Genomic DNA, 72,089 nt, shown 5'->3' on the forward strand with positions numbered 1-72,089 from the left:
AATATTTCGAGCTCAATCCGACACCACCATTTTCCGTTTACGGATCAGAGATTGAAAATTGCCCTCGGGCTCCTAAGAAAAGGAGATACATTAGTAATCATCGAGACTTAACAGACAGTCAGATTGTCACTTGTTCTTATAAATTGCTCACAAAACTACCAAATGAAATTTCCATCAAATGGGACTGGTCTGTTTTTATTCACCGGTTTAGTGACCACTATGATGTCGGAGTTCGAAGGTATGATCGTTTTTTATAGTATATTTATTTATCTTCCTTTAATATGATCTATTGTAGCAAGCAGTACTACGAGTATATCTTGGTTACGCAAAAAATCTAAAAGCTGAGACTGATCAAAAGCGACTTTTTAATGTAAATTACAAATGGGTGTGCATTTTATATCTTATTGAAACATTTTTAGGATGGTCAAGGAATGCATGGTTATCGTTACCAACATGACAGAAGCACAGTCTGCAGCATTAAGCGAAAAGCTTAGTATACCAAATGAAGCTGAGCTAAAATACCTCTCAAGTATTGACAAAAGCCGTGTGATACCAATAGACGAACCTGTTAAAGCGGAGAATTTAAACAGCGTTGTGAATATTGATGGGATTATGTTACCCATTCATGATAAAGGGCAAGTCCAGAAAAGTAGTCTTGTTCCCGTCAAATCTACAGTCAGCAATTTGAGGAGCTTGGCTTTGGCTGTGGCATCAGGTAATTTACACTCAAAACATAAAATATAGAAAAGGTTAGTGGCCCACGCACTCGTCGCGTTTTTTTGGCGCGGTCAACGCTAATGCAATCGGTATGCGCTATGACGCACTAGAGATACGATGCTGTGTCTGGAAAACGCGGTGTGCATGGACCCTAAATCGTTTGAATAGAGTTAGGTATAATAGAACTATGTTTAATCTATAATATTTTAAACTATTATGTTGCATTTTTTACTATAAAATTATCACTTCACGGGATTTATTGCAACAATATCTATTTTAACGGTAAATAATATTTACCCTCCCGACGTTTCGGCTCCGTTGCACGAGTCATGGTCGCGGGCAGACTGAAGAGATGCGGCGTCGTCTGCTCCGGCGCGATGAGTTTTCTTGACCCACCCGCATTTGCACAATATTTTCGTCAGTGGTACAGTCAGTCCGACACACTACACTAACAGTGTCCGGGTAATCCCGTGAAGTGATAATTTTATATGTTTAATCTACTTTTAAAGCAAAACTGAACAATTGTAAAATGTTAGGCAGTGGCGTAGCGTGGCTTTTCGCCGCCCGGGGCCGTCCGGAAATCCGCCGCCCTTTATTTTAATTATAAATATTTTAAAGTTTAAATATTATATTGAATGGACTTCAGGTCTATTCACCTTATTTGTTGAAAGTCAAAATAAACTACCACGCACTGCTTCAGAAGGAAAATACATTAAAGAGAAGCAATTGCTTGAAACCCACAGGAAGTTTGATTTTCTTAAATAGCTCAGCTTTATTATGTAACACTAGGTGTATAACAATAAAAACAAGTATTAAAGTATTTATTTGTCAATTGAGAGTAAATATTATCTTAAATTATACAGTGTGAGTCACGTTTAAGTGTACATATGAAAATAGATGAAACTAGACCTATTTTTATCGACAAAAAAGAGGTCAAAAAAAATTTGAGATTTTTTTTAAATTTTTTATAGATTTTTTTTTCTTCCAATTACTTATTGTAAAGAAAACGTAATAACTTTTAAACTAAGAGGTATATCGTGATAAAATAAAAACCGTAATAATGCTAAATAACAGGCGGTACTAAAAAAATACACAAAAAAGGCCAACAAATAACAAAAAATGATACTTTTTGAAAAAAATCTGCTTTTAAATTCGTGTTTTTTTGGTTATTTGATTTTCTCCAAAAAATGCCCCTATAACAGGTGGTTTTTATTACTTTGTATTATTCTCCATCGTATTATCTTTGTAAAACGAAAAATCGCATGTCTCTATCCCTATCACAACATTTGCTATGAGCGTTTGAACAAAGGCCTGCCACAACATTATTCTCAGCCTGCAGGTAGATAAATTTTTAATTTTAACTAAAATGTCTATTTTACGTCGAAATCTTTTGTTGTTATTTAAATTTTACTTGTCTTTATCTAAATTACAAATCTAGAGCCATTTTCAGTTTCGTTGTTAACGAAGCGTTGAATTGCGCGCCCGGAGAGGCTTAGTTCAAACGATCATTGCAAATGTTGTGATAGGGATAGAGACATGCGATTTTTGGTTTTACGAAGGTAATACGATAGAGAATAATACAAAGTAGTAAAAACCACCGGTTATAGGGGCATTTTTTGGAGAAATTTATCAAATAACCAAAAAAACACGTATTTAAAAGCAGATTTTTTTCAAAAAGTATCATTTTTTATTATTTGTTGGCCTTTTTTGTGTATTTTATGTATTTTTTTAGTATCACCTGTTATTTAGCATTATTACTGTTTTTTATTTTATCAGGATATACCTCTTAGTTTAAAAGTTATTACGTTTTCTTTACTATAAAGTAATTGGAAGAAAAAAAATTCTATAAAAAATTAAAAAAAATCTCAAATTTTTTTTGACCTCTTTTTTGTCGATAAAAATAGGTCTAGTTTCATCTATTTTCATATGTACACTTTAACGTGACTCACACTGTATACAGGGTGTTAGGTAAATGGGTATATGAGCCGACGCTTGCCCATGTTAACATGGTCATATAAATGGTATGGTGAAGTCAGAAATTTGATATCATCATTTTAATTTTTTTAATTTTCATACAAAATATTTTTTTTTAAATCCGATTTGTATGAAAATTAAAATAATTAAAATGAAGATATCAATTTTCTGACTTCACCATACCATTTATATGACCATGTTAACATGGGCTAGTGTCGGCTCATATACCCATTTACCTAACACCCTGTATAGTGCTCATTGAACTTAGAAGGAATAACATTATAATTATGTGCTTAATATTATTAAGGGNCAAAATCATTTTTTACATTCTCACCTGGATTTTTTTCCTGAGAACCTGGGAAGCGTGAGTGTTGAGCATGGCGAAAGTTTTCACCAGGATTTGAAGGTTTTTGAGGAAAGATACCAAGGAATTTGGGATAAAAATATGTTAGTGGATTGCTGTTGGTCTATAATAAGGGAAACTGATACTAATCAGTATAAAAGAAGGAGTAACACGACTTATTTTTGATTGTTTTTAGGGACAAATGTACAAAAATGATAAAAATTAAAATGATCAATATTTACAAAATTTGACGTCCTAAATTTTTTCTAAGTTCAGTTTTTAAGTAAGGGTTAATAACTCTACCGATACATATCAGTTTCATCTCTGGGTAAAAAACCTTGTAAACTAGTGTTATTTTCCCTAAATATGTGTAACGCTCTAGTTGCTCTTTATACTCAACGCTGAAGTTATTTGCAATAAAATGAAGAAACCAGCCAATAAATAATAGTTACATAATAAATTAAATTGTTTATACTTCTTAAGTTACTAAAATAATAAATTGGGCAGGCTGCTATTATTCAAGGTTATGTCACGCAGTTAGTATCTACGTTATATCATGGTTTTTAACACATCGGTCCCAATGAAAGCTAAACAATCATGGCCAAGGGCATAATAAAGCCTTCAATTAATAATGACTGTACGTTTTGTTTCAGAAATCATTGTGTGGCAGCAAAATAGAGCTTCAAGATGCTATAGATAGATTATCAGATCATCTAGTGAATACTACTAATGCGGAAATATTAAAAGAGCATGTATCCAATTTGCTATTGGCATTGGTATCGTCCAAAATCCTGCTGAAACCCATAAAGAAAAGCACTGACCATTATTTGGATTGGCTTGTGCATCTTGACAACTCATATGTTTTAGCAATATTGAGCGATCATCCAGATATATTGCAGTAAGTTATTATTATAACATTTTAAATTACAGCACCGATTTGAAAATACATTTTAATTTGTTTGTTTTTTCAATATTTTTACAGATATGCCCTTAAATATTTTGAGCTCAATCCGACACCTCCATTTTCCGTTTACGGATCAGAAGTTGAAAATTGCCCTCGGGCTCCTAAGAAAAGGAGATACATTAGTAATCATCGGGACTTATCAGACAGTCAGATTGTCACTTGTTCTTATAAATTGCTCACAAAACTACCAAATGAATTTTCCATCAAATGGGACTGGTCTGTTTTTATTCACCGGTTTAGTGACCACTATGATGTTGGAGTTCGAAGGTATGATCGTTTTTTAAAGTATATTTATTTATCTTTCTTTTATTATCTATTGTAGCAAGCAGTGCTATATCTTGGTTACGCAAAAAATTTAAAAGCTGAGACAGATCAAAGGCGACTTTTTTAGACCAAAAGCAAATTACAAAAGAGCGTGCATTTTATATCTTTTATCCAAAACTTTTAGGATGGTCAAGGAATGCATGGTTATCGTTACCAACATGACAGAAGCACAGTCTGCAGCATTAAGCGAAAAGCTTAGTATACCTAACGAAGCTGAGCTAAAATACCTCTCAAGTATTGACATAAGCCGGGTGATACCAATAGACGAACCTGTCAAAGCGGATAATTTAAACAGCGTTGTGAATATTGATGGGATTATGTTGCCCATTCATGATAAAGGGCAAGTACAGAAAAGTAGTCTTGTTCCCGTCAAATCTACTGTCAGCAATTTGAGGAGCTTGGCTTTAGCTGTGGCATCAGGTAATTTACACTAAAAACATTAAATTATAGAAAAGGTTAACAAGCCTTATAGGCCCACGCATACTTCGCGTTTGGCGCGGTCAACATGGCTTAATGCAATCAGATTCAGAACGCGTTGTTAAAACTTGCTTCAATGAGGGCTATCGTTTTTATACTTAACAGTTGGCACCCCTGGCGATTGACAGGACCTTACTCTACAGTGGCGCCATCTTGATGAGTGCAAAATGCTCACAAGTTGGTGCCACTGTTAAGTGACAGGACCTTACTCTACAGTGGCGCTAACTGGTGAGCGCTAAAACGATAGCCCTCATTGTGTCTAGAAAAACGCAATGTGCATGCCTAAATCATTTGAATAGAGTTGGGTATTTGTTTGTTAATTTGTAAAATAGAACTTTGTTTAATCTCCTTTTGAAGCAAAACTGAACAAATTGTAGTGTTAAGACACTTTTATCTTAATAATATTGTCTTGTTATGTTATAGGTAAAGCAGTATGCCTTCTGGGCCCTGTGGGTTCAGGAAAGACATCTTTAGTAGAACATTTAGCCGCGATAACTGGCCGCAAGCAATTTGCGTTCAAAAAAGTGCAGTTAGGAGATCAAACGGACTCGAGGATGTTGTTGGGTTCCCATCAGTGTACCGACGTCCCGGGAGAATTCATTTGGAGGCCCGGAGTGTTGACTGAGGTAGGTTTTTATTTCCGTCTGTAAAAAAATACGCATTTATTTACCTACATACTGAAAGGAATCGGTAATAACAATATTTGTTAGAGCTTCATGCTTCACATAAGCATCTCGCTAATAGTAACAGGCATAAATAGATCCAAAAATAACACTGCTTATGAAAAATTTACATTTAAATACGTTTAATACGTACCATGTATGAATTAAACATTGAAGATGTGATGATGGGGATTGGAGACTGATATTTTGATACATTATATTTATAGGCGGTACAAAACGGCCATTGGTTGTTACTTGAGGACATCGACTCTGCAGCGCTGGACGTTGCATCTACCTTGAGTTCACTTCTCGAACGCAACTCCCTTTGCGTGCCCGGATACAGGGATGCGTTGCCCGTCACTCCCGGATTCCAATTATTTGTTACCCAAAGGTGAGTTCAGCTTTGTCTAACTATCTTAGTAAAACTTCACTTTTCTCTGTAAATATTTTATGAAACCCTTTTTTAGGACACTCGCAACACATGCAGGATTCCAAAAGAAAATGTCCAGCTCGAGCACATTGCTCCAAAAACATTTGACGCAAATAAACGTTGAACCATTGTCAAGGTCCGAACTAGGAGAGATTATCCAAACTCTTTACCCCAGTCTCTCCACAATCAGCGCCAAGATTATCGAAGTTTTCATGATGTTCTCTGTGGGCAGTCATGACACATCCTTACATTCCACTAAACTAGACAGTCAGGACAATGAAACTAGTATCACAGTCATGAGAGGTTCTCGACTTATCTCCACAAGGGACTTAATCAAATGGTGTTCAAGATCTGTACAAGACTTTGATGTGTCAAGTCCTGAATCCGCTTTGAAAGTTCTGCAGGATGCCTTGGACATATTCACCTGCTCAGTCTCCTCACCAGAGCACAGGCTTGAACTGGCCAAAAAGATCGGCACATGTTTAGGCATCGTGGAAACCAAATCGGAGTTTTATTGCAAACACCACAAGCCGAATGTGTCTCTCACTACAAGGGCGCTCGAAGTCGGAAGAGCTAAAGTACAAAGAGTTGAAAAGAGTTTAGAATCAATAGATTTGGATAGCAAACAGGTAGTGTTTTCCTTCACAAGGCAGTCAGCTTGTTTACTAGAGAGAATAGCTTGTTGTGTCACGTCTAACGAGCCAGTGCTACTTGTTGGTGAAACAGGAACAGGGAAAACATCATCCGTCCAGTACCTTGCGAGACAAACGGGTCACAAGCTTGTAGTCATAAATATGAATCAGCAATCGGACTCTGCTGACTTACTCGGTGGCTACAAACCGGTCGATATGAAATACGTCATCAGACCCATCATTAACGAATTCGATGGACTATTCCGCAGCTTCTATAATGTAGAAAAAAATCAGAAGTTTTTAGGACATATCGAAACTTGTTACGAATCAGAAAATTGGACGGCTCTATTGGCGCTGATCAAGCAAAGTTACAGATCTGCTGTCACCAGGTTAACTAATGAAAGGAAAGAAGAACGACTTAAGGTGTGGCAAGCTTTTGGCCATAAACTTAGCAAGCTAGAGCTCCAAGTGAAAGCCGCCTCGAAACTGACGTTTGCTTTCATAGAGGGTTCCTTAGTTAAGGCTATGCAAGAAGGCTACTGGGTACTCCTGGATGAGATAAACTTGGCGTCAGCTGAGATATTGGAGTGTCTCGCTGGATTGTTGGAGGATAAAAACGAAAGTGTCCACTTGATAGAAAAAGGGGACAAAGTTCCTATAAAGCGCCATCCTGATTTCACCCTATTTGCTTGCATGAACCCGGCCACTGACGTTGGGAAGAAAGACTTACCAGTTGGCTTGAGGAATCGATTCACAGAGTTCTTCATTGACGAGTTGATTGAGAGGAACGATTTGATGCTCCTCATTGGCGACTACTTGTATCACATGAATTTGAGCGGAGCAACCTTAGAGTCTATCTTCAATTTCTACGCCAGTATCCGAAAAGAGGCTAAATTGAATTTGGTGGATGGATCAGGTATATATTTATAGAAGTCATATTTTTTAATCTGAAAAGATTTGTTCCTAGTTTTCATGGTTTATAGACCATATAACTTGCACTATGTTTTCAGGCAATGCTCCCCACTATTCTCTAAGAACCCTATGCAGGGCCCTGACAGCCGCAGCTAAAGCAAAATGTGGCACTGTATCAAGGTCTCTGTATGAAGCCTTTTGCTTGTCGTTTCTGACGCAGCTGGACAGTTCCTCACATCCTAAAGTCGAAGCTATGATAGCGAAGTAAGTCATTTTAATAAGGTTCAAGTTCCTAATATTTTTCTTAAACAATAATTTAATGTCTTCCTTATTTTTGCAGAGCCGTTCTGGGAAAAAAGTCAGTCAAATCCATTCTGAACCAGATGATCCCCGAACCGCAAGTTCGTGGACAAAACTACCTGCTATTTGAAGGTCATTGGATCCCTCAGGGCAAATTGGATATCGACATACCTGAAGGTTACATCTTGACCTCAACAGTGAGGAAAAATCTCCGAGATATTGCACGTATCATATCTCTAGGACGACTACCGGTGTTGCTGCAAGGAGATACCTCTGTGGGAAAAACGTCCCTTATCACATACATCGCTAAAGCTTCAGGGAATTACTGCGTCAGAATAAATAACCACGAACACACAGATTTACAAGAGTATATTGGATCGTATGCTGCAGATGCCAACGGGCGTCTGATCTTCAAAGAAGGAGTTCTCGTCGAAGCGATGAGGAAGGGATACTGGATTATTCTCGATGAGCTGAACTTGGCACCTAGCGATGTCTTGGAAGCTTTAAATCGTGTTTTAGATGACAACCGCGAGTTGTTCATACCAGAGACGCAGCAAGTCGTCAAAGCTGATCCCAGTTTCATGTTGTTTGCGACTCAGAATCCTCCTGGTTTATATGGCGGCCGCAAGATGCTGTCCAGAGCTTTCAGGAACAGATTCGTTGAGTTGCACTTTGACGAGATACCACGAAATGAACTTGAGATAATTTTACACCAAAGATGTCACGTGCCTCCTGCTTATTCCAAAAAGATGATCGAAGTGATGGCAGAACTGCAAATCAGAAGGCGTGGTTCCGCTGCTGTACAAGGGAAAGACAGCTTTATTACACTGAGAGACTTGTTCCGTTGGGGACAGCGTTACAAACAAGCTTCGAAAGAAGTACTAACGGAAGAGAAGTTTTACGATTGGGATCAGCACATAGCAGATGAAGGCTATCTGGTACTGGCAGGGAAAGTCAGGCAATCTGACGAGCGGAAAATTATTGAGGATGTTATAGAGAAGCATATAAAGAGGAAGGTGTGTCCAGATAATTTGTTCAGCCTTCACCAGACCACGTCTCCAGTGACCAAAGCCATTTTGCAAACGATTCTCAATAACCAGCTCGTAGAGTTTGCGCATGTCGTTTGGACATACAACATGAGGAGGTTGGGCGTCCTGATAGCCAAAGCATTTACGTTCAATGAGCCTGTGCTATTAGTTGGAGAGACAGGCTGTGGTAAGACCACGATATGTCAAGTTCTAGCAGCGTTAACTAAACGACAACTGCTGTCTGTGAATTGCCACATGCACACGGAAAGCTCAGATTTTCTTGGAGGACTTCGGCCTGTAAGGCAGTACAAGAACGATGGAAGACTATTTGAGTGGGTTGACGGACCACTCATAAAAGCCATGGAGAACGGCGATTTGTTTTTAGCAGACGAAATTTCACTGGCTGATGATAGTGTTTTAGAAAGAATGAACTCTTTGCTCGAACCTGAAAGGCAGCTGGTACTGTCCGAGCGAGGCATGGAAGAGAATTCAGATATCGTGATTATAGCAGCGCAGGAGAATTTCCACTTTATTGGAACAATGAATCCTGGAGGAGATTTTGGAAAGAAAGAACTTTCACCCGCTCTTAGGAATAGATTCACCGAGATATGGTGTGATAGCGCTTCGTCCAAAGAAGACTTGTTGCGAGTGCTTGAAAACAGTGTCAATAAAGGGATTTCTTTGGGGAACCAAGAGGATGGTACTTCCGGGATAGGGTTTGCAATATTAGAATTTACGGATTGGTTAAAGGGGTCAGAAGTTACCAACAAATTCCCATTTAGTATCCGCGATCTTTTGTCCTGGGTGCAATTTATTAACGTGACCGTGGTAAAGAACCTTCTCGATGCCCCGGAAGCATACGTGCATGGTGCATGCATGACGTTCCTTGATTGTTTTGGAACGGCTCTTACAGGGCATATTGATTCAGAAACTTTGATCTTGCTGCGAGAAAATGCTATAAACTTTTTACTCAAACAGGTTGGAAATGATTACACACAATCGTTAAAAGATACACTTAGTAGCAAACATGTACAACTAAAAGCAGAGTACGACGGGCAAAGGTTTGGTATCAATCCTTTCTACATCGAAATTGGGCCCCAAATGGAGGTTTCAGAGGAGACCGATAAGTTCACGTTTACTGCACCAACGACTGGTTCGAACACGTTGCGGTTACTGCGGGGTCTTCAGCTAAATAAAGCCATCCTTCTTGAAGGAAATCCTGGAGTTGGCAAAACTAGTTTGGTCTCAGCATTGGCTAAATCGTCAGGGCACAAAGTGGTGCGCTTGAACTTGAGCGATCAAACGGTAAGCACAAAGTTGATTATGAGTTTTAAATTTTCTCTAGACACTAAAAAAGATTTTCATATACTTATTCTAATCTCATTTTGTGTTTCAGGACATCACCGATCTGTTTGGAACTGATCTACCAAACGAAAATGGATCTTTCACATTCAAAGAAGGCGCATTCCTTAGCGCTCTTCAAAATGGTGACTGGATCTTATTAGACGAGTTGAATCTGGCACCCCAGCCGGTCTTGGAAGGCCTGAACGCCTGTTTGGATCACAGAGGCGAGGTGTACATACCAGAGTTAGGGAAGACTTTCAAAGTGAAGGAACAGACCCGATTGTTCGCCTGCCAAAACCCCTTAAAGCAAGGAGGCGCCCGTAGAGGTCTACCTGTCTCATTCTTGAACAGATTTACCCAAGTGTACATAGATACTTTGACGAAAGATGACCTTATTTACATAGTCGAAGCGCAGTACTCGACATTGGACAAAGACATATTGCATAGAATAGTAAACTTCAACTGTGAAGTCGCGCACGAAATTACCGAGCTGCAGTGTTGGGGTCACCGAGGCAGCCCTTGGGAAATGAACTTAAGAGACATCCAGAGATGGTGTGAAGCCATGATTGAAGATCAGAAGAACGGAAAAAAGGTTTCTACCGGAAAGTTCGTGGATATGCTCTACGTCAATCGTATGAGAACAGCAGAAGACAAAGAGAAGATGAAAAGCAAGTACGACCAATTCTTCTGCCCCAAATATCCTCGAAGCGACTCTAACCCGCAGTTCAGTATAGGTATTGATGAAATTAGTATCGGAGATGTCTCATTGGAGAGGAACATAGAAAAATGCTTTAAAAATCGCAGAGTTATGCAGACCAGTTCGGTATTACTGCGGAGTCAGATGTCGTCTTTAAAAGCATTGGCTCAGAGCGTGAACATGAATTGGCTCTCGATCCTCGTCGGACCCACTGCTACAGGAAAAAGTACTATAGTTCAAGTACTCGCAGACTTGACGGCAAACGACCTCCATGTAGTTCCAGTGACGTCAGCGATGGACGTTTCCGACCTTTTAGGAGGATTCGAGCAAGTCGACCTCAACAGAAATCTGGAAAATCTCTTCGACAAAATAGAAACTCTCACAGTCCACGTTTTAAGAAATATATGGCTGAACCAAAACGCGAATTGGAAGTCGAACAATTTGCTTTCTCACTTGTACGAATATAATAAGTTGCTGAACAATGATAATAATGAGATGGATGAAATGACAAGGTTCAATGAAAAGATCAAGTTCCTTTTAAGACACTGTAAACATTTGGTTCGTCACACCGAACATTCTCAAGCGTTGACTGACAAATTGAAAGAATTGGAGGATAATTTGAACCGTTTGCTTTCGAAAGCGGCTAAAGCGTCATCGGTGAATGCCGGTGGGAAATTCGAGTGGGTAGATTCACTGTTAGTGAAAACCTTGATCGAAGGGTCGTGGTTGTTGTTGGACAACGTCAATTTGACGTCATCAGCCGTGTTGGATAGGTTGAATGGCTTATTGGAGCCAAACGGCGTTTTAAGTATACCGGAGCGTGGAGAAATGTGTGAGATCAAGCCGCATCCTAACTTCAGAATTTTCTTCACCATGGACCCTAAGTATGGAGAGATTTCGAGGGCTATGAGGAACCGAGGTGTGGAGATATATTTGCTTCGACCAGATGATTGGAATGTCACTTTGACGGATACCATGCCCTACATGGATCTAAGCGCTCTGCTGCTGTCATGCGGCCTCCCAGTGAAGTTCCATAAGCTGTACCTTAAGTGCCATGAATTGATGGAGTCGTATATTCAAGGTAAGACCAATTTTATTATTTTCATTTATTCACAGTTGTTAAGGCTCCTCCAGTGAATGTAAATTGACGTAACTTACTTGAGGATTTTTTGTTTTCTCTTAAGTCTTTCTAAACATATTTATTTGTAATATATTCTTTATGTTGTAGGTTTAGAACGGCCAACGATATACCACTTGATGCAAGCCGCTCATCTCAGCCGTCAGCAAATGATCCGAGCGGTGCCCCACGATATAGCTCTACTAAACAGTTTCTCTGACGTCTACATCAAACCTCGGAGTATGGCAGACTTCGCTTCAAACTGCCAGGCTCCTCTAGCAAAGCTAAAGAATGACATGTTAAAAACAATTGAACTGGAACTACAGAATACAAAAGTCGTTGATGACATCGAAGCCAGCAGTACTCTACGGGTCAAAGAACTGTGCACACACTCTGCCCATGAACTGGCAAATCGATTAGCTTACAGCGTCATTCAAATCGATGAAGCATCGAGTTTCGAGAAAACACTAAAAAACACACTTTACAATTTGTTCGTAGCCTACCAAAGATGTCCCAAAGAAATTCTGCCCGCTTTGCGCATGGTTATAGACAGAACATTCAACGACAGAGAAGAATATGACTACAAGTACAAAGTATACAGTCTAAATTTCAATGAATCGATCTTCAATAGCTCTGAGGCTCATACGTTATTGAAAACCCATCTAAGGTTTTTGCCAGAACAATGCACGTTAAATGAAGAAGCAATCAAAAGATTGAATGAAAGCACTCTCATTCTGTACATGCAACTGGTGGCGTCATTTTACATAAATGTCAAGCCTTCATCCGAGGGGATTAAATTCGTAGATTACTCGAGAGCAGTTCGCATGGATCAGTTGACAGATGACTTCTCTGAATACCCACTTTTGAGAAACTGTCTGAATTACATTGAATACATTGACGATTGTACCTTGAAAGTCATCAAAAGCCTACAAGATAAACTGGACGATGAAACGACTATCAATATTCTGCGACTTCTAAACTGGAAATACAGATTCCTAGACGTAGCGTATTCATGCATGTTCCTAAAACAGGATGTGACCAGGAAAAAGAGAATTCTCGACTTGAAACTGGTAAAATCGATCTATCTGCATTGCAAGTGGGTGGAGAAGCACCTCTTCCAAGAAATGTTTAAGATCTTGCCTCCAGACAATGAAGTAAAGAAACAGTTTCATTCAAAAGTGCTGAGTTTCACTGGAGTTAACGACCAAGTCAGCGCCAAATCTGCTGTATTCGGGAAGAAGCTTAGGAAGTTGGTTGGCCAGCCAATATTATACGCGAATCAGGGTCAATACGAACTGTGTCAGACGAGGCGCACTNGACGAACTATATTCAAGAGTGCCTCTATAAATCTGAAACAGCCTCTAGAAAGACAGAATCAAATTCTACGCTTAAACTACAATGTGGCGAGCGACTTGAAATTGGCGTTAGACGTTCCAGACGAGGAAACATTGAATACTATTATACAAAACAGCTCTATAAGTTCTAATTCTGATCAGTACAAGACAGATGCTTCCGTGTTACCCTTCAATGCTTGTGTTATACAAAGGGTACTGATTATTTTGAAGGAACAAATATTCAAAGTTGTAAATGACTTGACTGCGGATGAAAAGAAGTTTATTTTGAGGAAAGATTTCAGTGAAGTGTTGGCCAATATGGTGCATTTTGCAAGGGTTTCTAAAGGACTTGCGCCAGAGTTGTTGAGCCTGCTTGACTACTTGTCCAAGTTGACGGACGGCACCTTTGACATAAATGAAGTGAAAACAAGGTAAATACTACTCCAACTTCTATTATTTCCAAAAATTTCTTACTTTGTGTTGTGTGATCGCCAGCAAGTCAATCTACAAACTTTTTAAAGTTGCCAAATGATAACAGAAATTAAATGGCTGTACTGACTTCACCATAAAATCATATTTTTATCCAATGATTGACAAATTTGAACTTTCTGCTTCTAGATATAAGGTTCAAAACCAATCGACGATCTAATATGTAATTCATATAACGATATCCTGCCTTCTTTCAGCATATCAAGTCTTCCAGTAAGATTGTACGACGAACTTTACAAAGCGCTGACTCACTCGCCTGCCGTATACCCTCACCCATTCCTGAATGTGAATAATGACACAGCCCCTGAGAAAGTACCCATTGATAGCAAGAGGATGTCTACAAACTTACCGTTGATGCCGTATTATGTACAGAACATGACCTTGTCGAAGGATCTTGAAGGTATTTATTCTATAAATATATTTTTGTTGTATAGTCCCGATTTAATTTAAGATAGGATAGTTGAAACCGTTGACATAGTTTTTGCGAACTGTCAAAACGCGTCCACAGATTTAGAGTGGTGAAGACAAACTATGACGTCAATTTTTTTTCCAACTTGAATGGCTCACTATTTATTGAAAATCTCAATTTACAGTTAATTGAAAATTATTTTTCAGGGACTTTTTTGTTTTTGAGAAGTTGTGTCTTGAAGTATTTTTCAATTGATAGCATCAACTGCTCAATATCTAGTCTTAATAATTATTAATACAACAAGTACCTACTTGTATTGTATATGTATGCAGCTTTTCCCTTAGTTTCAATATTCCTTTTCGTTTCTAGGATCCCATCACGTGCTTGCTTACGAGACTGTGCCGTTACAAGAACACGCCAAGTATTCAAGCCAGCTGGAGATCATACAGAATATGATATGGAAGAATATGGCCACGCTTAGCATGGCGGTCAAGTCCTCCGTGTAAGTATATTTTTTTTAATTATCGGCAATAGGCTTCATAAATAGGGTATTTGACACCAGAAATAAATTGTCCTACTTTTTAAAACTGTCAAAACGAGACTCTCCCATAGATTTTGTATGGCAATACTAGCCTGTGACGTCACTATTTATGAACTCTTAAACTACTTTTTACAATTACAATCCAACCAAAAATCTTAATTCACGGGTAATTTAAAGTTTAAAACCAGAATGGAGTGTTTTTTTAAGTAGTTTTGGAGTTATTTGGAAATGGGGTCAAATACTCAATTCATATAAGTATTTTTTATAAGGGCACATACGAGTATGCTACATGGCTTTATTATTTTCAGAGATACAAATTTGAATTTCGAATTGAAGAAATTCGACCAACTGATGGCTTACGTGCGCCAAGTGTTGCCAGATTATGACCAAATGTGCGAAAAATTGAATTTGTTAGACAATGCAGCCCATTTAGACTTCGAAGTCGAAGATCGACCAATATTCGTAGACATGATTCACGACGCTCTCCAAGTCTGCAAAAGGCTGAAAAATGTTTCATCTGAGGATCTTTATGATCATTCTGTTGAAACGAAAGTATTGACTGCCAAAGTCGCTTTGTATACCAGTATCATTTTAGTCACTGTGATGTCCAAAATGAAACCAACTGACCACGTGGAGAAATATCGCCTGAAACTCCGTTATATAGACGAGGATTTAAATACCTTAGATGGATTACTGACAGCTTATTATATGCAAGGGTTGGTGTTCGGAAATTTAATGGACACAAAGCAAATATCATTTTCTGATGTGACCACTGAAATGTTGATGGGTAACAAAGACAGTTTGAAGAAAATGCACCCACATTGTGGGGTAATTTTTGAAACCAGGGAGAAAACGTTAGCAAAAATATCCAAGTACGCTAAAGGAAATACATTCAGACCTGAAGATCCGACATATGACGTGTTCCTCACGGTATGTATTTATTTTCAACGTGGAAATTTACACTATTTACAGTAATTGTTCTTCAGTAATCCTTATTTTTTCTTTTTAGGATTGCACACACGTATCCAAGTCTGTTTTGAAAGCAAAAACATCTTCCCACCTGGCCTTGAGCTTGAAGGCAAGCTCCGATCATTTGCTACAGATTCTCCAAGGAATGCCTCAGGGACAGGGCGAATTCAGCCTGTCTAAAGCGCTAAAAGACGCCTCTCACGCTGTCCAGGAATCCAAACTATGGCTGTATTCACTAAACGCTTTCTACAAGAAACTTGAAACGGAATATTCCGATGCCTTCCCTGATATAGCAAAACCGTACTTGATGTCGATATCTCAAGTGGAAAATAGCATAATGTCGCTTAACGACTTGGTGAAGGAAATGTCCGCGAAGATTGAGGCAGGGCCAAACTTTGTGGAAACGATAATAAAGTTAATGAAGTTCCCGAACAGTATACCAAGCGATACGAAAGAGAAATATTTGGTGCAGTATTTGTCGCCAACTTTGATGCAATATCTGCTTAAAAATAAGGTGGTAAATGAAGGAGAATCGCAAAACGGGCGCATGGAAATGATTGAGTAAGTAACTTTTTTATTTTAAACGTATGTAATTGTTATCGCATAAATCTAAAGTTTGGTAAATACACAGTATTGTTACTGTTGTGCATTCGATAATATGATAATGTCGTCAAAATATACTAATTATTATAATATTCTCGTCTTTCTTCTGTTTAATGTATTTTATGCTCTATATTTTTTCAGGTTATTAAAAATGAACTTATCAGAGCTGAAAATGCACGCCACGGCGCTGGAGTCTGTAGACAATGCTACAATAAACGCTGTCCAAATGACTCTAAAGGAACTTGTTGATATTTGGTACAAAGAGCAAATGGATATCGAAAAGAAGAAGCAGGATGATGAAGCGCTTTATGTGACCAAGTAAGTAACATAAGCACGTTTATGTGTTTTGTAAATTCTGATTGGTCCATACTAAAAAGACATCCTGTATAAATGGAGTAATGTTTTCGACCAGTAGTAAACGCTTATTAGACATACAGCTCGAGTTTAGGTAACTACGGAAGATCTCTCACTTATGGAAGAATGCTATGTATGATAAAGATAAAGATATTTTTATTTATCAGACCATGTGTGAGACAATACAGAAATATATATGATTAGACATAGATTTAAAATAGGGAATGTGTGTTTTACAGATTCAAAACATGCTCGTAACTTAAGTACGTGCGATGTCACATTAAAAGTAAGCACTGTAGGATCTTATGCAGTTGTAAGATATTATGCTATTTTACAAGAAAAACGTGTAAAAAACTTTGTTCGTCGAAATAATTGTTCTGGTATATTGTTTTAGGTCTAAATGTGAAGATGAAGATGACGAAGTAACAGCCCAGAAGGAAATAAAGGAATTATTCCCCTCATTTTCTGACGTCGATTTCGGGGAATTCAAACCTCCAACCCTAGAACAAAAGCCTGTTCATCCCACAGAGCACACGCCCAAACAAAAACCTCTGTTCTCATCCGAAGTTATATCCTTGGTTTACAAGTGGCATTCGAACTTCGTACGAAATATGACGAGGGCAGAATGGTTACCCATTCCGAAGAAGTTGGTAGGTAACGATGTGGTGAGCCCTCTGTTACAGAGGTATCCTATATTCGGCCAGGTAGTCGAGAATTGCTGGGAAGCTATTGGGGCGGAGGTTGAATGTATCCTGACACCTAGTTTGATGGTGATATTGTCGCAAATGAAGGAGCAAGTCGATGGAAGTGGTAAGTGATCTTGAATTTGATACAGAAAGCGTATTTTGTGTAAATAAATGAAGAAATAAGTTGTTTTACAAAATCTCCTTTGCTATAGTCTGCATAATTATACTTAGGCCCTTACTAATAAAAATTACACGCGCGTTTAACGCTTCTTTAAATAAACTTTTAGTATGAAAATGTAATTTTAAACTACTGTTCAACGCGTGTGTAACTTTTTATTGGTTAGAGGATTAAATATTATGCATTATCCCTCTTTATGTACGCAATTAATCATGTTAAAAATACATTTTATTATTAAATGCTTCTTTCTTATTTCAGCGTCACAGAATACAAAAATTGACTTCTACCGGTCTCCATGGGTGGCGGAGACTCGCCAGTGTTACCCGTTGTTGACTATGGTCAAAGACGCCACGAACACCTTGCTTGACCAATGGCCGGACTTCCCTACACTGAAAGACGTGAGCATTTCTTCCTTTTTGATATAAAATTATTTATTGAGATAAATAGTGTCTATGTAGTCACGACATTTAATAATAGTTTTGGCCTTCTGGCAATACAAAATGCTTCTTATTATTCTGTTCCTAATAGTGATGATAATATCTTTGAAATCTCCATGTATTTTTTGAAAGAAAACCAAGAGCCCGGCTAACCCCTTGTGATAAGCTAATTATGCTTGTTACGTGTGAGTTCACCACATTAGACCAGCGGTGGCGGGGTTCGAAGTCGCTTTCGGATTTTCGAATATTGTCGCTTATATTATAATTATTTACTTCCAGATAATCGTAATAATAGACCGCATCCTCGGCTTCCCGGTGACAAGTCCCGTGTCCCGGTTCCTTACCGGCTTAGAACTCCTCCGGGACAAGATTGAGGAGTGGAACAAAAACGCCCACAAAGGCAACAATATGGTCGAACAGTCGCTATCGGTCGGACAACAGATCGTGAACTGGAGGAAACTGGAAATGGGACATTGGAAGGAGTGCCTCAACAATTTATATCAGAGGTACCCATTACTATTATCAAGTAAATACCGTAAAACTTGGCGGGGGCACGGCTATAGTTGTAACATGTGCAATTGCATTAAAATTGTGTACATAGTCTGATGACTAACCAATCTTGTTATCTGTGATGTGTGTGACTCAAAAATTATTGGTGTTAAATTACACCCAAGGTATATTAAGTCTTGGGCATCAACTTAAGGGATATTTCGAGTGACTTTGATCCGTCATTAGCTTTCACACTAGATTCATTTTGCAGTACCTATACATTTTATAAGTACTATTATTAATTTCTTAAGTGTTTTTGTAGGCCCATATTTTTCGCATGCCCTTGTATATTGACAGGCGAGCTAAGTAGAAAAAATATAGTAAATACTGACTTGTATATTACGTTTTCAGAAAGCAAGCCGAAGCGCACAAATACTGGTTCTACCTATTCAACGTCATCCAGTCCCACTTGGAGCAGACAGAAGATACGCATGACGTATCTTGCGCGCGCATCGTTAACGTGCTACGGGAGTTCATGGAGCGATCTAGCTTGGCCGAGTTTGATGTCCGTTTGGATATTATTTACTCATTCCATTGTCAGCTGGTGCATTTGGAGTCACATGACAGACGAGGTACGTTTGTTATAACAGCTTAATAGAGAGAGAGAGAGAGAGATACGATCTGTCTCGTATATTTCTCCCCACTTGGAGCAGACAGAAGATACGATATATGGTGCGCGCGCATCGTTGAATCGTTAACGAGGTATGATTTTATTAGAAGTTTGTTACTGAAGTTATATTTGTCATCTATCTTTATCTAACACTCATGAAGGTATCTTTTCTTGAAAAAACGAGAGAGGCGACAGAGAGAGAGAGAGAAATAGAGGAGAAAGTGGGAGAGGGGGATAGATATGAGACAGATATAGTTTCTCAAAAAGTATACAGCAGTTACATATACACATAACAGTTCCTTCATCATTTGATGACGTATGCCCGTTTTCACCATCAATCCCTAATTTTTAATTAACCCCTATGGTAACACAAAACAGGAATTTTGTTTTCATAGGGGTCACTTAAAAATAAGGGATTTATGGTGAAAACGGGCATAAGTCACCGTACTCTTGAATATTATTTCTTTGTTTCAATAATTACACTATTTCTTAATTCCAGACGAACTCCTAGCTATTCTCTGGAACACCTACAACTACTACGCACAGTTCAGAGCGCAAGTGGCCGCGCATATAAAAGAGAAGCGAGCGCCAATAGAGAAGAAACTGCGAGACTTCGTCAAGATATGCTCCTGGGATCGAGACCTGAGCTACTGGAGCGTGAAGGATACAGTTGACAAAGCGCACAAAGCTTTGCACAAACATACCAAGGAGTTTGAGGTGAGATGAACTGCTTTTTGAGACTCAGAATTTCAAGTTTCAAGTCGGTCTTGTAAAAAATATTTTTCGGTGTTGGTGCAATCTTTTGACTATTTAGGACTGGTGAAGCTTGACAATAACGATGATGGCTTTATAAGGCTTTTATACGAATTTACCTCATAAGAAGGTTCAAGGTCACCCAAAGGGCGATGGAGCGGGCTATGCTTGGAGTGTAGGGACACTTCACCACACACAGGCAGGGGCCTGATCGAATCAGAAATGAGGAGATCCGCAGGAAAAATAAAGTGACCGATATAGCTTCGTAGAATTTCTGAAATAAGTGGCAGTGGGCCGGGCACTTAGCTCGTAGAAATGATGGCCGTTGGGGCAGAAAAGTTGTTATAGAAGTCCTTAGAGGAGGCTTTTGTCCAGCAGTGGAAGTCATTTGGCTGAAACAAACGATACGAATTTACATTCATGTTTGACGTATGTGTAAGTAAATAGACACGTACAGTGCTATACATGATAAATAAAAAATCTCCATGTTCACAATCTCGAAGCAACTGGAATGTCAAGCTTTTCTAATGAAACTCATTCATTCATCTTTTTTTTTTAATATTACTTTTACTAATAACTATGGTTCAGTAATTACTAACATCCCTTAACCCCTCCAGTTAATTTAAACATACTTATGTTTCTTTCCCCACCAGAACATCCTCAAAGAGAGCGTGTCCAGTTGCCTAGTGGACAACAGTACCGACAGCGGGGCTGATCACGTGGGAATATGGGACCGCCCCAAACGCACCACCGGGGCCGCCGCGCCTACAGGCGGGGCTTACATGATCGACCCACAGAACTTTGTGCTGCTGACGCGAAATGTTAAGGTAGGTTTACATCCTAATAAGATATTATTATTAAAATAGTAAGACACGGGTCTTAACGCGACTTTTATTAATGAGTTACATCATGTACTCAAGGCTTTACGTTTCGGCTGCTATGCTGCAGCCGTGGTCACAAGCAGACCCGTGTCTTACTATTTTCGTTGAAATGGAACGCGAAAGTTTAAAATCTTAGATATTATTATTGTGATTAAAACATAGTATACAGGGTGTCCCAAAAAGTAATAGACCCATAACACGAATGTAAACTCAAAAAGTTGAAAATCCTGTATGTTGTAAAAAAATCATAACTTGAAAGCTATCAAAAGTCGCGGTAATTCGCGTAGCCCTAGTACTTTACCTCTGGGTTTCGGCTTGTCACTACTTTTTGGGACAGCCTGTATATACAGATATCGGTGTTTATGTTGGAATGCGCATGTTTTTCTTTATAAGTTATTACTTGGTGTTTTTTTTCTTTAATTTCTTTGGATTTAATTTTTGGGATCCACTTTATTTGAGTTAGGTACATAATATTTGAACACTGAACACTAAAAGTGCATTGATTGTTGAATATGCTAACAGTAATTAGTATATCAATCTGCATAAAACTTATAAATTAACAAAATTGCAGACACTTCAATAACAATTAAAAATTAAAGTTCTTTTCTCTAACACTCAACTCCTGATTTAATCTTTCTTCTCTTTTCTTCCATAGCCGTCGGAGAAGGTAAAATACTTTATTAGATATTAGTGTTCTAACAATCACTGGTCTTACTAAGCTTTGTTGTACTCGTAGTGTTGTGTAGTATTTAAATTGACGACTGTGTTACTCAATTTTAGACGACAGAACATAATATCTAGCTCTACGTTATGGAATTTCATGTATTTGTAATGGGTCGTATTTTGCAACAAAAAAAAAACATAGTCTTATGTGCCAAGACTATTGGGAATGTTATATCGTAATTTTTATCCTAGTGAGTACGAAACAAAGATTATGAATAAGATAGAATAATAATTTAGTAACGTAGTCATCAATTTGTAAGGCGTTGAAGTATTTGTTTGTGTAGTATCTAGTGTATAACAACCCAGGGTTCAGGTCGCATGTATTAAAAATATCATAGGTTCTGGTAGAATGTGATAGTACACTTAACGGCAAATCAAACACTTGCATTTGCACTGAAAACTCGCTTTTATTTCGTGGGGAATATTAGTGAGTTTACAATAGGCATGTTTGATGTGTTGCTGTGTGTGTACACAGATTTGTTCTTTGTTATTTTGTTTTTGTATGTCCTAGACTTAAGTTAAAGCATCAGATGTATCATATAAAGACATTTTTAAAGTTATTTTTTTAAAGAGTTTTTGTAAAGATTTGATAGAATCGTAGTCTTTGCATAGTTAGAAAACTTACTTCATTAGAACATCATTTTGCTTATCATTCAATTTGATTATAATTTTAATCCTATATTTTATCCCTCAGAAATACCTCGACCAAGCAGAACAGTTAACGGCCTGGATCGCCGAAGGATCGCTGCTGTCCAAAATACCAAGCCTAGTCAACAAAGCGAAGACGCTGTGTAAAGACACCATCACTAATTCGCGGTACCCAGCCTTGGTGCAGGGTTTGGACGACTTCGTGACCGCTGTGATCGAGACTAGCACTCATCTTGGCTCTTTGGAGGTATGTATCTATACTAAAGTGTAGGTCACGCAGTGACTTATGATATTTGGCTCCGAAACGTGGCCTCTCACTATAGGCCTCATAAAGAAGTTTAAAGTTGCACAGCGTGCTAATGCTATGGAAAGGTGCTCGGTGTTTCTTTACGAATCAAAAATGAGGAGATCCGTAAACGAACTATTCTCTGACGGATTAGGAAGCTGAAGTGACAATAATGGGCAGGGCGCATAGTACGCAGAACTGACGGCCGATGAGGTAGTAAGACTTTGGAACGGAGGCCACCCACAAAGTGGACCGACGACCTCACAAAGATGGCAAGTAGGCGCTGAATGCGGGCCGCTACCAGCCAGGCGATGTGGAAATCGTTGGGGGAGGCCTATGTTCAGCAGTGGCTGAAATGATCATGCTGTACAGTAGAATATACCTTAGCCACGCGCCAATTACAATTGAAAATTTTAGCCCCATTATAAATAATTTAAAAAAAATCTTAAATATCTTAAAACTTTAACCCTTGTGTGTTCAATTTAAGGCTGACACTTCCCTACCAAAAGACAAACAAATGTCCCAAGCCAAGAACATCGTCCAGCAAAAGCGCAAAGCCCTAGCTGATCTCTTCAAGTACCTCATGAAGATGGGTCTCAACTACCGCTCGGGACTGCTCCTGTTGTCTATGACTGAGAACGAGATCTATGACTTCACTATTCCACCTGTGGACGTCGACGCGTTGATGGGCTATTTGAAGAACAGGTGAGTGTGTTAAATACAAGTAAATATCAGTATTAAGAGGTTAAACATCCAATTTATAGCAAAGAAAAAAATTGTTCACACAAAATGCATGACAGAATTTAATTTAAATAAATGAAAGGTCTTAAACCCAAGAACAAAGTTATTTTTTCGCTGTATTACTATAGGTCTCTCTCTCTTAATTCAGTCAGGGAGGGGTGGCATTGAGATGTATGATGTGACAAAGAATACAAATCAGACGTGTCTCTGACGTTTGACATCTACAAAACACTCCTCCTTGAAGCTCCCATACCTCATGCACTAACTGAGTTAAACGCTACTTATAATAATATCTGTATCCCCACGCAAGCCTCAAAAAGGACATGGCCACCTTTGACCCATGAGCTCCAAAGCGTACAATATACTTATTAATAATATAATATACTTTTATTGTAGGCGCTGCGACGCGGCTCTAAGTTTACTTTGGTCTGGCTGCGAGACGTACTTCCAAAAGAACATAGCGCGACACCGGCTGCTATCCTCAGCACTACAAACGCCACATCAAGACCTGGGACTGCCCAATATTGAGAGGTGTAAAGGATTCACCGCTCAGTTAATGGTGAGTAATGCCACAGAATAATAATAAGTACTACGTACAGAAGATTTACTTCGCGAAGGTATTTAAAAAAATGTATGCTCAATGTCATTAACAATATGGTGTAATTTAGCTTGTCACAAGAGTCAAGCAAGTTTGTCAGAAGTTTTGTTGACAAACGTCAGTGATCGGTACTGCGCCGAAGCTATAGGGCTGACTTCGGTAAAATGATGTGACGTGAGGTGTCAATCTGCAGAAAATGGCGGAGGAAATACATGATTTAGCATGAATTATCATGAATAATATTAACTACTTATTTAACTCTCAGTGTCTTCAGGCAACTTAAAAAAGTACATTCTGTGTTTTTATTATTATTTAGGCAGTTAAATACTGCACAGTATTTAGTACACCATTTTCTTTATTTTCTTCCATCATACACAAGAATACGCGTGCGTGAGTCAATGTTCGCTCGTATGTGAGGCCTTGTCGAATAGTACTCTTGTAGGGGGCAATCGTGCGTGTTTTGTTTTCGATGTAAACTCGCGGAGATGAACAGGCCTGGTAATGCTTACAAACCTCACAAAATTTAGATTTATCACTTAATTGAATCAGTGCTTGAGTTAAGGGAGTGATACAGGAGGGTGTTTTGTTGACTCTTTATTTACTGTTTGCGACCTGTCTTAATATGTCAATGTCACCCCTCCCGTGTCGTTCCATACCTCAGGCACTAGACTTAGGCTGAGTTGCACCACCTAACTTTAACGGTAACTATTACGATAACCGGTGATTTTTGTATGGAGTATGACAGATTTTTGACGCTTGTTAAAGTAAGATGGTGCAAGTCTGTCTTTCTTCAATGGTGTCAGTCTTATTTAAGTTAATACCGTATGATTTATAAAAAATAAAGCACTAAATCCAATATTCACTATTGCAGCATCTAACAATTACACAAAAGAAATCAATATCAAAATACTCGCAATATCTGTACGATTTGCGCACTGTCACGACAAATATAGAGAACATTCTAGAAATTGACGCCACTGATGTCAACATTACAACAATGGAAGAGAAAATAACCATTCTCACTGAATGCTACGCGAACTGTAGCATATTACTTGACCAGTTCAGCGTTCTACTAAAGTCTTGTCCAGAAAAAACATACACGGAAACTGAATTTGATTTGGTACTGTCAGATTCGCCAATCGTACGTTGCTTCAAAAACAGTGACGAATGGAACGAACTGTACAAACAAGTGAAAGCTATCATCGCTACGGTGACAAAAGAAAAAGCGAACCTCCTCAAATTACAACCTGTTCCTAAGAAGTTCGCAAACAATAAAGAAAAATCCATTCCTACTATATCTCAGGCGCACATTGATATTACAAAAGAGGCCAGAAATGCACTGGAACGTATGATAAGCCAGATAGATGATATACTGAAGAAATATAACTTCACATTGAAACATAAATCCGCTTTCAATTTGGCCGAATCGCCTCAGCATCCAATCCTTACGAGCTTGATTGAATTGACTGACTATTTGACAGGAACCATCAAAAAGATTGACGATTTAAACCAGCCCAATAAAGATTCAAACACAGAGGACTTGACTGACAAATTGATAAGCAACACTAAAGATGTAGTCGCGAATTTGCTGTTAATCATCCAATCGGTCTACAAGAAGCATTTGCCTAAAGGCAAGGAAAGCAACGAGCTTCTGAATGAAATAGATGACAGTGAAAAAGAAGTTGAAAGGGAAGATTCTAAGGAATTGCTGGAAGACAATCATTTAAGAGAGCTTCTTCATGAACAAATAATGAATGACGGGAAGCTGTTACAGTTGAGGGTTTTGATTGAGAAATGTAAAGGTTTACTACGTGATTACGTGGAGTATGTGGCTTCTACAAATGACGTGGAGAAGGGAAGGGATACGGTCATGAGAATGGTGCCAATATTGGAGCAGGCGGTTCTGTTCGTGCAGTATTTTGTGACGCAGAAAGTGGCTGTTCATAGAGTGTCGTGCAAGATGCTGTCTGTCTTGCTGAAAATCTTCTCGGACTTGGCTACTAAAGGGTACGTAAATTTTTCAAACTTAGTAAATTCATTCTTTAATTGGTTTTTTTTGTATTTCTTATGTAGTAAATTCTATTTCCACGTGTTTTTTTGGATCGATTCAAGGTAAAGAAATGAAAAATTCTGTGTTAATAAAATATTATGCGTTTTCGTTTTTATTCTCAACAACTTGTTCAACGATTAAATAACTCATAGCTTATACGAATATTCACTAATATTTGCCGTTTTTCTGCAACCGCTACGTGTGTTTTCATTCGATATGCTATTCGATCCGATGAATATGTGTACATAATAATGTATATTTTAGATTCTGCAAGCCTTCTGACATGGAGGAAGAAGGCGAGGGTGAAGGCGGACCAGGAAAGTTATCAGGAGGCACTGGCCTCGGGGACGGCGAGGGACAGAAGGACGTCTCGGATAGAATCGAAAACCAGGTAAGATGATTAAGCGAATATGTGACTTGACTGCTTGGTATATCGCACCCTTAATAATGAATGGGCACAACTCCAAAATTCAGTTTTTTGGGAAAAGCCAAAAAACCAATCGGCGGATCGCGGTTTTTTACATAATTGGCTCTAAAATCTTTATTTTATCAGCTATAACTTTCAAATTAAGCATACTTCATCACTGGTATCTGTTATATAATTTGACATAAGACATTTTTGAAAATATTGATTATGAGTATGTAAAAAAATTGTTTAAAAAAATATTTCAAAGTTAGGCCTTTATTTTACTATTTCTGTTGTTGTGATTTTGGGTATTACTTGTACTTGTGCCCATCTAATCCTTAGGCTGAATTGTTTTATATGGCATATTCCCTAATATTGCTCTCTAATATTTAAAAATAAGTGTATTATTCGATTTTTATATTGATTTACGCCCAATAACATTGGGGACAGTTATTGTGCGGTATAGTAGCTTATAGCCAATTCAGTATAAGAGTAGGGTGCTGAATACTAGAAAATTATTAGATATGTCGAATTAGATTAAAATAAAGACTATTAGCTATTTCTCTGAGAAAACCGACATGAAAATACTAATTTTATGCATTCAAAATATTTTTACTTAGATAGATAGGGACTCTTACCCTATAAAAAATATGCTTTTTATCAAATAAAGAAAAAACCTACAAAAACTTTTTCTGTAAGGTTTTCTGTTATGGATTTGTTCAGGATAATCACTTATTAAAGTCCAACAGCCAGTACCTTGGTATCTTTTTTCCACTATCCTGCTGTCCTGGTGGAAGGAACCGTTCTCCTTGTCCCTTACTATAATCACCCACATTATGTGGGAATCAGTTCAAATGGCTATTGTAAAAAATACAATTTAATACTCAAATTGGCGTGTGTAATTTTTGAAGGATTTTAGCAACCAATTTTGAACACAAGAATATCTATTCTGGTGTTCTAACATTCCCCAAAAAATATTTTACTACTAAAGCACCTTAGCCATGCTTCAGATTCAATTTGTGTTATATGGTTTACAAATACAGTCTTTTATAAGAGCACGGATTTGCAGTCCATCGAAGATAGCTGCTTTTAATTTTTCCGTACTCATCATCATTTTGCTTTTGATCATTTTAGTGATTAGAAAGCTCAATACATATCTTTGGCCCTCCAAATAGAAGCCCTTTACGTCCTGCTTGACTTCAGTATTGCAAAGAGTCTAGGTACACAAGGTTTACGACGATATTGGACACCCAATATTTATTATTTTGTACAATTTTTATCCCAGAGTATGCTTGGTTTGTTATCACAAACTCCGTGATCTTTTTTCTTTGCTTTTGTGTACAATATTTGCCACATATTAATAAAAACTGGTGTTAACACAAGATTACATTACGAACTCACATTTTTAAGACAAAAAGCACTTTAGAACTTAAATTTAGACAAACTGAAAATTTCAAGGTCTAATAGCTGATCAGTAAAATTGTAGTAACTTAATACGTGAAAAGATAATTTTAAAATAAATTCGATGTATCCTCAGTCCTCAGAATCTGAGTAATTAACTAGCATCAATTTATGTGATCGTAATAAATTAATGAATAATATAATTAAAAATTATAACACTATCATATTAAAGTAATTCATCTTTTGGCTGACTAGTGCGTTTATTCATAAAATAAACAAAGAAAAAAGCCAACCCGAGCCCCGAGCGAACGTTAATAGCCTTAACACGTAGGTATGTCTCTTATTTTATAAATCATTAGTTTATTTGTCGGGAAGTATTTCATAACCACCGCTTTATTTCTTAGCATCGCGATAAAACATTCTATAGGCTCCTAATCAACCAACAGGTATGAAAATTAATACCAAGAAGCAAATTACTTTTATAGGAGAGTTGTAAATTTAACTACAAACACCCATCTATGGTCCGCCTACCTAAAGCTAAATTTATATTTTATAATTTTCTATGATTAACGGGACCTTATCAATGTAATAAAAATGAAAATGTAACATATTATTAGAAATATATGGAATTAATTAGACTTAGCTCACTAACACTTACTTAAAAGTTTGTCACACAAAGGCACAACTCCAAATTGGACCACAGTCGCGGGGCCGGATTCGACAAATATCGGCATGTCTCTGATTCAGCCCTTCTAGCGGGAAGATAGATGAAAGTATGGAAGGGGCACAAAATGTAGAACTCTTTTATCTGATCATTGTTTTCGATTTCTGTGAAAGCCATCTTGTAGAACTGACGAAAATATGCCTCTCTAGTACAAAAAGTAAAAAACCAAAAATTTTGAGTTGTGCCCCTATATTATTAAGGGTGCGATATGGTCTATATTTCATGGATTCTAGGTGAATGCGAAATGAGGTGATACGATCCTTATTGACTTGATTCTACATTACCACTGTATAAGTCTGTCGGCCGTTTGTGTGTATGAATGTATTTACGAAATACGTATGTATTTACAAAAAAAAAGTATTTAAGTATGTTTATATCCGTTGTCTAGTACCCATAGTACAAGCTTTGGTTAGGTTGGGACTAGAAGCGCAGTGTAAAATGTCCAAGGATATTTAAAAAAAAGTGTATTGTATCTAATTTTTAACATGCACACTCTTTAGCCCTTTATCAAACTATAACAAAATTGTGCAATACATTTTAAACGTTATTCCTTTGGCTAAGGTCCAAAAAACAATGGATAATTTAACTTTGCATGTTTTACGCAACCAACGTTCCTGACTGTATTTTTAATATATCCTTTATAGGACCAGTTAGAAGATGCTCATCGCCCTGGCGAAGAAAAGAAAGACGAAGAAAAAGATTGCAAAGAAGAAGAGAAAGGTATCAACATGACTGACGATTTCGATTCGCATCTTCAAGACGTTGACAAGAAAGGTAAAGACCAATAAATTTTACAGATGTCACAAATTATGCTTTCCTTAGTTTAATTAGGGAGATGCTCAAAATTTTTTTCTCTTTTTGTAGAAGGTGAAGACTCGGATGAAGATGATGATGAAGACGACCCTGACAAGCAAATGGGTGAAACTGACAATGCAGCTGAAAAGTAAGTACAAAATACTTGTTTTAACATAATATTAAAATATAGTTCTTGCAACTCACGAAGGCAAGTGAGCTTTACTGGTGTGTGTACGTGTAATGAGGGTTTTTCGTGATTGGTGGATTTTGACATATCTGTCAATGTCATGTCAAAAATAACCAATCATGCAGCATTTGGACTTCGCGCCAACGTATTGCCATCTGGCGGATTTTTGAATCGCGAAAACCCTCATTGCACATTACGATAGTGTAATGTCTATCAAAACTTTTTAAAAACGAACAGTGGCGAGCCACCACACATGTAAAGCTCACTCGCCTTCGTAAATGAGGGTTTTCGCGATTGAAAAATCCGCCAGATGGCAATACGTAGACGCGAGGTCCAAATGCTGCGTGATTGGTGGATTTTGACATCTGTCAATGTCATGTCAAAAATAACCAGTCATGCAGCATTTGGACCTCGCGTCTACGTATTGCCATCTGGCGGATTTTTCAATCGCGAAAATCATTGCAACAACTTTAATGTAAGTAATAAAAAAATCCTAAATAAAAATAATCTAAAATTCAGGTTAGACCAGCAAATATGGGGTGACGAGGAAGACCTTGAGGACGACCAAAGCAAGAAAGAGTCAGAGGAGAAAGGTACCGGCGAGAGTACTGGCGAGAAAGAGATGGGTGCTAAGGATGAGGAGCAAGGCACTGACGATGGGAAAGAAGGAAAGGATAAAAAGAAAAAGAGAGACATTAATGAAATGGACGAACCGGAGGTCGATGATGACCATGTAAGTAGTTATTTAAAATTGTTTTATTTTCTGTGTTGCATAAAGTCTTTAATGGAGTGTTTAACACACACGTTCTATGTATTTGTTACATAGCCTGACCAGGAACATAAAAACCCTCGCCATGTTGCGGAAAACTAATGGTACTAATTTCTTTTAATGGCAACAGTAACTGAAAACTTCATTAACATGTCACCTTGCATGTCAGTCTATTGCTGTCAAAGTGTAAACAAACTTTATTTTATATATGCGCAATTGATTTTGTGAATTAAATTGCTTAAATCTTTTTATAGTCGTGTAAGAAAAGTGGTTCACAATGTGTTAAAGTATTTGTCGAAGAGAAATACTAAGGGTTCGGACAATATTTTCATTGAATAATGTTTCCGACAAAGGTTGTCAAATCGACTGACATGTTTGTCGTATAGTACAGTCTACTATGAAAATTAGCTGTGGTTTGTTTCAACCACCTATTTTAAAGTTTTTTGTCACTTTGTATGTGTTGAATTTTATGGAATTGGGAAAGAAGTAGTCAAAGTCAAAGTCAAAATTTCTTTATTTGTTTGGACTAATAANTATATCTAATAACTATTAATAAAGGATTAAGTGGTAAATGTTATCAAGTTTTAACCATCATTTAATATTTTTTTTGCAAATTTAAAAAACTTAGACATTTTTCAGTGTTAATTGACTGGCATCACATATAGGCTCCTTGATTACAGTCGATTATTAATAAATGAAAGTAATATTTTTTTCCTTGCTAATTAATAACCATGTAACATAAAAACATGAACAAAATTTCTGAAGGACATAAATTAAAAATTTTGACAAGGGTTAAAGTTACTAAAATTATACACAGTGGCCTAGAACACTAAAAACAAATTATCTCTACAGGCATGTGTTATCTTTCTTTGAGAGCTTTGATAGACAAAATGTATACCATTCAGAATCGGAATCTGCAGCAATGGTGAATTCTAAGACATCTAAACTCAAAAGAATAATCGTCTACAAGTAATACCTTACTCCTAAAATGTTCATTAGATAGTTGGGCTAATAATATAGCTGATGTACTCAGATACTTTCTGCCATTAAGTATTCTTAAACTAGAGCAATTTACTTAAGACTATAATAATATAATATAAAAAAATTATAGTTGACAAGTCACATCCATACAAGTATGTTTGTATGGAAATTATAGTCATCGGGTCTCCCAGGCCCTGACAAAATTTTGGATGGTTATTACTCACGTAATAAGTGCCGGAAAACGCGATTTTATGCCTCCTCGGTCCAAACACAGTTAAAACTGAAGCTACTGAGATGGTCGAGAGCAGCACGTGGCGGGAAGGTGTTTAAACCGAGAAATCGGAAAGGGGGGTGGGCCTCTGAGACCCGACGTCCATAGTTAAAGGTTAAGATCATTGACAATCCATTATCACCATTAGTTTTTTTTTAATCGAATTCGAACTTGATTTTTTTATCGTGGTTTGTACTTTTGTTGAACTTTGGCGGCTCGTAACTAGTTATTCAATCATTATCTGGATCTCAAATTTATTTTATTTGAAGAAAGGTTTATTCGATATTAGTATCAAATAAAAAAATCGGTTAAAATCATGCGAGAAAAAAAAATTAAGCAGTTTTTAGGTCAAATTTCGGAAAAATCTGAATAGAGTATAAAAATTGACATAAATCTCCTAAACTATAAAACTTTAGTCATAGAAAGTAAGGTTCAATAAATTAGCAAATGACCTCCTCTATACGCATATTGGCTATGGCGGGTTCAGTTCCAGTCACCCTGTATAGTAACGCAGTCATTAATTTGTAAGGCGTTGAAGTCTTTCTTTGTGTAGTTTCTAGTGTATAACACTCAGGGTTCGGGTCGCATGTATTAAAAATATCATAGGTTCTGGTAGAATGTGATAGTACACTTAACGGCAAATCAAACACTTGCATTTGCACTGAAAACTCGCTTTTATTTCGTGGGGAATATTAGTGGGTTTACAATAGGCATGTTTGATGTGTTGCTGTGTACACAGATTTGTTCTTTGTTATTTTGTTTTTGTATGTCCTAGCTAGACTGAAGTTAGAGTATCGATGAATCATTTACAGACATTTTTATAGTTAATTTTTACTGATTACATCATGAATCATCTTTTATGTTTTTGGGATAACAACAGCAAATATACATAGTTTAAATAATACAAAAAAAGTTTATAGAATCGTAGTCTTTGCATAGTTAGAAAACTTACTTCATTAGAACATAATTTTTCAAATTATTCTTAGAATATAATTTCTAACCCCATATAGTAGACTAATTTTAACCCTATATTTTATCCTTCAGAAATACCTCGACCAAGCAGAACAGTTAACGGCCTGGATCGCCGAAGGATCGCTGCTGTCCAAAATACCGAGCCTAGTCAACAAAGCGAAGACGCTGTGTAAAGACACCATCACTAATTCACGGTACCCAGCGTTGGTTCAAGGATTGGACGACTTCGTGACCGCTGTGATCGAAACGAGCACTCATCTTGGCTCTTTGGAGGTATGTAGCTATACTAAAGTATAGGTCGTGCAGTGATTACCTACATATGGCTCCGAAACGTGGCCTCTCACTATAGGCCTCATAAAGAAGCTCAAAGTTGCACAGCGTGCTATGGAAAATTGGAAAGTGCTATGCTCGGTGTTTCTTTACGAGATCGAGTCAGAAATGAGGAGATCCGTAAACGAACTAAAGTTGTGAAAGATGTGGAAATCGTTGGGGGAGGCCTATGTTCAGCAGTGGCTGAAATGATGATGCTGTGCAGTAGAATATAGGTACCCTACCCACGCGCTAATTAGAATTGATAATTTTAGCCCCATATATTAATTAATTAATTTTAAAAAATCTTAGATATCTTAAAACTAACCTTTGTCTTCAATTTAAGGCTGACGCTTCCTTACCAAAGGACAAACAAATGTCCCAAGCCAAGAACATCGTTCAGCAAAAGCGCAAAGCCCTAGCTGATCTCTTCAAGTACCTCATGAAGATGGGACTCAACTACCGCTCGGGACTGCTCCTGTTGTCTATGACTGAGAACGAGATATATGACTTCACTATTCCACCTGTGGACGTCGACGCGTTGATGGGCTATTTGAAGAACAGGTGAGTGTGTTAAATACAAGTAAATATCAGTATTAAGAGGTAGAGATGGGTTATACTAGGTAAATTTGATACTAGGTGCACCTATTCCTAGTATTTATTAATACTCGATCCAAATACCTATTCCACCTAGTACGTAGTAATTTAGCATACTTGACGCGACTAGTCCGGACTAATCCACGTAATATGACTTTAAAATACAATTTTCTTTGAAAAGATACAACCGTAGTATGAATAATGCAATTTGAAATTGAATAATAATTCCTCCCTTCATACTTCAACAGGCTTAGGACTGTCAACTTAAAAGTTGGCGTATTTAAAAGATATCAATTTCATAAAAATATTTACATATTTTTTCTTATTTACATGAATATGGTTTGACTACGTTTGTGTGCGTTTGCTTCGTCGCGCTCAAATTTGTTTGGTCAGACAGAGACGGAGTGAATCTCTACGTTCGCACATAAGCTTAGCGAGAAATACTAGGTGCGCGTAATACACGACTACGGATTACGCAATAATAACCTCTATTACTTTGATGGTAGGGTCGGAAATCGTGTAATTTATAAAATACTAGGTGGATCAAGTATTATCTGCAGAAAATGGCGGAGGAAATACATGATTTAGCATGAATTATCATGAATAATATTAACTACTTATTTACCTCTCAGTGTCTTCAGGCAACTTAAAAAAGTACATTCTGTGTTTTTATTATTATTTAGGCAGTTAAATACTGCACAGTATTTAGTACACCATTTTCTTTATTTTCTTCCATCATACACAAGAATACGCGTGCGTGAGTCAATGTTCGCTCGTATGTGAGGCCTTGTCGAATAGTACTCTTGTAGGGGGCAATCGTGCGTGTTTTGTTTTCGATGTAAACTCGCGGAGATGAACAGGCCTGGTAATGCTTACAAACCTCACAAAATTTAGATTTATCACTTAATTGAATCAGTGCTTGAGTTAAGGGAGTGATACAGGAGGGTGTTTTGTTGACTCTTTATTTACTGTTTGCGACCTGTCTTAATATGTCAATGTCACCCCTCCCGTGTCGTTCCATACCTCAGGCACTAGACTTAGGCTGAGTTGCACCACCTAACTTTAACGGTAACTATTACGATAACCGGTGATTTTTGTATGGAGTATGACAGATTTTTGACGCTTGTTAAAGTAAGATGGTGCAAGTCTGTCTTTCTTCAATGGTGTCAGTCTTATTTAAGTTAATACCGTATGATTTATAAAAAATAAAGCACTAAATCCAATATTCACTATTGCAGCATCTAACAATTACACAAAAGAAATCAATATCAAAATACTCGCAATATCTGTACGATTTGCGCACTGTCACGACAAATATAGAGAACATTCTAGAAATTGACGCCACTGATGTCAACATTACAACAATGGAAGAGAAAATAACCATTCTCACTGAATGCTACGCGAACTGTAGCATATTACTTGACCAGTTCAGCGTTCTACTAAAGTCTTGTCCAGAAAAAACATACACGGAAACTGAATTTGATTTGGTACTGTCAGATTCGCCAATCGTACGTTGCTTCAAAAACAGTGACGAATGGAACGAACTGTACAAACAAGTGAAAGCTATCATCGCTACGGTGACAAAAGAAAAAGCGAACCTCCTCAAATTACAACCTGTTCCTAAGAAGTTCGCAAACAATAAAGAAAAATCCATTCCTACTATATCTCAGGCGCACATTGATATTACAAAAGAGGCCAGAAATGCACTGGAACGTATGATAAGCCAGATAGATGATATACTGAAGAAATATAACTTCACATTGAAACATAAATCCGCTTTCAATTTGGCCGAATCGCCTCAGCATCCAATCCTTACGAGCTTGATTGAATTGACTGACTATTTGACAGGAACCATCAAAAAGATTGACGATTTAAACCAGCCCAATAAAGATTCAAACACAGAGGACTTGACTGACAAATTGATAAGCAACACTAAAGATGTAGTCGCGAATTTGCTGTTAATCATCCAATCGGTCTACAAGAAGCATTTGCCTAAAGGCAAGGAAAGCAACGAGCTTCTGAATGAAATAGATGACAGTGAAAAAGAAGTTGAAAGGGAAGATTCTAAGGAATTGCTGGAAGNTTAGTAACACTAAAGATGTAGTCGCGAATTTGCTGTTAATCATCCAATCGGTCTACAAGAAGCATTTGCCTAAAGGCAAGGAAAGCAACGAGCTTCTGAATGAAATAGATGACAGTGAAAAAGAGGTTGAAAGAGAAGATTCTAAGGAATTGCTGGAAGACAATCATTTAAGAGAGCTTCTTCATGAACAAATAATGAATGACGGGAAGCTGTTACAGTTGAGGGTTTTGATTGAAAAATGTAAAGGTTTACTACGTGATTACGTGGAGTATGTAGCGTCAACAAATGACGTGGAGAAGGGAAGAGATACGGTCATGAGAATGGTGCCAATATTGGAACAGGCGGTTCTGTTCGTGCAGTATTTCGTGACGCAGAAAGTGGCAGTTCATAGGGTGTCGTGCAAGATGCTGTCTGTCTTGCTGAAGATATTCTCGGACTTGGCTACCAAAGGGTAAGTGTAGTTTTCAAACTGTCTAAAATTATTTTTGAGTTATTCTTCTTTAAATTCTGTTTCAACGTGTATGGTTTGTTTAATTTAATTAAGAAAAGTCAAATTACGAGCAGAGCTTAACTACAGGATGTGGTTTTGTAAAACAACGCCCATTTCAGGGGTGGTAGTATACACGACACTGTATGTAAATGTATAGTACATACGGATACACAATAACATTTTCCAGTAACAGCATGTTGTGTTGTAGTAATATAAAAAAAAATCTCTACGTGAACAACCAACCACATGACGTAAATCAGTTTGTATTTTTTCTCCTTAAAATCAAAATAATATAATGAAAAGATAATCTTATAAGCAGGTTTATTATTTTTATAGTGTAAGGGTTTAGATTGTTTCATCCACGAAGACGCGCCTCACCAATTTTTCTTTGAGGGAAGCGCGGGGAACGGGGAGTTTGATCCGAGCAATCCGAACGTCATTATTGTAGTGTGCGTGTGCACTCATGGATAAATTTAGCGTGTACCGATAACATTCAAACATTAGCGGAAGAATGATGGGGCGCGTCTTCGTGGATGAAACGATCTATGCCTGCTTTAAAATAAGTAAAGTCATTTATAAAATTATTTACTAATATGTGTAACACACATTGTGTATTGTAGATTCTGCAAGCCTTCAGACATGGAAGAGGAAGGGGAAGGTGAAGGCGGACCAGGAAAGTTATCAGGAGGCACAGGCCTCGGGGACGGCGAGGGACAGAAGGACGTCTCGGACCGGATCGAGAACCAGGTAAGACTTAACTGCAGTACAGAGCGGTTACATCAAGCGATTATAAAACTTGACTGCTTGGTATAGTTCTTGCAACTCACGAAGGCTAGTGAGCTTTAGGTACTTGTGTGTGTACGTGTACATGCACATAACGATAGTGTAATGTCTATAGTCTGGTCTGTGAGCATGTAGAATTTTGTCCAATGACCCCTAGCTACCCATCCTTATTGCTCGCGCGTAATTATGTTGCTATTGCGCTCGCACACTCACTGCGGGTGCCAGTCGCACAGTCGCGACAGCAATATAATTACGCGCGAACGATAAGGATGGGTAGCTAGGGGTCATTGGACAAAATTCTACGTGTTCACAGACCCGGCTTTACCAAAATTTTTGAAAAACGAATAGTAGCGAGCCACCACACATGTAAAACTCACTCGCCTTCGTGAATTGCAACAACTATACATGGTTCATATTTCATCGACCCATTTCGACCCTTTATTTATTTATTTATTTATTTATTTATTTATTTATTTAATGAGCAACATAATAAGCTTACAGAAAACCCAAAGCGCTTACATGTTTAGTCACCACATCGAATACAATAAAATTATATATAGTCAAAAAATTACACAAATTATTAGATTAAATTAAAATTAAATTCTGTTTAAACAGAATTAATTAATTAACAAATTCTAGATAATAAACAAATCGAGATAAAATTAATATAGATACAGTAGAACAGAAAAATTATGGATTATAATGTCACATGTCAAAAAAAAAATCATTATATCAAGCAGGTCATCATTATCATTAACAATGAGTGTCATTGAGTGATATACAAAAACGTTTAAAAATAAATCCAATATGGTCGTCAAAAATGTCAATATCCTCGTGCTGAGCGAGCAAGTCACCAATGAACTGCAGGGCACGGGCAGTGGGCGCGTTAGCCCCACGTTGTGTACGGACGAGCGGGCGCGCGAGCAGCCGCGGCCGCCTGCGCGGCGCAACCAGCCCGCCATGATCTCGGGGGATATTTGCAGGGACTAGGAGACCCACCCTTTCTAAAACCGCCGGGCAATCGATGGCATTACGCATGATAGCAATGTAATGCTTAAGCAGAAGCATCAGCAAGCATCTTTAAAACCCTCGTTGAAATATAGACCGTAAAAGTTACCGTATAATAAAATCGATCGTTATTGACTTGATTCTACTTGGTGATTATGTTGGTGCATCTCATTTTCATGTGATTAGATTATATCATCATAAATATTTACAGGACCAATTAGAAGATGCTCATCGCCCTGGCGAAGAAAAGAAAGACGAAGAAAAAGATTGCAAAGAAGAAGAGAAAGGTATCAACATGACTGACGATTTCGATTCGCATCTTCAAGACGTTGACAAGAAAGGTAAAGACCAATAAATTTTACAGATGTCACAAATTATGCTTTCCTTAGTTTAATTAAATGCTCAAAAATGTTTTCCCTTTTTGTAGAAGGTGAAGACTCGAATGATGAAGATGATGACGAAGACGACCCTGACAAGCAAATGGGTGAAACTGACAATGCAGCTGAAAAGTAAGGACAAAATACTTGTTTTAACATAATATTAACTTTAAAGTATAGTTCTTGCAACGCACGAAGGCGAATGAGCTTTACTTGTGTGTGTAAGTATACTTGCACATAACGATAGTGTAATGTCTACCAAAATAAAATAAAAAGAACAGTAGCGAGCCACCACACATGTAAAGCTCACTCGCCTTCGTGAATTGCAGCAACTTTAATGTAAGTAATAATGGTTTGTTCTAAGTCCGTCTGGCTAGCTACCACCATCTTATCTAAGTCTGTCGCCATAACGACAATGTTAACAGCATTGTTGTGTTCCGACAGTTAGAGGTAAGATAGCCAGTTCCTCCGTGGTTGAGGATTCCGGGTGAAGCTCGCTTCCACCTTCGGCCTGATCGTCACTTACCATCAGGTGAGACAGGCCAAGAGCTTCCTCGTTGTGGATAAAAAAAAACTTAAATAAAAATAATCTAATGTTTCAGGTTAGATCAGCAAATATGGGGTGACGAAGAAGATCTTGAGGACGACCAAAGCAAGAAAGAGTCAGAAGAAAAAGGTACCGGCGAGAGTACTGGCGAGAAAGAGATGGGTGCTAAGGATGAAGAGCAAGGCACTGACGATGGGAAAGAAGGAAAGGATAAAAAGAAAAAGAGAGACATCAATGAAATGGACGAACCGGAGGTCGATGATGACCATGTAAGTAGTTATTTATCGGCCGTTTGGTGTAGTGGTTCAGAACGGACTACTATGCCGAGAGGTCCCGGGTTCGATTCCCGGCCGGGCAGAAATTGAAATGATGAATTTTAATTTCTGTGACGGGTCTGGGTGTTGCTATGTATAATATGTACGTATTTAAAAAAAAAAGTATATAAGTAGTATATCCGTTAAGCTAGCACCCATAACACAAGCATATTAATTGCTTACTTTGGGGCTAGATGGCGCTGTGTGAGATTGTCCAAAGATATTTTATATATACAACGTGTCCCAAAATTCAAGGATAAGCCGGCGCTGCAGGATGGACATAGTCATGACTACTTTAGGAAAAATAAGGAAAAAAATCTATCTCAATTATTTTTTAACTTACACAATAAATTATGAAATTCGACGGAAATTGACACCCCTTATGATATTTTACATTACCACGACCACAATTTTTCAAATATTCCTGTTTTTCTGTTTATATCGGCAACTTAAGTAGTGCTGCTGTTCACCCCAACCCTTAATACCCCCAGAATCCTTGCAGTTTTTACACAAAAGTTAACCAAAATATGTTATTTCCTTAAAATTTTGAACGATTTTTACTTTCACTCCACTTTGACTCATCGTTTTGTAAAAAAAAAGTATGAACACTACTGCGGCAAGTTTTTTATAAAGTTGACGCAACTATCCAAGATTCCAAAATGGTATAATACTCTAAGAAACCTAGTCGCAAAAAAGATATGCGTACCATTTTTACAAACACTTCGCTTGTTAGTTAGAACGGGATAAATCTGGCAACTGAATTTATAACCAGTTCTCCTTAACCAATTGAGCTGAAATTTGGTATACTTGTGTAAGTACGATGACAATGCAATATTATGGTACCATTGAGCTGGATGGAGTCTGGAGGTGGCCATAGGAACTCTTAACGAAACGGCGGAATTGCATCTAGTTTGGGTTCGTTGGACTTGTTTTTTCGAGCACTTTAGTGCTAGATGATGTCCAGGGTCCTGATGATGAAGTCAAGGGGTGGCAGGAGCTGGCCATAGGAACTCCTAAAGAAGGAACGGAAGGAACGGCGGAAGCTTATCGAGTTTGGGTCCGTTGGATTTGTCTTCCCGAGCACGTAGGCCATGAGATTGAGAAACAACTAAAAAGTTTAAAATAAAGTTGTAATAAAAAAAAACTTTTTTAAAAACAAGCTTGACTTCATTTGAAAATTATAATTGACTTCATCATCAGGACCCTGGACATCATCTAGCACTAAAGTGCTCGAAAAGACAAGTCCAACGAACCCAAACTAGATGCAATTCCGCCGTTTCGTTTAGAAGTTCCTACGGCCACCTCCAGTCTCCATCCAGCTCAATGGTACCATAATATTGCATTGTCATCGTACTTACACAAGTAAACCAAATTTCAGCTCAATTGGTTGAGGAGAACTGGTTTTAAATTCAGTTGCAACATTTATCCCATACTAACTAACAAGCGAAGTGCTTGTAAAAATGGTATGCATATCTTTTTTGCGACTAGGTTTCTTAGAGTATTATACCATTTTGGAATCTTGGATAGTTGCGTCAACTTTATAAAAAACTTGCCGCAATAGTGTTCATACTTTTTTTTTACAAAACGATGAGTCAAAGTGGAGTGAAAGTAAAAATCGTTCAAAATTTTAAGGAAATAACATATTTTGATTAACTTTTGTGTAAAAACTGCAAGGATTCTGGAGGTTTTAAGAGTTGGGGTGGACAGCAACACTACTTAAGTTGCCGATACAAACAAAAAAACAGAAATATTTGAAAAATGGCGGTCGTGGTAATGTAAAATATCATAAGGGGTGTCAATTTTAGAAGAATTTCGTAATTTATTGTGTAACTTAAAAAATAATTGAGATAGATTTTTTTCCTTATTTTTCCTAAAGTAGTCATGACTATGTCCATCCTGCGGCGCCGGCTTATCCTTGAATTTTGGGACACGTTGTATTTTTTTTATTTTTTTTTTATTTAATTTTTTTTATAAAGTCAATGGAGTGTTTAACACACACGTTCTATGTATTTGTTACATAGATTTTGTCGTAATAATTAAATTAGAATTATAATAAAAAAGTAACTATATTTTACGCGATCTAAACAATGTTTCTCTGTTCCAAATCGAAATGAGTTTTTCTTCACTTTAAACTGCACAGTTTCTCAGATTCTATTCTTCTACGTTTTTATGTGAGTTAGGTCATTTTGTTTTAGGGCTTATTTTCCAATTATCTAATAACTTTTATCTGAAAAATAAAATTAGCACATTGACAGTTTCAGTATGGGAAATATGTCAAAATTACAAATTTATTCCTCAGTTAAAAGATATCGCTGACTATTGAATCAGCCCTTGTAATCTATTGCAATTTGTTTATCAGGTGGATCCATACCACGGCAATCAACAGCAGATGCCTGAACCGGAGGACTTTGAAATGCCCGACAACTTGAATTTGGACGGCGAAGAAGGGGAAGATAAGGTATGGCTTATAATGACACTGTGACATCTTATGTAGTTATAATACGGGTGAATTTGCAACAAAAAGTATAGTCTGATGTGTTGTCTATTGTACACACGACCACACTGTTAACTATCCATTTCCGTTTTTGCTCTCGCTCTCATCAAATGGTGATACTTTGCGATAGAACGAGACGACATGACAGGCAATGGTTAGTTAACACTGTTGCCTATGGTACATTGCGAGCGATTGAGAGAGATAGATGTTGCGTCTTCAAAGGCTGTAAACAACAAACTTACAATCACTTATTTACATATGACTGATAAAACTTAATTATTTACCTTCGAATTTTGTTTACATGAATCGATATTTCTTTATTAGCTTGTATTGTGATGATTCGATAGAACAAGCGTTCGTTTTCTTCTAATATTAACAAACATTTTGCTTTTACAGGAAGGTGAAACAGAAACCGAAAATCCGTTTGAAGTGGACGTAACCAAAGACGACATCCCCAAGGATCAGGAGGAATCTACTCAAGATGACAAATCTCAAGACGAGGGCAAAGGAGAGGAGCATGGAACCGAGGTGTCAAGCGACAGCGAGGGTGAAGAAAACGGTGATGGTGATAGCCAAGATAAGGTAAAGTACTAAGCAATAAATTTTATTTCAGACTTTTCCTATAAAAATAGATTCATACCACAAGTAAATTATTTCCACTATCAACAGATTCCATGGTGAGGGAGTTATGCGATTCAATAATAATGCAATGCATATTTGCAATTTTTTTACATTCCTTGTCGACTTTTATGACCAAATTATTTTTTCAATTTATACATGCCACACTATTACTACTCACTTCTATACTACTTCAATTGAAAATAATACAGTGTTAGGTATAGAATTGTATTCTTCGATTGCTGGTTCATATCCGGCTCGAAGGACCATTTCCTTATTAACAATATAACTCCACAGTCGCAAAACAACGAAGACGACACGACGCAAACAGAGGCCGACACAGAAACAACGCAAGATGACGGTCAAGATGGCGGCGATGAAGACACCTCGCAGCCCGAAGACTCCGATATGACGCAGCCCGAGGACTCCGATATGACGGAGCCCGATAGTGCTGAGCAGGATCTGCCCAGGAATCCGGATAAGATGGACGAGGATGAACAGGAAGATTCCGAGCAGAAAAGTCGAGAGGATAATGTAAGTGCATTTACTTAGCTATTTTATTTTTCCGGCTGAGAATTGAAAATTAGTCCCACATTGTCAGTACCGAACACTAATAATAATAAATCATTTATTTGAAAATATTTTTAAAAATCCAAAGGTTTTATTTTGAGTAATAATATTAAAGTAATATGATTGATGATGAATTTCATGCAAATGTCATTTAATGATGAATGGACCGTTGGGATATTGTGGTTAATCCATTCCTAACTCAACCATGAAAATATGCACTTTCTTCTCAGCACTTGCAATATGTTTCTCTCGAAACTGGTGGGGCTCAAAGGATAAAGGGAAATGCCATCCGGCATTAAGTCCGCCACAGTGCATTGTTTCTATGTGTGCTAAAGTTTAAATTAATAAATAAATATGTACAGAGCCCCTTATGAGCTACTTTTAACAATTTTATTTCATTGCAGAATCCTCAAGCAAACCCGTCCAATGACGACCAGTCGGCGGAAGATAAGGCAGAGAATGCCCAGATGGATAGAGGCACGGACGATAATGTTGAAACTAACGCGGATCAGAAGAAGGATGAAGAGTCTGCGCCTTTTGTAAGTTATTTTGTTATTGAGAACTTTACTAGTTCCCTTCTTTATAAGTATTGTGTAGAATATCTGTATGTCGGTTTCTTCTTAAACTTGGCAATAGGTTTCTGCTGGTTAAACTGTGACCTGTCATTTATATGAAAATGCAAGAAGTAGAAGTAGAGCGGTTAACAACTAAGGGTAAGGGGGATTAGGAAACCAGGTAAAATGTTGACCAGTTTTCGAGTCCACATGTAATACATACGTACCTACTTGAACTCCCCCTGATCCTAAATAACACACTGATCCCGACAAGGTTAAATAACTTAATAAGAGTCTTCTGGACTTCTTTATAATAGACTAGCTGACCCGGCGAACTTTGTTCCGCCTTAATGGCAATAAATAAGCAGACTTTTTTTTAAATTTCGAACGGGATAAAAAGTATCCTATGTCCTTCTCCTGGCTCTAAACTACCTCCCTGACAATTTTCAGCTAAATCGGTTCAGCCGTTCTTGAGTTATAAGTGGTGTAACTAACACGACTTTCTTTTATATATGTATATAGATTCTACTTTTAAACACCAATATCTCTGATGATCATCTCAGTCATCTCACCCATCTTGAACTCGTTAAATATCAAGTTGAGAGAGATGACTGTTCTATTATTTTAATATTATCCTATGTTTATAAAGGAACAAGCCCAAGAGCAAGTGGGTGAAGACAAACAGTCCATGGGCCGATCGGAGCTCGACCAAAGCGACAGGGGACACCGCGGCGAGAAGCAAGCGGCGAGCCGGGCCGACCGCGCGCAGCAGAAGCGGGACAAACACGACAACAAGCCCGGGAAGACTGACCAGGAACGCACGCTGGGTAAGTAAAACTAGGTTATATTAGGCAGATGATAATAGCGCAGCAGAAGCGGGACAAACACGACAGCAAGCCGGGGAAGACTGATCAGGAACGCACGCTGGGTAAGTAAAACTAGGTTATATTAGGCAGNCCATTTTTTTTCATTGCAGAATCCTCAAGCAAACCCGTCCAATGACGACCAGTCGGCGGAAGATAAGGCAGAGAACGCCCAGATGGATAGAGGCACGGATGATAATGTGGAAACTAACGCGGATCAGAAAAAGGATGAAGAGTCTGCGCCTTTTGTAAGTTATTTTGTTATTGAGAACTTTACTAGTTCCCGTCTTTATAAGTATTATGTAGAATATCTGTATGTCGGTATCTTCATAAACTTGGCAATAGGTTTCTGCTGGTTAAACTGCAATGTGACCTGTCATTTATATGGAAATGCAAGAAGTAGAAGTAGAGCGGTTAACAACTAAGGGTTGGGGGATTAGAAAATCAGGTAAAATGTTGACCAGTTTTCGAGTCCATATGTAATACATACGTACGTACTTGAACTCCCCCTGATCCTAAATAATACACTGATCCCGACAAGGTCAGCGATCAATGCATTTAAGTCTGGTCGCCATCGCTGCACGCCGGCTGATCGCGTATGATCGCGTTGGTTTGGCCGAACCTTTAATAAGGGTCTTCTGGACTTCTTTATAATAGATTCTAATTTTTACATTAACACCAATATCTCAGTTATTTCACCCATCTTTAACTCCTTAAATATCAAGTTAAGATATGTGAGATGACTGTTCTATTATTTTAATATTATCCTATGTTTATAAAGGAACAAGCCCAAGAGCAAGTGGGTGAAGACAAACAGTCCATGGGCCGCTCGGAGCTCGACCAAAGCGACAGGGGACACCGTGGCGAGAAGCAAGCGGCGAGCCGCGCCGACCGCGCGCAGCAGAAGCGGGACAAACACGACAACAAGCCGGGGAAGACTGACCAGGAACGCACGCTGGGTAAGTAAAACTAGTTAAATAATATTAGGCAGATGATACCAGCGCAGCAGAAGCGGGACAAACACGACAACAAGCCGGGGAAGACTGACCAGGAACGCACGCTGGGTAAGTAAAACTAGTTAAATAATATTAGGCAGATGATAATAGCGCAGCAGAAGCGGGACAAACACGACAACAAGCCGGGGAAGACTGACCAGGAACGCACGCTGGGTAAATATAACTTGTAGATAACATTAGGCAGATGATATCATAAGGGAACAACCTCAAAAGGAAGTGGGTAAGGATAAATAGTCCATGGGCCGCTCGGAGCTGGACCAAAGCGACAGGGCACACCGCGGCGAGAAGCAAGCGGCGAGGCGCGCCGACCGCGCGCAGCAGAAGCGGGACAAACACGACAACAAGCCGGGGAAGACTGACCAGGAACGCACGCTGGGTAAATATAACTAGTAGATAACATTAGGCAGATGATATCATAAGGGAACAACCTCAAAAGGAAGTGGGTAAGGATAAATAGTCCATGGGCCGCTCGGAGCTGGACCAAAGCGACAGGGCACACCGCGGCGAGAAGCAAGCGGCGAGGCGCGCCGACCGCGCGCAGCAGAAGCGGGACAAACACGACAACAAGCCGGGGAAGACTGACCAGGAACGCACGCTGGGTAAATATAACTTGTAGATAACATTAGGCAGATGATATCATAAGGGAACAACCTCAAAAGGAAGTGGGTAAGGATAAATAGTCCATGGGCCGCTCGGAGCTGGACCAAAGCGACAGGGCACACCGCGGCGAGAAGCAAGCGGCGAGGCGCGCCGACCGCGCGCAGCAGAAGCGGGACAAACACGACAACAAGCCGGGGAAGACTGACCAGGAACGCACGCTGGGTAAATATAACACGTAGATAATATTGGGCAATAAAAGGAACAAGCCCAAGAGCAAGTGGGTGAAGACAAACAGTCCATGGGCCGCTCGGAGCTCGACCAAAGTGGCACAGGACAACGCGGCGAGAAGCAAGCGGCGAGCCGCACCGACCGCGCGCAGAAGAAGCGGGACAAACACGACAACAAGCCGGGGAAGACTGACCAGGAACGCACGCTGGGTAAATACAACACGTAGATAATATTGGGCAATAATTCCGTAAGGGAACAAGCTCGAAAGGAAGTGGGTAAGAACAAACAGTCCATGGGTTGCTCGGAGCTCGACCAAAGCGACAGGGGACACCGCGGCGAGAAGCAAGCGGCGAGCCGCGCCGACCGCGCGCAGCAGAAGCGGGACAAACACGACAACAAGCCGGGGAAGACTGACCAGGAACGCACGCTGGGTAAATATAACATGTAGAATAATATTGAGCAATAATTCCGTAAGGGAACAAGCTCAAAAGGAAGTGGGTAAGGATAAAATGTCCATGGGCCGCTCGGAGCTGGACCAAAGCGACAGGGGACACCGCGGCGAGAAGCAAGCGGCGAGCCGCGCCGACCGCGCGCAGCAGAAGCGGGACAAACACGACAACAAGCCCGGGAAGACTGACCAGGAACGCACGCTGGGTAAATATAACAAGTAGATAGTATTGGGTAGATGATATCGTAAAGGAATAATTCTAAGAGCTTTAAGTGGGTGGCATGGGCCGCTCGGAGCTCGAAGCGCAGCGAGTAAATAAGTAAGCACGTCAGAATGGCACGTGGGTGTGGCTAGCGGCCATTTGAGCTCTGGTTAATTTAGTCGGATGGAGCGTTTCACTGAAGACCATCGTGAATTAGGTAGCATAGCCCTAGAGTTTTCTTTTCTCTATTACAAAAAAGTTACCGACAGTAACCGACATAGCTCGCAGAATTGCTAAAATCAAGTGGCAGTGGGCGGGGCACATAGCTCGTAGAGACGATGGCCGTTGGGGCAGGAAAGTTCTCGAGTGGCGACCACGGACTGGAAGACGTAGCGTGGGCAGGCCTCCTACTAGGTGGACCGACGATCTGGTAAAGGTCGCGGGAAGAGCCTGGATGCGGGCAGCGCAGGACCGTTCATTGTGGAAAACCTTGGGGGAGGCCTTTGTCCAGCTGTGGACGTCATTTGGCTGAAACGAACGAACGAACGATTACAAAAAAGTTAGTTGACGTCACCAATCAATTGGATTCCTTTAAGAGTGTTTCTTTTAACTACCTTCAAAAAAGGAGGAGATTCTCAATTCGTCTGTATTTTTTTTTACCACAATATCATATTAATCATAATCTTTGCTTCGCTCAGGTGACGTAAACGAAAAGAAACACAAACAGAAGACGCTCAACGTAGAGCGAGACGAAGAGATGGAGGATGGCGGTGAGGGCCAAGAGGACGACGATAAGGACGCGGACGCGTACCAACACGTCAAACAGGCGAAGAAGGACGATTTACAGGTGAGGATGCTAGTAAAATGCTTAGAGAATCGATTAATATTGTAGAAAAAAAAAAAGTATTTAAGTATGTTTATATCCGTTGTCTAGTACCCATAGTACAAGCTTTGCTTAGTTTGGGATTAGAAGCGCAGTGTAAAATGTCCAAGGATATTTTTTTTTTTTTTAAATAGGTTACTTTAGCGCTAGAGGGCAACTTTAGCTCAAAACAAAATTTCGTCAAAGGCGAAGGACGATTTACAGGTGAGGATGCTAGTAAAAAGATGCTTAGAGAACCGAACAAGACTGTAGATGCGGGTTACTTTAGCTCTAGAGGGCAACTTTAGCCCATAACAAAATTTCGTCAAACAGGCGAAGAAGGACGATTTACAGGTGACGATTGTTAGATAAAGGCTTTTACAGTTGATTTGATCCTCGTTATGTTTAAAGTGATTGCAATCAGTAAAAAATACATTGAATTTCTTAAATATAGACGTTTGTTTGCTTTGATAGTTGACCTCTTTAATCCTTCAAGGCCCGCGAATCTAGACACCATAGATAATCAATTGTTATGACATTAATGAATGCCGTCTGGGACTCAAGCGGTTAACAAACGAAATAGCTCCCAAACAACTGACGCGTGCAGAAAGCATACATAGGATTATGCGTACACAGACTGTACATTTAACAAGTAATAATTCGCTGCCTGCTGCTGTATTTCCTGAACACTATAATCCGGGCGTTTTCAACGCGAGAATGAATAGGCACTTACAGGGCAGATATGTACCATCCTAGACTGCATCTCACTTAACACCAGGTGCGATTGCTGTCAAATACCTGCCTTGTCTAGCATAAAAAAAAACCTCAATAAATATAGAAAAAACCGTGGCTGCCGACAGTGCTTACAGAAGTTACTTTTCTTAAACATTATCACTAGAGTCAACTCTATGGTTTACAGGTCATAGATGCGGCGACCAAAGAGCAAGCAGATCAACAGCCGACTCTGCAGGAAGACGAGGAAACGGAAGAAACGACCGCCGACGACGAAATCCCTATGGATGTAGATGAAGAAGATTTACAGGTATATTTAAGTTTTAGTCGACCGTAAATAAAAAGTAAAACATAAAATTTTACCTGTCATCATGATCAACATTCCCGCCCCAAGACGTCCACTGCGAAACATAGGCCTCCCCTAATGATTTCCACATAGGAACGATTGGTAGGAAGTAGACCTCATAAAGGTAGCAGGAAGGCGCTGGATGCAGACCGGGTGAATTGAAAAATCTACCTGTAAAATATTCCAAATTTTAATTGTAACTTCACTTTTCAACTCAAAACTTTTTTCCCATTTAAATTTAATTAGTTCGCATTTTACCCTTTCGATTATTGGAATTTTGGGTTCAAGGTCAAGATTCTCAGCCATCAAAGTAAAAGCACGCAAAAGATAAAATTAAACAGCTCTTTTGAAACTGTTATACTATTTGAAAATCTTTCCCCACAGGTTGAGAAGGGTGAAGAATTGAAGCCCGAGAAAGTGAAAGAAGGTTCGGACAAACAGAAAGAGAAAGAAAAATCTGGCAACAAGAAAGAGGGAGCGGAAGAGAATACTGGCGAGACTGGCATCGAGGTAGAGGGCGACACTGTGCTCACTACGCATGTGCCGAGGCCGGCTGACACTAGCTTCCACACTAGGTATGAAATTTTGTATTTCTACCATCGTTAGGTGTTATCAGGTGATTAAAATAACGATTTGATATAGAATTTTCTACTTCTATGATTGGTTCTTGAGATTTGACAAATATTGTCGGCCGTTTGGTGTAGTGGTTCAGAACGGACTACTATGCCGAGAAGTCCCGGGTTCGATTCCCGGCCGGGCAGAAATTGAAATGATGAATTTTAATTTCTGTGACGGGTCTGGGTGTTACTATGTATAATATGTATGTATTTAAAAAAAATAAATATATAAGTAGTATATCCGTTAAGCTAGTACCCATAACACAAGCATATTAATTGCTTACTTTGGGGCTAGATAGCGCTGTGTGAGATTGTCCAAAGATATTTATTTATTATTATTTATTGCACTGTAATAACATATTTTAGCTGTTATGTTGTTGATCTTCAATATTTCCTTCTTGAGAAACAACTTAGCCCAAATCATTTTACGGCTGAGGTGAAAAATCCCAATGCTCATCATAGTTTACATAGCCTGAGGGTCTACTATACCACCCTTTGGTTTCTTGATGTGCGACACATCTTTGACTACTAAAATATATTTTTTTATATCATCATATCAAGACAGATATTTGACGGCAATCGCATCGCAATTTATTGTGTCTAGAAACAACAAGATGCAACAATAGAATAAGAAGCTCAAAGGGTGATTTTTGGTCAATTTCACAGGCTAGAAGAGTCCCACGAGCGTTCAGAAGACATGACCGTCGAGCAATATATGAGCATTCGGGAATGGCTGACGTCAGGCGCAAGACCCGGGCCCGGCCCGGCGGCGGCCTGGCGCTCACTATGGCAAGAGGCTGCGCCGGCGGCGAGAGCTCTTTGTGAGAGGCTGCGGCTGGTGCTGGAACCCACGGGGCGTTCAAGGAGAGCTGGTAAGTGTCTTACCCAAGAACGTGACTAGTGAGTATTCGGGAGTGGCTGACTATACTAGGGGCGGCCTGACGTTCCCTGTGGCAGGAGGCTGTGCCGGCAGCTAGGGCGCTTTGTGAGAGGCTGCGACTGGTGCTGGAACCTACTGANAAAGTTAGCCTATTAATTTAACACAGGTACGACTGTACTCAGTGTTGCACTATCAAATGCAATTGACGCGCCTCTATGCCAGGGTTTTTATGTTCCTGGTCAGGCTATAATAAATTAAATTAGAATTACAATAAAAAAAGTAACTATATTTTACGCAATCTAAATAATGTTTGTCTGTTCCAAATCGAAATGAGTTTTTCTTCACTTTAACTGCACAGTTTCTCGGATTCTATTCTTCTACGTTTTTATGTGAGTTAATTTGTTGTAGGGCTTATTTTCCAATCATCTAATAACTTTTATCTGAAAAATAAAATTAGCACATTGACAGTTTCAGTATGGGAAATATGTCAAAATTACAAATTTATTCCTCAGTTAAAAGATATCGCTGACTATTGAATCAGCCCTTGTAATCTATTGCAATTGGTTTATCAGGTGGATCCATACCACGGCAATCAGCAGCAGATGCCTGAACCGGAGGACTTTGAAATGCCCGACAACTTGAATTTGGACGGCGAAGAAGGGGAAGATAAGGTATGGTTTATAATTGGTTTAGATGCGGTTGTACAGTCATATCATAATACTGTGGCATCTTATGTACTTGTGATAGGGGCGAGTTTGCAACAAAAATGTACAGTCTGATGTGTTGTGAGCCCTTTGAGAGCGAGACAGAGAGAGTGTCAAAAGAAGCAGATTAGCTGTGAGGCTCACAATGGTCGTAATCGACAAACTAACACGTCACAATGTTTTACGTGATTGGTTTAATGTTCTCATTATTTATTTGCGCGTTTTCTTGACGTGACTTAAGAATTAACTATTCCAATATTGATCAATATTTTTGTTTTACAGGAAGGTGAAACAGAAACCGAAAATCCGTTTGAAGTGGACGTAACCAAAGACGACATCCCGAAGGATCAGGACGAATCTACTCAAGATGACAAATCTCAAGACGAGGGCAAAGGGGAGGAGCATGGAACCGAAGTGTCAAGCGACAGCGAGGGTGAAGAGAATGGTGATGATGATAGCCAAGATAAGGTAATTTAAGTAAAGCATGAAATATTTCAGACTTTTCCTATAAAAATAGTTTCATGATACAACAAGTAATTTTTTTTTTACTATCAACAGATTCCATGGTGTGGGAGTTATGCGACTCAATAATAATGTTATGCATATTTGCAATTTTTGTACATTCCTTGTCGACTTTTATGACCAAATTATTTTTTCAATTTATACATGCCACACTTACTACTACACTTCTATACTACTTCAATTGAAAATAATACAGTGTTAGGTATAGAATTGTATTCTTCGATTGCTGGTTCATATCCGGCTCGAAGGACCATTTCCTTATTAACAATATAACTCCACAGTCGCAAGACAACGAAGACGATACGACGCAAACAGAGGCCGACACAGAAACAACGCAAGATGACGGTCAAGATGGCGGCGATGAAGACACCTCGCAGCCCGAAGACTCCGATATGACGCAGCCCGAGGACTCCGATATGACGGAGCCTGATAATGCTGAGGATCTACCTCGGAACCCTGACAAGATGGATGAGGATGAACAGGAAGAGTCCGAGCAGAAAAGTCGGGAGGATAATGTAAGTGCATTTTATTTTTCCGGCTGAGAATTGAAAATTAGTCCTACATTGTCAGTACCGAACACTAATAATAAATCATTTATTTGAAAATATTTTTAAAAATCCAAAGGTTTTATTTTGAGTAATAATATTAAAGTAATATGATTGATGATGAATTTCATGCAAANAACATTAGGCAGATGATATCATAAGGGAACAACCTCAAAAGGAAGTGGGTAAGGATAAATAGTCCATGGGCCGCTCGGAGCTGGACCAAAGCGACAGGGCACACCGCGGCGAGAAGCAAGCGGCGAGGCGCGCCGACCGCGCGCAGCAGAAGCGGGACAAACACGACAACAAGCCGGGGAAGACTGACCAGGAACGCACGCTGGGTAAATATAACNCTGTGCCAGGAGGCTGCGGCTTGTTCTGAAACCCACGGGACACTCTAGGAGAGCTGGTAAGTGTCCTATCCAAGTACATGAGTATTCGGGAATGGCTGACGGTCGGCGCCTGGCGCTCACTATGGCAAGAGGCGGCGCCGGCAGCTAGGGCACTCTGTGAGAGGCTGCGGCTGGTGCTGGAACCCACGGGACGCTCCAGGCGAGCTGGTAAGTGTTCTACCCAAGTACACTGCATCCACGAGAAGAGTCGATCTTTCGGCGGCGGCGAGGGCAGTTTGTGAGAGGCTGCGGCTGGTGCTAGAACCCACGGGGCGCTCCAGGAGAGCCGGTAAGTGTCTTACCCAAGTACATGACTTTCCTTTAGTCGTATTCCGCTGTATATGGGACGCTCTAGAAGAGCTGGTAAGTTTCCAACCCAAGTACATGAGCATCGCGAGTGGCTGACTATACTGGGCCTGGCCCGGCGCTCGCTGTGGCAGGAGGCTGCGCCGGCAGCTAGGACACTCTGTGAAAGGTTGCGGCTTGTTCTGGAATCCACGGGACGCTCTACGAGAGCTGGTAAGTGTTCTTAGAACATGAGCATTCGCGAGTAACTTTCCTCTAATCATAGGACGCTGACTATGTCTAGAGGAAAGTCGATCTTTCGGCTACGTCGGCAGCTTTTAGAGAGATTGCGGCTGGTGCTGGAAGCTACTGGACGCTTTAGGAGAGCTGATAAGTGTTCTTAGTACATGAGCATCGCGAGTGGCTGACTATACTGGGGCCGACCGGCGGCGGCCTGGCGCTCGCTGTGGCAGGAGGCTGCGCCGGCGGCGAGAGCTCTTTGTGAGAGGCTGCGGCTGGTGCTGGAACCTACAGGACGCTCTAGGAGAGCTGGTAAGTGTCTTACCCAAGAACGTGACTAGTGAGTATTCGGGAGTGGCTTACTATACTAGGGGCGGCCTGACGTTCCCTGTGGCAGGAGGCTGTGCCGGCAGCTAGGGCGCTTTGTGAGAGGCTGCGACTGGTGCTGGAACCTACTGAACGCTCTAGGAGAGCTGGTAAGTGTTCTTAGTACACGAGCTTCCACGAGTGACTTTCGTGACGTTATTAGTCAGCGGACCGACTAGAGGAGAGTCCATCTTTCGGCTGCGCCGACTGTGACAGCACTTTGTGACAGGTTGCGGCTTGTTCTGGAACTTACTGGACGCTCTGTGAGAGCTGGTAAGTGTTCTAAGCATTCGGGAATGGTTAATGTCCGGCGCCTGGGCTAGCGGCGGCCTGGCGCTCGCTGTGGCAGGAGGCTGCGCCGGCAGCTAGGGCGCTTTGTGAAAGGCTGAGACTGGTGCTGGAACCCACAGGGCGCTCTAGGAGAGCTGGTTAGTGTCTTATCTTACTAAGTATAATATAAGACAAGCTTTTCAGTACTGTATTAAGGGATTCAGGGCGCGGACGTTAAGGCAGCGCTGTGTAAGGAGTTCTTTAGCAGCGAGGGCACTCTGTGAAAGGTTGCGGCTTGTTTTGGAACCCACGGGACGCTCTACGAGAGCTGGTAAGTGTTCTTAGAACATGAGCATTCGCGAGTAACTTTCCTCTAATCATAGGCCGCTGACTATGTCTAGAGGAAAGTAGAGGAGGTAGCGAGGGTGCTTTGTGAGAGGTTGCGGCTGGTGCTGGAACCTACGGGGCGCTCCAGGAGAGCTGGTAAGTGTCTTACTCAAGAACATGAATATTCGGGAATGGCTGACATCAGGCGTCAGGCCCGGGCCCGGCCCGGCGGCGGCGTGGCGATCACTGTGCCAGGAGGCTGCGGCTTGTTCTGAAACCCACGGGACACTCTAGGAGAGCTGGTAAGTGTCCTATCCAAGTACATGAGTATTCGGGAANAATATTGGGCAGATGATAATAGCGCAGCAGAAGCGGGACAAACACGACAACAAGCCGGGGAAGACTGACCAGGAACGCACGCTGGGTAAGTAAAACTAGTTAAATAATATTGGGCAGATGATAATAGCGCAGCAGAAGCGGGACAAACACGACAACAAGCCGGGGAAGACTGACCAGGAACGCACGCTGGGTAAATATAACTTTAGATCTTTTCATCCACGAAGATGCGCCCCACCATTCTTCCGCTAATGTTTGAGTGTTATCGGTACACGCTAAATCATCCATGAGTGCACACGCACACTATAATAATGACGCTCGGATTGCTCGAATCAAACTCCCCGGACCCCGCGCTTTCTTCGACCAAAAATTGGTGGGGCGAGTCTTTGTGGTTGAAACGATCTATACACCGTGTATTCACAAACATTACTATAAGGTCTTACAGTGCGCGTGGACGCTCAGGGTCCCCAAAACCTATTCATAGACGATACTTGAGTGATGGAGTTACCTTTTCTCTATAGAATACGCTTTTATGAGCTGTAATATGTATTTTAACATCTGCAAGAGAGGAGGAGATTCTCAATTCGTCTGTATTTTTTTTACCACAATATCATATTAATCATAATCTTTGCTTCACTCAGGTGACGTAAATGAAAAGAAACACAAACAGAAGACGCTCAACGTAGAGCGAGACGAAGAGATGGAGGATGGCGGTGAGGGCCAAGAGGACGACGATAAGGACGCGGACGCGTACCAACACGTCAAACAGGCTAAGAAGGATGATTTACAGGTGAGGATGCTAGTAAAATGCTTAGAGAATCGATTAATATTGTAGAAAAAAAAAAAGTATTTAAGTATGTTTATATCCGTTGTCTAGTACCCATAGTACAAGCTTTGCTTAGTTTGGGATTAGAAGCGCAGTGTAAAATGTCCAAGGATATTTTTTTTTTTTTTTTTTTTTTTAAGGAAAAATATATTTACAATATAATTTAATTTTGGTTGAGGGAGAAAAAACAAAAACCAAATAANAAAAACCGAACAGGACTGTAGATGCGGGTTACTTTAGCTCTAGAGGACAACTTTAGCCCAAAACAAAATTTTGTCAAACAGGCGAAGAAGGACGATTTACAGGTTAGGATGCTAAAAGATGCTTAGAGAACCGAACAATACTGTAGATGCGGGTTACTTTAGCTCTAGAGGGCAACTTTAGCCCAAAACAAAATTTCGTCAAAGGCGAAGAAGGACGATTTACAGGTGAGGATGCTAGTAAAATGCTTAGAGAATCGATTAATATTGTAGAAATAGGTTACTTTAGCGCTAGAGGGCAACTTTAGCTACAGGTGAGGATGCTAATAAAAAGATGCTTAAAAAACCGAACAAGACTGTAGATGCGGGTTACTTTAGCTCTAGAGGGCAACTTTAGCTCAAAACAAAATTTCGTCAAAGGCGAAGGACGATTTACAGGTGAGGATGCTAGTAAAATGCTTAGAGAATCGATTAATATTGTAGAAATAGGTTACTTTAGCTCTAGAGGACAACTTTAGTCCAAAACAAAATTTCGTCAAACAGGCGAAGAAGGACGATTTACAGGTGACGATTGTTAGATAAAGGCTTTTACAGTTGATTTAATCCTCTTTATGTTTAAACTGATTGCAATCAGTAAAAAATGCGTACCAACACGTCAAACAGGCGAAGAAGGACGATTTACAGGTGAGGATGCTAGTAAAAAGATGCTTAAAGAACCGAAAAATACTGTAGATGCGGGTTACTTTAGCTCTAGAGGGCAACTTTAGTCTAAAACAATATTTCGTCAATAGGCGAAGAAGGACGATTTACAGGTTAGGATGCTAATAAAAAGATGCTTAGAGAACCGATCAATACTGTAGATGCGGGTTACTTTAGCTCTAGAGGGCAACTTTAGCCCAAAACAAAATTTTGTCAAAGGCGAAGGACGATTTACAGGTGAGGATTGTTAGATAAAGGGCTTTTACAGTTGATTTGATCCTCGTTATGTTTAAAGTGATCGTGACCAGTAAAAAAGTCGTAGCTTTGATTGTTGACTTCTTTAACAAACGAAATAGCTCCCAAACAACTAACGCATGCGGAAAGCATACATAGCGAAATTACACACAATTAACGGTGTTTTGGTAAGTTTAATTAGTAATACCTCAATAAATATGTCAACATAAAAAATAAGCACCATGTAACTCTTGTTCTCATCTCTCATGTGTCGGTGCTTACAAAAAAAGTTAACGTTACTTTTCTTGAACATTATCACTAGAGTCAACTCACATGCTCTATGGTTTACAGGTCATAGATGCGGCGACCAAAGAGCAAGCGGATCAACAACCCACTCTACAGAAAGACGAGGAAACGGAAGAAACGACCGCGGACGACGAAATTCCCATGGATGTAGATGAAGAAGATTTACAGGTATATTTCAGTTTTAGTCGACCGTAAAACTAAAGTAAAACATACAATTTTACCTGTCATGATCAACATTTCAGCCACAAGACGTCCACTGCAGAACCTCCCATAATGATTTCCATAACCCGGTTGGTAAGAAGTAGATAGACCTCATAAAGGTAGAAGGAAGGCGCTGGATGCAGGCCGCCACCAACCGGGTAAAGTGGAAATTCTACCTGTAAAATATTCAAAATTTTTAATTGTAACTTCACTTTTCAATTTAAACTTTTCTTTCCCTTTTTATTGTTGGAATTTTGGGTTCAAGCTCAAGTTTCTGTCAGCCATCAAAGTAAAAGCACGCAAAAGATAAAAATAAATAGCTCTAAGAAACTGTTTCATTACATTGTTTTTTTTCTTTATAGGTTGAGAAGGGTGAAGAATTGAAGCCCGAGAAAGTGAAAGACGGTTCGGACAAACAGAAAGAGAAAGAAAAATCTGGCAACAAGAAAGAGGGAGCGGAAGAGAATACTGGCGAGACTGGCATCGAGGTAGAGGGCGACACTGTGCTCACTACGCATGTGCCGAGGGCAGCTGACACTAGCTTTCACACTAGGTATGAAATTGTATTTTTTTACCATTGGTATTGGCTTTTGTGGTGACAAAACTAACGACTTGATATAGAACTTTTTACTTCTATGATTGGTGTTAGCCGTTGTTCATATTCAATCTTCTTCATATTTCTATCTTGAGAAACAATTTAGCCCGAATCAGTGTCCGAGGTGAAAAATACGAATACTTATACAAACATACTCGTAGTTAACGTAGCTAAAGGATCTACTATGAAATCCCAGTCACCCTTAGTTTTTCGATACATTGCACATCTTATGCTATTAAAAATATTTATTGTGTTTAAAGGTTAGATTACCAACTATGAAGCCCAATGCCTAATGAATTGCAATTTTCAATTTCACAGGCTAGAAGAGTCCCACGAGCGTTCAGAAGACATGACAGTGGAACAGTACATGAGCATTCGGGAATGGCTAACGTCAGGCGCAAGACCTGGGCCTGGCCCGGCGGCGGCCTGGCGCTCGCTGTGGCAGGAGGCGGCGCCGGCAGCTAGGGCACTCTGTGAACGGTTGCGGCTGGTGCTAGAACCTACGGGGCGCTCTAGGAGAGCTGGTAAGTGTTCTACCCAAGTACACTGCATCCACGAGAAGAGTCGATCTTTCGGCGGCGGCGAGGGCAGTTTGTGAGAGGCTGCGGCTGGTGCTAGAACCCACGGGGCGCTCCAGGAGAGCCGGTAAGTGTCTTACCCAAGTACATGACTTTCCTTTAGTCGTATTCCGCTGTATATGGGACGCTCTAGAAGAGCTGGTAAGTTTCCAACCCAAGTACATGAGCATCGCGAGTGGCTGACTATACTGGGCCTGGCCTGGCGCTCGCTGTGGCAGGAGGCTGCGCCGGCGGCCCGGGCGCTCTTTGAGAGGCTGCAGCTGGTGCTGGAACCTACGGGACGCTGCAGAAGAGCTGGTAAGTGTTCTTAGTACATGAGCATCCGCGAGTGACTTTCCTCTAATCATAGGCCGCTGACTATGACTAGAGGTGATTCCATCTTTCGGCTGCGAGAGCGATTTGTGAGAGGTTGCGGCTTGTTCTGGAACCCACGAGACGCTCTAGGAGAACTTAAGTATCTTACCCAAGTTCATGAGCATTCATGACTGGCTGCCTTCCGGCGCCCGGCCCGGACTATGACTAGAGTCGTTAAAAGTAAAGTCGATCTTTCGGCTGCGCCGGGGGCGAGGGCAGTTTGTTAGCGGCTGCGGCTGGTGCTGGATGCAACGATTTAGTCCAAGGACGTCCAATGCTGGAAAAAGACTTTCCTTCAAGAATTTCCACAATGACCATTCAGGTGCTTCCCTTTTGTTATTTTGATTGCACAGGACACTTAGAAGCACTTACTGATTTGTTCTTGATATTCTCCCCTTTCTACAAATAATTGTTGACGTAAAACTATTTTCAGGTGACTTCCGCACCGGGCGCGCTATTAACATGCGCCGCGTCATCCCCTACATCGCTTCACACTTCCGCAAGGACCGCATCTGGCTCCGCAGAACTAAGCCGGCCAAGCGGGAATACAAGATTGCTATAGCTGTCGACGACTCCAGTTCAATGAGCGACAATAGGAGCAAGGAGCTGGCGTTTGAAAGTCTGGCGCTGGTGTCGCAAGTAAGTTAGAAATTAATTTTTAATTAAAGACAGATTGATGATTTATTTTCGGTGATTTTTGGAATTTTCGAGATCCATCCATAAATTATTGTCCTCACACCGTGTGGTTTAGAAGAGTTAGTTTTCTAGCGATAACATAAAACTACACCATTGCAATTTATGTAATTGTTAGTTTAGTTTGGTGAGTAATTAAGTGTCCATTTAGCACCTGGCCGGTGCACGGCAAGGCTGGGTTGCACCATCTTACTTTAACTTTGACAAACGTCAAAAATCTGTCAAACTCCATACAAAATACACCGGTTAACGTTATAGTTATTAGGTGGGTGCAATTCAGTCTAATTTGCTACGACCAAAATTTTCGAAAGTAAATTATGACGCACATTTCAGGCTCTGAATCTCCTGGAATCCGGCGACCTCGCCGTCTTAAGCTTCGGCGAGAAGCCGAATCTTCTCCACCCATTCACGGAGCAGTTTTCCGAACATTCCGGCTCCAAGATCCTAGAACAACTTCGCTTCGAGCAAACCAAGACTAAAGTGGCCCAGTTGTTGGACTTCTGTACTGTGCTATTTGAAGAACAAACGATACGTACTGATGCAATTAACGCTAAACTACTAGTGATTGTCAGCGATGGACGGGGTATATTCTCGGAAGGGGAGACGAAGGTGATACAGGCGGTCAGGAGAGCAAGACAAATGGGCATATTCCTTGTCTATGTTATAATTGACAATCCGGATAATAAGGTGAGTTTGTTCGTTCATTTTAATCCTAAAATAATAGATTTAAAAAATATTTTCTTATTTCATTGAATAATAGAAGAAATTGTTTATCAAGATAAAGAGTTCAAATAAGTGTATTGCGTAGTTGCTCTAATAATTTAATTACGTTCATTTTCGATTTTTTGATCTTTTTGGAAAACCAAGAGTATTTTTGGTAGTTGGTAGTACATACGTTATTGTGAAGTCTTTTTTGGCCACGCTTATGTGTTGCTAGTTTTATTTTCTACGTGTCCACTACAACAATCAATGTTTTATATTCCAGGACTCCATAATGGACATCAAACGGCCTATCTGGGACCCAGTGACGAACGAGCTAAGTTTCATACAGTACCTCGATACGTTCCCCTTCCCCTTCTACATTATACTCCGAGACATGTCCGCGTTACCCACGGTTTTGGGAGACGCGCTGCGACAGTGGTTCGAGTTGGCGGCCAATGTTGCCAGCTAAATTAATTGTAGATTAAGTATACAAAATATTTGAGACGATGTTGTCATGAATAAAATAAATAACTGGTGACTTGCATACACGGTTCAGACTCGTGGCAGGGTGACCAGAGGCAGGCATAGCGTTGTTTTATCATATAACATCACATGATAAATAATATTGGCGAGTGTGCATCTCTGTTTCAAAAAATACTTATGGGGCTTGCCACGAGTCTGTGTCGATATAATATTGTATATTGTGGCAAGTTAAAATAATAGTATTACAATTTAATCGGTTAAATATGCAACCCCTTAAACGGATTGTGTGACGGCATTCCTAGTCAAGTATTGATACAACTAACTTACGAATGCTGCCATTTGTGAAATAGCTGGCCTGTTTTAGTTTAGGGTTAACGAATGACGTCGGCTAAGATTAAGTAAGGACTGTTGACTGTGACATGGTGCGAACTGTTGAAAGGGACTGAGCGTAGCCTTGATAACATAATATAGGCTGTTTGGCACTAATGTAAGAAAGTATTCTAGTCGTCTAATGTAACAGTCAATTAATATAAATCTCGTAATGATTATGCTCAAAGGTGGACGCATTTAGCACTTAGTACGTAACGTTTTCGCTACAAGATTCCGAATTAAAAGGGCCCAGTAGCAGATTGATGATATAGCTTATTCTACAGTCATCAATGAATTCCTATTCGTTACCACATTGACTTTCCAATCATTTCTGCTATAAAAATTTAATAAATTTATGTTTATTGTCTCAATATCACTACTATCATTATTGATTGGTTTGTAATAAAAAACTACTATGTTTCTCATTGCGACTATGATAGGGATTTTATGGTGTAGTGACAGTGGGGGCGAAGTTTATTATTGTGAACTAGAAATCGACATTGTTGTGTGTTAGTTGGTTACTATTGTTAATAAGATTATTACCAAAAATGGTAACTACTATTTTTTCTATTTTTATGGCCTCTAGGTTTCTATTATGTAAAAAAAGATATTATGCGTGTTGTTTCATTTTGTACATTCTAAATGGAAAAACTTATTTTTACTGTATATTTACTGAATTACTTTAATGTGTAAGGCAGATTATCATTTATCATTGACTTTCTATACGAGAAAATGTTATTAGATAAGTATCATGTTTTCCAAATGGAACTTAATAAATGGAAATCAATACATGCCTTGTTTCAATTTTATTAATACCCTACATTAATATTTCGTTTACAAACAGACGATTAGAGGAATGGAATTAAATAAAAAAATACGTTTTAAAAAATATTATTGTATATTTGTCAACTGAACATTAAACAATATCTTAACATATTTAGCTTAGCAATATTTTGGAAATTAACAGAAACAGTACATATCGTAATGTGTTATATTTTAGGCCTAAGTTATCATTTTATAAATAAAACGAGACATACAGAGCCGACTGTAAACAATATAGATGATCCGCGAACAAGCTACCTATAATAAAATTACTTATAAATTAAAATTTTGTTTCAAACGAAACAAATCGCCGTTATGCACCACTTATAACTAAATTTCTAATATACATATACAATGCTTACTCAGCGTTTGTTTACAAAATTTGTTACAAATGATAATAAGAGCCACTTGGAAATGTAATATCACAACCCGTTCGTATACTGCCCGCAACCAAAGTAAATAAACCAAAATTTCTATTTATAATATAATTGATGTTGGACCTTGCACCACATAATCTTGCACTAAATTAATTTGGATCAAAACCCATTTAGTCCAGNGGAATAATTCGTTTTCATTTCATTTGCGGTAGGGTTAGACTGCCCCCTGCGAATGTATGTACTTACTAAAGATACTTTTTCAAAAAAGATATTTCTATTTCCAAAATTAAAGACTGGTTCGAATAATTTCGACTCTTTTGAACTCCTATGGATGGCTAACAGTATTGTCTTAAATGCATTGTTTCTTCTTAACAGGTGATTCATTCTTAAAACTGTTTTTGCTGCTATCTATGTTTTCTTAAATTTTTATAGTGACACGGACAATTGATAGATTTTTTTATCAGATATTATAATCATAATATGGTTAAGAAACTTCAAATAAATATTCTGCATTCACCTCAATGATATTGCATTCCCAAGATAGTTTACCCTTAATGTAAATCAATCCGCAATATTCAACAATTGAAATAGCAAAATAGAAACTACGATAAAGTTTATAATAAAAATATGCTAACTCATGTAAATATTAAATATGTATTGACATAACATTAAAACTAAGCCTAAATAATATTGTTAAAACATCGATTAGAACCATGATGGTGTTCAAGTAATAAATACCTTTTAGGACGACCGCTGTGTTGAGATGAAACCTCAGCGATGGAAAGCAATGATAAAATAGAACTGTAGACTGTGATTATAAGGCTAAGAGCTCACGAAGTCTCCGTATAATATAGATTTGTGTGCTAAATTAAATAATAGCACACAATTTTACATTTACTACGTATGTCCACGGCAGGGATCACACATCGACACTTATTTACCTCAAAAACCGGCGGTGTTTTAAATAACAGCTGTGGATGAAAACCACTCTATGAGTTCTTAGCTTTATAACAAAGTGTGGCCATCGCAAGATATCGCTCAGCACAGAGGACGGCCCAAAACAAAATACGAAAAGAAAAATCAAAGCCCTCGGTTTACGTTTGAGCGTATTTAAAGCTGTCTGCAAACCATACCCAAAGGATACTCGCGATTACCGCAAAGTCTGCCCAAAATTAGGTTTTATTTTACTAAAATCGTGGATTTAAAAACCTAGTACGTTTCTAAATAGAGTAAAAAAAGTTTTAGAAGGCATTCGTGGTGAGTGTTGGTTAGAAATAATATAAACAATAACAGAGTGCCATCGAGGAAGTGCACAAAAAACAGGAACCACTTATGCCAAGATTATAATAAAATCATTAATAAGTTAGATAATTTGACCTGATCATAAATATTTAGATGACTTCTTACATTCATCTATACAGGGTGTCTTAGTCTAGCAATATTGTTTCACTGCCTTTATAAATTCGAGATATTTTTGTAGTTTCCCTGCAAAGTTAAAAGACACAAAAGATATCTTTATATTCGTAAATCGCAGAACGTAAGGTGTTCAGAATTCAGGTTGTATATAACATAACATCATGGTACAATTTATATGCTTCTTTTATTTTAGGACATAGATTGGACATAAAAGTACCTAATAATATTGTACCATTGACGTTTCGGTAATTATAAGCACTGATTAAGAAACCCTGTATAGTTCTTAATTCGTGATCTCTATGCACTTCGTGGACTTATACACGCTGTATAACGCCTAAAACATTATCGAAAAAGTTTGTATAAAGTTATACAATCCCTATATTAGACCTGTATTGGACAGCGGGTGTTCGCGCCTCACTTGGCCGACTCCTTGGACGAATGGTTGTTGGTCTCTTCAGTCTTATCACCGTCACCGTAGAACTTTGGCTGTGGAAATAAATCGCTAATTTAATAACTAAAAATAACTCTCAAAAACAACCCAAATCAGCTGGCGGGCAAACATGTGAAAGATTAAACCTAAATCTTTTTTTTTCATAGTTTTTGGATTTTACATAACAAGGCATCTAACATAATCGCTTTCGTTAGATTTATTATACATTCACTCCTTAGAAATAAAAAAAAACTGACGTCTTATTGTGTATGTATGTATGACTTATTTAATTATGGTAGATGATGATATTGTGTAAACTGATATGCTTTACACAATTTTCATGTTGAAAGCGATTCTGTTAGCGAGTGAGGTTCCTGAATTCACCTGTTGGAAAAATAATATTGTCATTCAGCATTTCTCTTCTCGCTTTTACTGTATAATGAGTGAGCAAGAGATCAATCCAATTCATAAATCTAAGCGAGTTGCAGATGAGTTGAAAAACAAAACCAAAAATCAAACGATTAGTGTATGGTTATTTCTAAAAGTACCAACTAAAACTAAAGTAAACGATGATGATCAAAACGTTGCGCATACGATCCATATGGCCTTATTTTAGGTGAGTGAGGGAGAGAAACATACAAAACTAGCAATATAGACCAATGGGACGTCACAACTGGATTTTGAAATTGGAATCCAAAATGGCCGCAAATTCAAACCACAGCTAATAAAACATGGCGATGAATGAAACAACACAACAAAATCAAACAAAATATCAGGTGGTGTTTCAAGCATGATCAAACGCTGCTAGCTTAAACTTACACATTCTCAAGTTTGTACTATACAGTCGTGACTTTATTTCCGTATCCATTTTTGACACCGTTATAACTTGTAAAACCCTAGAAATAAAAAGTTTTCGGTGTAACATTCATAAATAAATCGCTTCTGGATCCAGTGTATGTTTGGCAAAAACTTAAATATTATTCTGAACATGTATGGAAGTTCGTACACCGATTTGGTATCGATTCTTCATACAAATTGGAAGCCGACATATCGGCCGATCAAAAGTATGTAGTTTACGGGGTGTCTTGTTTTTACTATCTTTATAAATAGTTTGTGTTACTCACCTCGTCGTGTTTCTCCTCCGCGCTGGGCCTGTCGTCGTCGTCGTCGCTGTCGTCGTCGGCGGACGAGTCGCCGCCCGAGCCGGCGTTGTCGCTCATCGGTTTCACTGCAACAATACGGATAGATGTAGCAGCTGACAGATATAGCGTAGTATCTAGGTGGCTATGAACGCCCTAGCGTAGTGCTAGATAACTAGCAAGGCACCTATCGTAGCCGCTAACACTGTAACAGTCAGTAAATGTGTATTGGCGGCTGTTAGGGTGCATTGGAATTTGAAAGATGTCATAGCAGTTGTAAGAGTCGTAGCGTAGATACTACTCTACAGTGTCTGTTTGCTGTAGTGCTGCGATAGTTTTCGTAGCATGTGATTCAGAGATAACTAGATAGTTACCTGGGAGCACTGATAGTACGGCTCGTCTAGCCAGGAAGGTAAAGCAGCTTTAGCTGCTTTGCTGATAGATGTCGTAGCAGCTGACAGAGTCGTAGCGTAGACACACGTGGTAGAGAGAGATTCGTAGCAGTTTAAATTATTATCTACCTGGCATGGCGGCGGGCGGCGCGGGCGCGTTGGGCGGGCGCGCGCGCTCGCGGTTGATCTCGTCGTAACACTGCAGGCACACGCGCAGCGGCATCTCTCTGTAGTGTGTCGTAGCAGCAGACTGAGTCGTAGCACTACGATGGTGTATCTACCTAACAGCGCAGCGGCACGGCACATGTAGCAGCTGTCGATGTCGTAGCCCTATTACTACGTCGGTCTATCTACTTGGCAGCGCGACTGCGCGAGCTGTAGTCGAGCGAGACGTAGCGCCAATAGATGTCGTAGCAGTTGTCAGAGTCGTAGCGCAGATACTACGCTAAAGTGTTATGTTTGATGTTCGTAGCTGTATTACTACAATTAAAGTGTTCTGGCCGCGCAGGTAATATACATAGATGGGTGTCGTAGCAGCAGTCACCTATTGTAGCACTGTCAAGAGTCGTAGCACGAAGACTACGCCTAGTTCATGTACCTGGCATCGCGGCAGGCGGCGCGGGCGCGTTGGGCGGGCGCGCGCGCTCGCGGTTGAGCTCGTCGTAGCACTGCAGGCACACGCGCAGCGGCTTCTCTCTGTAGTGTGTCGTAGCAGCAGACTGAGTCGTAGCACTACGATGATGTATCTACCTAACAGCGCAGTGGGCGGGGCGCTTGTAGTCGCTTAGTCGTACCGCTTATAGATGCCGTAGCAGTTGTAAGAGTCGTAGCGCAGATACTGCTCGCGTAGCTGTAGTGCTACAGAAGCTTGTAGCACGTATCTACCTGGCATGGCGGCGGGCGGCGCGGGCGCGTTGGGCGGGCGCGCGCGCTCGCGGTTGAGCTCGTCGTAGCACTGCAGGCACACGCGCAGCGGCTTCTCTCTACTCTCCGTGTCGTAGCACTATTGCTACAGCAGTGTATGTACCGGGCGGCGCGGGCTGTAGTCGTACGAGTCGTAGCGCCGATAGATGTCGTAGCACAGATACGGCTATTCTAGCCAGGGAGGTAAAGCACATAACGTAGCAGCTTTAGGACTGTAGCGCTGATAGAGTTGTAGCCGCTTCAGAGCCGTAGCGCCGATAGATGTCGTAGCAGTTGTAAGAGCCGTAGCCCACAGACTACCTACGCTAGACTATCATGTTTGTAGTTCGTAACTATTGTGGTACTACACGTGGGTGAGGCAGTCACATTCGTAGCAGCTGTCGGAGTCGTAGCACAAATAATATCTACCTGGCATGGCGGCGGGCGGCGCGGGCGCGTTGGGCGGGCGCGCGCGCTCGCGGTTGAGCTCGTCGTAGCACTGCAGGCACACGCGCAGCGGCTTCTATCTAATCTCCGTGTCGTAGCACTGATACTACGGCTAGTCTAGCCAGCAAGGTAAAGCACATAACGTAGCTGCTTCCGAGCCGTAGCGCTGATAGATGTCGTAGCAGCTGACAGAGCCGTAGCGTAGACACTCGTGGTAGAGAGATTTGTAGCAGTAGTTTATACATATTATTATCTATAGTCTGGTCTGAGAGCACGTAGAATTTTGTCCAATGACCCCAAGCTACCCATCCTTATCGCTCGCGCGTAATTATATTGCTGTCGCGACTGTGCGACGGTCGCCCGCAGTGAGTGTGCGAGCGCGACAGCAACATAATTACCCGCGAGCGATAATGATGGGTAGCTTGGGGTCATTGGACAAAATTCTACGTGCTCACAGACCGGGCTTTACCTGGCATGGCGGCGGGCGGCGCGGGCGCGTTGGGCGGGCGCGCGCGCTCGCGGTTGAGCTCGTCGTAGCACTGCAGGCACACGCGCAGCGGCTTCTCTCTTCTCTCCGCGTCGTAGCAGCTGTCTGTGTCGTAGCACTATTGCTACGGCAGTGTATGTACCTGGCAGCAGCGCGGCGAGGCGCGGGCTGTAGTCTAGTCACACGAGTCGTAGCGCCCACAGATGTCGTAGCAGTTGTAAGAGTCGTAGCGCAGATACTACGCTAGGGTGTCCGTTTCCTGTAGTGCTGCGATAGTTTTCGTAGCATGTGATTCAGAGATAACTAGATAGTTACCTGGGACCACTGATAGTTTGGCTAGTCTAGCCAGGAAGGTAAAGCAGCTTTAGCTGCTTTGCTGATAGATGTCGTAGCAGCTGACAGAGTCGTAGCGTAGACACACGTGGTAGAGAGAGATTCGTAGCAGTTTAAATTATTATCTACCTGGCATGGCGGCGGGCGGCGCGGGCGCGTTGGGCGGGCGCGCGCGCTCGCGGTTGATCTCGTCGTAACACTGCAGGCACACGCGCAGCGGCATCTCTCTGTAGTGTGTCGTAGCAGCAGACTGAGTCGTAGCACTATCACTACGATAGTGTATCTACCTAACAGCGCAGCGCGACTGCGCGAGCTGTAGTCGAGCGAGACGTAGCGCCAATACATGTCGTAGCAGTTGTCAGAGTCGTAGCGCAGATACTACGCTAAAGTGTTGTTTGATGTTCGTAGCTGTATTACTACAATTAAAGTGTTCCGGCCGCGCAGGTAATATACATAGATGGGTGTCGTAGCATCAGTCACCTATTGTAGCACTGTCAAGAGTCGTAGCACGAAGACTACGCCTAGTTCATGTACCTGGCATCGCGGCGGGCGCGCGCGCTCGCGGTTGAGCTCGTCGTAGCACTGCAGGCACACGCGCAGCGGCTTCTCTCTGTAGTGTGTCGTAGCAGCAGACTGAGTCGTAGCACTACGTTGGTGTATCTACCTAACAGCGCAGCGGGCGGAGCGCTTGTAGTCGCTTAGTCGTAGCGCTTATAGATGTCGTAGCAGTTGTCAGAGTCGTAGCGCAGATACTACGCTTTGCTTTAGTGCTAGGAGTTTTCGTAGCGTGTAGTTACCTGGCATGGCGGCGGGCGGCGCGGGCGCGCGCGCTCGCGGTTGAGCTCGTCGTAGCAATGCAGGCACACGCGCAGCGGCCTCTCTCTGGCCGCGCAGGTAATATACATAGATGGGTGTCGTAGCAGCAGTCAAGAGCCGTAGCACCGATACTACGTCTGATCTACGTAGCCAGGTAAGGCACCTATTGTAGCACTGTCAAGAGTCGTAGAGCATGATATGCCTGATCTATTGTAGCCGCTTCAGAGCCGTAGCGCTGATAGATGTCGTAGCAGCTGACAGAATCATAATATAAACACACGTGGTAGAGAGATTCGTAGCAGTAGTTTATATTATTATCTACCTGGCATGGCGGCGGGCGGCGCGGGCGCGTTGGGTGGACGCGCGCGCTCGCGGTTGAGCTCTTCGTAGCACTGCAGGCACACGCGCAGCGGCTTCTATCTATGCCGTAGCAGCAGACTGAGTCGTAGCACTATCACTAAGATGGTGTATCTACCTAACAGCGCAGCGGCACGGCACATGTAGCAGCTGTCGATGTCGTAGCCCTATTACTACGTCGGTCTATCTACTTGGCAGCGCGACTGCGCGAGCTGTAGTCGAGCGAGACGTAGCGCCAATACATGTCGTAGCAGTTGTCAGAGTCGTAGCGCAGATACTACGCTAAAGTGTTGTTTGATGTTCGTAGCTGTATTACTACAATTAAAGTGTTCTGGCCGCGCAGGTAATATACATAGATGGGTGTCGTAGCAGCAGTCACCTATTGTAGCACTGTCAAGAGTCGTAGCACGAAGACTACGCCTAGTTCATGTACCTGGCATCGCGGTGGGCGGCGCGGGCGCGTAGAGCTCGTCGTAGCACTGCAGGCACACGCGCAGCGGCTTCAGAGGTAGTGTGTCGTAGCAGCAGACTGAGTCGTAGCACTATCACTATCTACCTAACAGCGCAGCGGGCGGGGCGCTTGTAGTCGCTTAGTCGTAGCGCTTATAGATGTCGTAGCAGTTGTAAGAATCGTAGCGCAGATACTACGCTTTGCTGTCGTCTCTAGGAGTTTTCGTAGCGTGTAGTCTGGTCCGTGAGGACGTAGAATTTTGTCGCGACTATGCGACTGGCACCCGCAGTGAGTGTGCGAGCGCGATAGCAACATAATTACGCGCTTTACCTGGCATGGCGGCGGGCGGCGCGGGCGCGTTGGGCGGGCGCGCGCGCTCGCGGTTGAGCTCGTCGTAGCACTGCAGGCACACGCGCAGCGGCTTCTCGCTCTGGCCGCGCAGCACGAAGCGCTTCGACGAGCACGGCCCGCACACTACTGAGCCGCACTTGCGGCAATGGTGCTGGAAAGGTTAACGTTTTTAATGTGAAATGTAGGAATAACCCTGGTATTCCTAATATCTAAATCTAATACAGTCTTTCCCAAAGTGGGCGATAACGCCCCCTTGTGGGCGCTGCAGGCTTAAAGGGGGGCGGTAAGAGACCCAGAAAAAAAATCGGGACGTTGTATAGAGGCTTGGGAGGCGTCATTTACTAGGAGGTCTCTTAGACACCGACTGAGCACTCGACTCTCGACTACAAATGGGGGCGCTAAAAAGAATTTATTCTCAAAGTGGGCAGTAGACAAAATAAGTTTGGGAACCGCTGATCTAATACATAAATAAAAGGAGAAACTGACTGACTGACTGACATATCAACGCACAGCCTAAACGGTTAAACGTAGGCACTTGAAATTTGGAAGGGACGTAGCTTAGGTACCGTAGAGGTGCACTAAGAAAGGAATTCCCGAAATGACCACGGGAACGGGAATTAGCGGAAAAACCCTTTTGTATGCAAAATCTAACTCTTAAGTTAGACGCTTGAAATTTGGCATGCAGGTTGCAGGTACCTTAGTAAACTTAAAGCTTAGTTACAACAGGATATTGCGAAATTCCCACAGGAACGGGAGTTAGCAGGAAAAAACATTTGTATTAAAAAATCTAAACCACGTAAGATAGATGAAGGGGGTAAAACGGGATTCACGCGTACGAAGTCGCGGGCGGCCGCTAGTAAATAAATATGAATGAAATACTTATGAATGATCTCAAGATATTGGTTGAATTGGAACATTTTGACTTATTACATTACGATTCAAAACTCGTTTCAATATCAAGCATACCTGAAAGTGTATAGAATCCAAAATAATGTGATGTTTTACCCAAAGGGTGCTAAAAGGTTAAACTCATTAAGGGTTAGGCACATAGCACGTATAATGGCTGGCTGTTGGGGCTGAAACATTCTAGCGTAGCACCATGGACCGAAAGACGTAAACCCGACTGATGACCTGGAAACGGAAAGCGCCTGGAAGAGGTCAAGGCGAGATCGTTGTGAAAATCCTTGGGGAAGGCCTTTCTTTAGCAATAGACTTCTAGATTTAAAAAACCCAAAACTGCGTAAAAATGAACTAAAAAGATAAAAAACAAGACAACTTAGTGTTCACAAATGCAGTAGGAGGCATCAAATACATCAACAAAAGAATTTTATTTTTATCTTTTTAGTTTAACATACTTTTTGTAACCTACTTAAAAAACATTTTTTTTAAGACATTATGACGCCTAAAATAATTTTTATTTTATCCTTTTCAATTTTAATATAGCCAGTGTCACTCTCATGATTAAGACGAATCTAACGACACCTCTCACGCTAAAATCTGTCAAGCCATTTAGGCTGTAGGCCGTGCCAAACACATACATACACTCGAAAAACATAACCCTCCTTCTGGCGCAGTCGGGTAAAAAAGAAGGTTTAACTTACCCTCCTGTTGAGGACGGTGAACTGTGTCTTCTTGCAGTGCATACAGATGGATGCCTCGTTGTCGGGTACCCACACGGCCGCGTGCTCCGACGGCGGTTGTTTGCCACCTGGACAAATTATTGCCTTATATATCTATCAATGTATCCATAAAAACTTTCGCGTTAATCATAATATTAACGAGAAAGTAAGACTTATCAAACGTTTCAGGCACTGGCATGCATTGACGTATCTTATCATAAATGTATAGGTAGCGATTAGAAAGGAAAGACGAATATATGCAAATTCAAAACAAAAATGACGTTAACAATTTTCACATTCAATATTAACAAGAAAAACAACAAAACAAAAAAGGTTCCCATACCAATGACAAAAACTAAATGCATATTAGCTATAAAATAGTCATGAGTTACGCAGAACTGACGGCCGATGGGGCAGCAAGGTTTTGGAGTACCGGAAAACGCAGCGTGTGACGTCCACCCACAAGGTGGACCGACGACATCATAAAGGTAGCAGGAAGGCGCTGGACGCAGGCCGCTACCGGGCAACATGGAAAGCATTGGGGGAGGCCTATGTTCAGCAGTGAACGTCCTATAGCTGAGATGATGATGATGAGTCATGAGTTAAACAAATAAGCGAACTCACTCTTCCTCAGAAGATCCTCTATACATTTCTCTATGTGCGCCATCCACTCTTCTTTCTCTGTGGCCGTCGCGGCGTACACTGCGAACGACTTGGACGCCGTGCAGATCAGCCAGCCGTTTCTGTATTCTAGAAAAATAATATAAAATAATAATATACTTATATAACTAGCTTTCCGCCCGCGGCTTCGCCCGCGTGGAATTTTGTCTCTAACCTAACCTAACCTTCCGCCAAACACCCTGTATATTACTCAAAGGTGATTGACTGACTGACATAGTGATCTATAAAAGCACAGCCCAAACCACTGGACGGATCGGGCTGAAATTTGGCATGCAGGTAGATGTTATTATGACGTAGGCATCCGCTAAGAAAGGATTTTACGGAACTCCACCCCTAAGGGGGTAAAACGGGATCAAAGCGTACGAAGTCGCGGGCGGCCGCTAGTATCATATAAATTCATAAAAACGAGAAGGAACCACTACAGTTGCTTGTACTCGTCATTTTTGTAGATTTCTTCAAAGTTTTACCATGCCATTGGTTTTTAAAAAGTAGTATCAATTTTGGCAATGACTAAAACCTTCACACAAACAATATAATTATACTAAATTATTCAGTAAACAAAACTGTGTACAGAACTATACTTATTTCAAAATAAAAACTTATGCTGGGTTTATCCGGTACATTAAATCCCAACTAATATTATAAATGCGAAAGTAACTCTGTCTGTCTGTCTGTCTGTCTGTCTGTCTGTCTGTCTGTTACGCTTTCCCGCTTAAACCTCGCAACCGATTTTGATGAAATTTGGCATAGAGATAGTTTGAGTCCCGGGAAAGAACATAGGATAGTTTTTATCCCGGTTTTTGAAACAGGGACGCGCGCGATAAAGTTTTTCTGTGACATACAAAATTCCACGCGGGCGAAGCCGCGGGCGGAAAGCTAGTTATTTAATATCCTAAAGAACATTACATAATGATAATAGTTTTGCTGATTCATGACCGCTAAGTAACTAATCTTGTTAGAGAAGCCTAATTAAAGGTTGCTAATGACATTGTTAGGCAACAGATATTAACAAATCAATGTCATTGCATGTTATATTT

The 72,089-nt window shown here is 40.3% G+C and overlaps 2 protein-coding genes across 4 annotated transcripts in view; one reads left to right on the forward strand and one right to left on the reverse strand.

The window, feature by feature from the left end:
* Positions 1-453: 453 nt before the first annotated feature.
* On the forward strand, positions 454-59,738 carry LOC114351009 (midasin). Its single transcript, XM_028302040.1, has 45 exons — positions 454-715; positions 3,518-3,570; positions 3,688-3,932; positions 4,017-4,265; positions 4,447-4,742; positions 5,223-5,425; positions 5,689-5,852; positions 5,929-7,439; positions 7,534-7,699; positions 7,776-10,068; positions 10,160-11,885; positions 12,033-13,686; positions 13,942-14,144; positions 14,523-14,655; positions 15,003-15,624; positions 15,704-16,224; positions 16,408-16,584; positions 17,015-17,430; positions 17,743-17,882; positions 18,201-18,427; positions 18,822-19,042; positions 19,580-19,797; positions 20,487-20,660; positions 21,370-21,381; positions 22,132-22,332; positions 22,859-23,076; positions 23,509-23,671; positions 24,582-25,266; positions 35,256-35,706; positions 36,366-36,492; positions 37,748-37,877; positions 37,964-38,045; positions 38,516-38,729; positions 41,134-41,232; positions 41,665-41,850; positions 42,184-42,420; positions 42,861-42,995; positions 43,660-43,837; positions 47,066-47,214; positions 48,149-48,271; positions 48,692-48,882; positions 49,591-49,796; positions 58,218-58,423; positions 58,811-59,164; positions 59,463-59,738. The coding sequence occupies exons 1-45, from the start codon at positions 454-456 to the stop codon at positions 59,646-59,648; spliced, it is 16,407 nt and encodes a 5,468-aa protein (XP_028157841.1). The 3' UTR covers positions 59,649-59,738.
* A 2,457-nt stretch (positions 59,739-62,195) lies between these two features.
* rush (pleckstrin homology and FYVE domain containing family member rush hour) overlaps positions 62,196-72,089 on the reverse strand; it is a 14,208-nt gene continuing 4,314 nt past the window's right edge. The window contains exons 5-10 of one of the 3 annotated variants that reach the window (XM_028302022.1): positions 70,996-71,121; positions 70,354-70,460; positions 68,732-68,903; positions 64,201-64,304; positions 63,896-63,972; positions 62,196-63,132 (exon numbers count right to left, since the gene is read on the reverse strand). In XM_028302022.1, the coding sequence (XP_028157823.1) occupies positions 63,913-63,972; positions 64,201-64,304; positions 68,732-68,903; positions 70,354-70,460; positions 70,996-71,121 (569 nt within the window). In that variant the 3' untranslated portion in view covers positions 62,196-63,132; positions 63,896-63,912. The remainder of the gene's footprint in view (positions 63,133-63,895; positions 63,973-64,200; positions 64,305-68,731; positions 68,904-70,353; positions 70,461-70,995; positions 71,122-72,089) is intronic. The other 2 variants (XM_028302020.1, XM_028302021.1) reach the window with 2 other exon arrangements.

Source organism: Ostrinia furnacalis, unplaced genomic scaffold, assembly GCF_004193835.3.
Source record: "Ostrinia furnacalis isolate ACB-3 unplaced genomic scaffold, ASM419383v2 OfSCF1066, whole genome shotgun sequence".
NCBI lineage: Eukaryota > Metazoa > Arthropoda > Insecta > Lepidoptera > Crambidae > Ostrinia > Ostrinia furnacalis.